Source organism: Gorilla gorilla, chromosome 20 (genome assembly GCF_029281585.2).
Source record: "Gorilla gorilla gorilla isolate KB3781 chromosome 20, NHGRI_mGorGor1-v2.1_pri, whole genome shotgun sequence".
Classification (NCBI taxonomy): Eukaryota; Metazoa; Chordata; class Mammalia; order Primates; family Hominidae; genus Gorilla; species Gorilla gorilla.
Window position 1 is genome coordinate 65,882,002 of NC_073244.2, and position 70,284 is coordinate 65,952,285.

The 70,284-nt window shown below is 51.4% G+C and overlaps 2 protein-coding genes and 1 pseudogene across 2 annotated transcripts; all 3 read left to right on the forward strand.

The window, feature by feature from the left end:
• Positions 1-8,166: 8,166 nt before the first annotated feature.
• On the forward strand, positions 8,167-35,558 carry CACNG8 (calcium voltage-gated channel auxiliary subunit gamma 8; the record flags this gene model as incomplete). The annotated part of the gene is made up of 4 exons (XM_031003926.2): positions 8,167-8,527; positions 23,234-23,317; positions 24,947-25,087; positions 27,383-35,558. Coding segments are annotated over 4 exons (1,359 nt in total), but the record flags the coding sequence as incomplete, so codon positions are not given.
• On the forward strand, positions 32,090-35,558 carry LOC115931560 (uncharacterized; annotated as a pseudogene).
• A 991-nt stretch (positions 35,559-36,549) lies between these two features.
• CACNG6 (calcium voltage-gated channel auxiliary subunit gamma 6) lies at positions 36,550-57,279 on the forward strand. Its single transcript, XM_031004480.3, has 4 exons — positions 36,550-38,121; positions 43,184-43,258; positions 44,583-44,720; positions 56,564-57,279. Exons 1-4 carry the CDS (start codon positions 37,791-37,793, stop codon positions 56,800-56,802), a joined length of 783 nt encoding a protein of 260 aa, XP_030860340.1. The 5' UTR covers positions 36,550-37,790; the 3' UTR covers positions 56,803-57,279.
• Positions 57,280-70,284: the final 13,005 nt, after the last annotated feature.

Here is a 70,284-nt window from a genome sequence, read left to right on the forward strand (position 1 = left end):
GACGGGGTTTCACCGTGTTAGTCAGGATGGTCTTGATCTCCTGACCTCGTGATCTGCCCGCCTCAGCCTCCCAAAGTGCTGGGATTACAGGCGTGAGCCACCGCGCCTGGCCTTTATTTTGTTTTATTTTATTTTATTTTATTTTATTTTATTTTATTTTATTTTATTTTATTTTATTTTTTTGAGACAGAGTTTCACTCTTGTCGCCCAGGCTGGAGTACAGTGGCACTATCTTGGCTCACTGCAACCTCTGCCTCCCAGGTTCAAGCGATTCTCCTGCCTCAGCCTCCCAAGTAGCTGGGATTACAGGCGTGCACCACCATGCCTAGCGAATTTTTGTATTTTTAGTAGAGACGGGGTTTCACCATGTTGGCCAGCCTGGTCTCGAACTCGCGACCTCAGGTGATCTGCCCGCCTTGGCCTCCCAAAGTGCTGGGATTACAGGCGTGAGCCACTGCACCTGGTCATACTCCCATCTTTCAAAATGAAGTGAAGAGATGCTATCTCATTCCTTAAACTCATTCCACAAGTTCACTGCCAGGTATGTACCCAAGAGATATGAAAACATATGTCTACACAAAAATGTGCACACGAATGTCCACAGTAGCATTGTTCGTAATAGCCAAAATGCGGAAGAAACCCAAATGTTCATTGATAACATGAGTGGATAAATAAAATGTGGTATCTCCCGCTATACCATGGAATGTTATTCTGCCATAAAATGGAATGAAGCACTGGCTCATGCCACAACATGGATGAACCTTAAAGACATGACTTACTTAGCCTGAAAGCAGCCAGACACAAAGAACCATACGTTGTATGATTCAATTTCTACGAAATGTCTAGAATGGCAAAATCTATACAGACAGAAAGTACATTAGTGATTGCCTAGGGCTGGAGTGGGCGCTTAGATTGGGGGTGATGGCTAAGGAGTATGCAGTATCTCCTTGGACTAATGAAAATATCCTAAAAGTGATCTGAAGTTGATGATTGCACAGCTCTGTACAATTAAAAGCCGTTGAATTGTATACTTTAAGTGGGTGAATTGCATGATATGTGAGTTCTATCTCAATAAAGCTGTGAAAAAAAGAGATACTCTTTAGTTGTTGAAATAAATCATGATGTAATGATGCGTCACTTAGTGTCACAAAATTACCAATAGAAGAACTAACACTTGAGGAAGAAGGGAAGGAAAAGTGAGGGCTGCATGAATTGATTTGTTATCTATTAGAGAAAAAATATCTATAAATAATGTATAATTTTGATACATCCAAAAGAAAATCATTATTTAGGGATGTCAAAGCAAGTAAGAGAAGAAATAGCTAAGAATATTAATAGACGGCTGGGTATGGTGGCTCATGCCTGTAAACCCAGCACTTTGGGAGGCCGAGGCGGGCAGATCAAGAGGTCAGGAGATCAACACCATCCTGGCCAACATGGTGAAACCCCATCTCTACTAAAAATGTAAAAATTAGCTGGGCATGTTGCTCTGTGTCTGTAATCCCAGCTACTCAGGAGGCTGAGGCACAAGAATGGCTTGAACTCGGCAGGCAGAAGTTGCAGTGAGCCGAGATTGCGCCATTGCACTCCAGCCTGGCGACAGAGTGAGACTCCGTCTCAAGTAATAAGAACAAAAGCAAAAACAAGAATGTTAATAGACTTTTCCAATAAGGAAAAGGACTTGAGGTGGAACAGGCTAAATTATTTTTATTGTAGTCCCTTGTGTACCATTTGATTTTTTTCTTTTCTTTTTTTAAACCACGAGCCTATATTGATTTGACTAGGAAATATATTTTCATTTAAAATAAAATAAAGAGGTTTCCCCCAGTTGCTAGTTCGTATAATTTAATAGTTCTCAACAGGGGCGATTTTGTTCCCCAAGGGACATTGAGCAATGTTTGGAGACATTTTTGGTTGTCCCCAAATGCTATTTTTAGGGTGCTATTTGGAGGTGCTATTGGCATCTAGTGGATAGAGGCGAGGAGTACTGCTCAGCGTTCTACAATGCACAGGACAGCCTCCACCACACAAAATTATCCAGCCCAAATGTTGAGAACGTTGAGGTTGGGAAACCCTGGCTTTAAAAAATTATCTTCATAGTCGTTCTCACCAGTGCAGTTATATCAGCACAGGCTCTGGAATTTGATGTCCTGATGAATTTCCTCCAATACAACTGACCTCTCAACCTCAGTTTTCACATCTTTAAAGTGGGGGCTGCTAACAGAACCCACTTCTTCTGAAGATGGAACCAATACCCTCAGGCTCCTTGGAGTCTGTAATATTAAATGCCCAGTTTGTTTTTATTTTTATTTTTTTCGAGACGGAGTTTCACTCTTGTTGTCCAGGCTGGAGTGCAATGGTTCGATCTCAGCTCACCGCAGCCTCCACCTCCCTGGTTCCAGTGACTCTCCTGCCTCAGCCTCCCAAGTAGCTGGGATTACAGGCATGCACCACCATGCCCGGCTAATTTTGTATTTTTAGTAGAGACGGGGTTTCACCATGTTGGTCAGGCTGGTCTCAAACTCCTGACCTCAGGTGATCCGCCCGCCTCGGCCTCCCAAATTGCTAGGATTACAGGCATGAGACACTGCCCGCAGCCTAAATGTCCAGTTTATATTGGTTATCATCGTTTGCTGATGTATCTCCCCTCGCACCCTCCAGCAAAAGAGCAGAAAATAAACAACTTTCCTCAAACGAATGAATTCCAGACCCCTTCCCTTGGGGGCTGTGTTTCTTAGCTTCTAAACCAGGAGTGTTGGAATGCATGTCTAAACTTTCTCCCATGGGGCGGGGTGAGAATTAAGTGAAACGACCTAAAGAAATTTCAGTAGAAATGTGAGATGCTGGGGACTGAAAGATATCGCCCCTCCAAAGGAAGGAACCAGCAGGAGCAAACACTAGGTAAATAGATTTAGGGAACACAGGTTATTCCTGTTTCTGCCAGCCCCCAGGAGGGAGCAGTAAAGGAGTGTTGGGTTAAATGACTATGAATTTCACCTATTGTTGGCCGCCCTCCACCCCCATAACCCCTATTGTCTCAGAGCCTCGGGTTACTCATGGATAATATAGGAACATTGGTGCCCACACTGCAAAGATTCTGTAGGAATTCTGTAAGACAGCGAAGCATGCCAACAGCCTTCAATCAGCCATGGCTACTAGTTCTTAGTTTCTGATAACATTTTTACGAGCATCGGGTCTTGAGTAAACGGCTTGCCTAGAGCCACGTGCAAGCCCACTTCCTATCCGCGTTCTCACTTGGTTGGAGGCAGCTTCTGTGCCCTTTATAACCAAGAGCAACTGAGTATAGAGGAGAAGAAGTGTTTTGTCCAAGGTCACACGAAGCCTTGGGAGCATCCGTGAAATTTGGACCCAAGACCGAACTTTCAGACTCTGATCTCAGACTTTCCACCTCCAATTGTTCCACTTCCCCAACCTACTAGCTAGTTCTAGAACGGACAGATCCATGCTTCTCAAAACTGTTGCATAGACCCCTACCCAGTCCCAGACAAGTTTCTTTAAGACATATTTGCACCCAAGCTTTTGGCATTCTACTCTCCTTCCCAGCTCCAGCCCCATCTCGGGGGCATCTAACTCTACCCCTTCTTCCCCATCAGGTTTGAACTAGGGGAGGGGAGGGGGATGAGAAGAGAAAAGAAAAAATTGTTGGTGAAAGTCAAAAGGCTTGTTAACGTGGTAAGTTCAATATTGTTTTATTTGGGGTGGTGGGGGGCAGAATCTTTGCCCTCGCCACTTGGAGGAGTAGAGCGGTGGGAAGACCCCGGGAAGTTGCGCTTTCCCTTGGATTTTGGGAAAGGGGAGCATTCCTGGGGTCCTTTTGAAAAGGCCCTCCCCTCATTTCCGGCCGCCGCTGCCAGCCTTGGCTGGGCGCCTGGATCCTGTTGCTATGACGACAGGAAGAGGCGGTGGCGGCGGCAAGCGATGCTGAAGAGCGATGGAGGCTAGTGGGGGTGGGGGTGGTGGCATTGGAATGGGGGAGGGGGCAGGGATCCGGGGCTGGGGACGCGGGAGGGGGCGGGGGCAGGGGTATCCTTCATCTCTGACCTCCTCGGGGCTTCTCAGCCTCACCCCTCTCCCGTTATTTTTTCTGGGCTTCCTTCGGGTGCATCCCCAGTCTCTGTGTCTGCCTCTGTTTCTCTGGATCTCTCTCTCTTCCTGTCTCAGTCCCTCTCCGTCTGTCTCTCTCTGGGTCTCCCTCTTTTCCTGCACTTGCCTTTCTTTCCCCAGGTACCTTCTGCCATCCAGGCCCTTCTACCCTCCATTTCTTTCATTTACTATCTTGCTCCCCCGCTCCCTCTCCGCATCTTCTTCTCTCTTTAAAGCTTCCTTCTCTCTAGCAAGACCTTGCCCCCATCCCCAATTTCTCTCCCTACCCGCTCTCCATTTCATTCCCTCTCCCCCCTCTCTCCCCCATCCTCTCAGTCTCTCTCTTTCTGTCTGTCTCTCCCCATCTGTCCCTCCTCCCTCCTCTCTGGATGACTCTCTCCCTCTCTCTTCTTTCCTTCTGTTTCCCAGATCCTGACCCCCCCCACACACTTACCCCAGCCCTCCCCCACCCCCTCCCCCCCAGCCCCTGCGTTTCTCTCTTTGAGTCTCTGTCCCTGTCCCCTTTTCTCTCTGGATATTTCTCTGTGTGTATCTCTCCAACTTCCTTCTGCTTCCAGCCGCTGCCTCCCCCAAATTTCTCCCTCCCCCATTTCTGTTTCGCGGTCTCTGGGTCTCTCTCTTTCCGTTTCTCCTCGTCTCTCTCTGTCTCTCTCCCTCCCTCTCTGGATCTCTCTCTTCTTCTCCGGCTTCCTTCTGCCACTCGACCCTGCCCCCCTCTTTCCCTTCCCCCATCCATCTCCTCTCCGAGGCTCCCCATCCCTCAGCAGCTCCCCTCCCCCTCCCTCCCTACTCCCTCCCTCTCGTCCTCCAGCTCCGCACTTTACCCAGCGACACGAGAACCAAATTGTCTCCTCACCTTTTTTTTTTAATATATATATCCCGACCCTCACTCCCTTGGGGCCCAGGCTCAGAGCTGCCCCCCAGCCCCAGCCTGGCCTCAGCACCCCCATTCCCCATACGCCTCCTCATCTCCACTCCCCGAACCAGGTCGGACGCCTGGGTCCCTCACTGCTGGGGGAGGGGGAAGCAGCGAGAATTGGGAGCCAAAAGGTTTTTCTGGGGGGGGTGCCAACAGGGGGGGCTCGACGTCCCCTCCTCCGTGCATCGGAGAGTTGACCTATCATTAACAGAGGTGAGACAGATCTTTTTATTAATCGGAGGTGGGTGGAGGTAGAATTAATGTTCTGTGATCCCCCCCCCCCGGAATTCTGGAGAAAAGAGCTGGTCCCCTTCCTAAGGAGAAAGGAGAGTGACCCCCTCATATCCGGAAGCTGTAGAATTGGGGGTCCCCAGCTCTCGTCTCCCTGGCAGCTGCTGAACGATGGACTAAGAGTCCCTAAAACCAGATTGTGCCCCAAATTGACAAAATGAAAAGATCTTCGAATCTTTTTTTTTTTTTTTGGACGGAAAGAGAATTTCCCTCCTTTCCCTCCTCTTCCCTTCCCCTCTTATCCCAGGTTGTTAGGGGCCTGGGGTCACAGGCTTACCCCACTGAGAGCAGATATCTGTTAAGACAGGGTAGGTGGCCCTGCTGGTGGTGAGGGGCACCAATTCGGGGAGAAGAGGCCAAGAGATCAAGAAGAGAGGAAACTCAGCATGCGGACAGAAAAGAGAGGAAGGGGCCGGCGCCCAGGCCGGGAGGCTGGGGGTTGCCCTGTCCAGCGGGCTGCTGAACTGTGGCCTGAGGAAGGGCTGTGTGTGGGCAGACGGGAGTTGAGGTGGGGGAGGGAACACAAAGTATGGGGCACTAGGCCCAGTTGCCATGGAGACACCCCCCATAGACAACCTTTTTCCACAGCCCCTCCTCGGAGCAGCCCCAGTCTGAAGCCAGCTGATGGGGGGCAGTGGAGACGGGGAAGCAATCAGGAGGCCAAGGTCACCCTGTACTGGGACCTAGGTTCTGGTTTTTGTTTTGTTTTTTTTAATCCCCCCTTCGTCTAAGGTTTCCAGGCTCTTAACTATAGTGGGTTTGGGGGAAGAAGTTGAAGAAGCAGTGTGGAAGCAAGTAAGGAGTACATCCTCCAGAGGACAGTTGGGGTGGGGGAGACAGGCAGGGCTGGGGGCATGGTGGTCGGGGGGAGAATGTGGAAGAGAGAAATGAAGGAGCCACGGGGCAGCGGGTGCAGGCTGGGAAAGTATTCCTAATTGAAAAGAGAGTTGTAGTCTTGCGGATCACATTTTTCAGAGGGACACAGTCTACTGGGGGGCTCTTTCTGCATGTGGAAGAAGATGAGGGGCTACAGTGTGTGTTCCTGTACAGGTGAAGTCGTAGAGGGGAGTACTGGGGGGCGTTCCCAAGAAGGGAAGCCTGTGGGGGCCTGCGGAGGGGATTTTCCGGGGCAGAGGAGAAGCTGGGAGCTATAGCGGTGGAGCAAGAGGAAGTGAGTCAAGGGAATTCTATATGATGAGAGAGAAGTTGGGGAGGATGCTTCCTGGTACATTGAAGAGAGAGTGGGGTTCAAAGTGAGTTAGGGGGATCTCAAGTTGGGGGAAACAGTGTGCTGAAGATCCCGTGTGATGATGAAGGGCTACGAGGAGGGGATTTGGAGGCAGTGGGAGCTGCTGTGAGTGCAGAGGGGCGGGTGGGTGGTACAGTGTGCCCCCTGCTATGGGAGTACAGGGCAGAGATTGGAATGGTCCTGAATGGAGAGACATTTGGGGTCTGGAGGAAGCCATTCTTGCGAGTAGAAAATGCCGTGGAACTCACGGAGGAAATTTTTCTTAATGGAGGAGAAAACGATGGTTATGATATGAGTTCGTTTAAGTTGTAGGGGGGGGTGGCGGGGGGGGAAGATTCAGAAGACTCTTCTAAAGCAAAAGAGAGAGTGGGGATTTTCCTGGAGTAAAGGCATAGTATGGGGTGGGGAGTGAGTGGCTTGTGGGGAGACAGTGGGGGCTGTGACAGGGAATGGGCTGGAGATGGCGGGGGGCAGCTTGCAAACCAGTGGGTCTGATGTTGGATGCATTAGAATTCCCCAGGGAGCTTTTAAAAACTTAGATGCGCAGGCCACACTGCAGACCAACCATGTCGGACTTTCCCAGGTGGGACTCAAACATCCGAATTTTTAAGGTCCTCGGGTGATTTCAAGGTGTGTCGGAGGCTGCCCGAGGCAGGAAGGGGGCTTCCAGGGAGAGGAGACTGACTGAGGGTGGCTGGTGATTCTGAGTTGCACAAACTGTGAGGGTCAGCTGGGATTTTCTTTTTCTTCTTCTTTTAATTTTTCCTTTTTAGTTGAAGAGAGATTGAGAGATTTATTTTTCCTAAGGAGAGGAAATTGTGGGGGACCATTTGGAGTGATGGAATGACAAAAGCCAGACCGGAGGGGGCTCGCGGAGGTTACTCCCACGGAAGTGGTGCTACTCGGGCTTCTTAAGTTGTGGAGACGCTCAGGGAAAAGTTGGGCTGACAGGGAAGGGTTCTAGCGGGTGGAGAGGTGGGGCTTGCAGGGCAAGAGTGGGGAGAACTGGTGGGAACCGAATGGTGATGGGGCGGGGGTCTCTAAGGAAGGAGGAACGCGACAGGGGCTCCTGGGGAGGAGGCGGCGGCGTGGGGCTTGGCATCATGGCGGGGGGTGGCTTCCCGTGCGATGAGGACCGTGGAGCCCCCTGGGGCGGAGGCAGCGCGGGCTAGGGGCGAGGGCTGTGAGTGTGAGCGGTGGTGGGGACTCCTCCGAGTGGGGTTAGGGGGACGGTGGGATGACTTTCTTGGGCAGAAGACAAGAGTGGAGAGAGATTTTATTTAATTAATTTATTATTATTATTATTATTATTATTTATTTTTTTTTTTTTTTGAGAAAGAGAAGCAGTGGAGCCCCGAGTGGAAGGAGTTTCTGGAGCTCAGGCAGGGATTTTAGGGGGGGGCGGGGACTGGGGGAGGTACCTGTGCCTTCTTCTCCTCTAATGCGAGATCTCGCTCCTTGCCCTCCACCAGCCGCCGACCATGGCCGCGCTCTGACCCCCTTCCCGGCCGCAGCCTCCTCCTCGCCGCCCCCCTCCCCAGCCCCGCCGGCCCCGGGCCCCCCGCTTCTGCCTGCGCTGTGACCCCCCCCAGCCGCCGGCACGGCCCCGCCCCCGCTGCCCCGGTGGTGGCCCACGGCCCCCCGGCTGCCCGTGGTCAAACTGGAGTCGCTGAAGCGCTGGAACGAAGAGCGGGGCCTCTGGTGCGAGAAGGGGGTGCAGGTGCTGCTGACGACGGTGGGCGCCTTCGCCGCCTTCGGCCTCATGACCATCGCCATCAGCACTGACTACTGGCTCTACACGCGCGCCCTCATCTGCAACACCACCAACCTCACGGCCGGCGGCGACGACGGGACCCCTCACCGCGGGGGCGGCGGCGCCTCGGAGAAGAAGGACCCCGGCGGCCTCACGCACTCGGGCCTCTGGAGGATCTGCTGCCTGGAAGGTAGGGTGCGGGCGGCCCTCCCCGCAGCCCCCGCCGCTCCCCTCCGAGAGACCCTGAGCCTCCCGGGGCTGCCTGTCCCTGATCCTGGGGCCCCCTTGGGCACCCCTCCTCCTCTGCCAGAGGGGCTTCTGCGCCTTCCCACTCGCGCCCCTGACCTCCTCTCCCCTCCTTCCCACTCCTCCCTGCGTCCTGGCACCCTGCGGAATTCCTCGGCATGCTCCCTCTGCAGCCCCTCTGCCTCTCCGCTGAACCCCCTTATCCTATCTTTCCCTAGTCCGTGTCTCCTGCGCTGCCCCATCACACCCCTGCATCTTACCTCTCTCCAGTACCTGGGGCTCCTCCTGTTTCATTTCTTCCACTCTGCCCTGTGCCTTTTCTCTCTCTCTTTTTTCTTTTTTTTTGACAAGGTCTCACTCTGTCGCCCAGGCTGGAGTACAGTGGCACAATCACAGCTCACTGCAGCCTCGAATCCCTGGGCTCAAGCCATCCTCCCACCTCTGCCTCCTAAGTAGCTGGGACCACAGGCATGAACCACTGTGCCCAGCTAATTTTTTTCATTATTTGTAGAGGTGAGGTCTCCTGTTGCCCAGGCTGGTCTCGAGCTCCTGAGCTCAAGAGATCCTCCTGCCTTGGCCTCCAAAGTGCTGGGATGAAGGGCATGAGCCACTACACCCAGCAGCCTCTTTCTCCCTCTTTCCGCTCAGTTCATCTTGACCCTGCTCCTCCGCTCCACCTGCCCCTTCATTTCCTCTCCCTCGTGCCCCGTGACATCTTCTCTCTCCCGACATTTCCGCCCCAGTCCTCTGAAGTCCCCTGCCTCTCCCGCCCCCTTTCACGGCCCAGTCTTCCGGTCTGTCTCTTTCCCCTTCTCTTTGGCTGCTGCTCCCATGAAACTTCGTGCCTTAACTCGCCCTCACTCATGACTTTCTCTCTTTTCTGCCTTGTGCTTCTCCTCCTGTTCATCTTTCTCTTCCCATCAGTGCCCCCTCCCATGTCTCTCCCACCAGGATGCCCTCCAACCTCCCATCCTGGCCCTTTCCTCCTTTTTCCTTTAGCGGGCTCCCCTTCCTCTTCCTCCACTCACGCCTTCTTTGACGTCTTCCTGACTCGACGCCTCATGCCTTCACGTTAAGGCTTCTCGCTCCTGCCCCTGCTACCTCCTCGGATCTTCGACTTGGTTCTTTTCCTCTGTCCTGTTCTCCCTCTCACAGCTTCTCTCCTAGCTCGGCTCCCTGGCTCTCGACTCCCCCACTTCTCCAAGACTCCTGCCCTCTGCTGCGCCAACCCCTTCTCTCTCCCACTCTTAGCATCAGTATTTCTTTCCTGAGTATCAAGTCGCTGCGGGGCTGGGAAGCAGGAGTCTTGGGTGCCAGTTCTGCTGCATATCTGCCCTGCTGTGTGACCACTGTCTTCCCTCCTGCACCCCAGCCTCACAGCCCTTGTCTGCAACGTGAAGGAGTGGAACCAGCCATCCTGATGCCCCCTTCGGCCAAAAGATTGAAATCTCCTGCTTCTCTTTTTCATCCCCCTCTGTTTCCTCTGCCCCTTCTTCCTCTGTTTTGCTGAGTGTTCACGACAAGCCGGGAACGTTATCTCGTTTAATCCTATGAGGTGGGCACCACCTCCCTGTTGGGGATGGGTAAACTGAGGCTCAGAGAAGTGAAGTCACTTGCCCAAGGTCACCTAGCTGAGAAAGGGGCAGAGCCAAGAGCAGAACTCGAATCCCATGGATGGGATTCACAGATGCGCTCTGTCTAGTGTACAAAGTGTTTAAAACTGAAAGCAAAATCTGAATCCATTGCCAACAGTTAAAAATAGGGAGGCTTCCCATTGTAGTTCTGATTTCCGGCTTCTTCTGAGCTAGCGGAAGATCTAGCACAAGCCTGTGTTCTACCCTGACCATGATGGGCCGGATCTGAGCAGCAGCTGGGGGGTCTCCACTTCCCCACAGTCACCTCCATCCACTCCGTATCACCTCCCATTCCTCCCCCGGCTCTCGTGATGTTCTTTGCCTCTCCTGTGGAAGTTTGAGTTCATGTCCATTCACGGGTCTGACCAAGTACCAGGCATAGAGCCAAGTGTGAGGGCTCCCATCATGGAAGCCCTAGGACAGCACATGGCATCTAGTAGGGATGTCATTCATTCATTCATTCATTCATTCAATGTCCCATTTTTATTGAGTTTATATTATGTGCCAGGCATTGTTCTGGATTCTGGGGCTGCAGCAGTGGAAAACAAACAGACAAAACCTCCTGTCGTTATATATCTTATATTCTAAGGGAGAGACAGATAATGATGGAGGTAAAGTCAACCTTTAGGGTGTGAGATAGAACTGAGTGCTAAGGAGGACAAGGAGTTGGGAGAGGGGATGGGAGGTGTCAGGGATCCCCGTGGGAAGTAGATAAGGAATCTCGGAAAAGCTTCCCCGAGCAGGTGACATTTGATCACAGGTCTGAAGGAAGTAAGAGATGGAGGAAAGTGCTTCAGACTGTAGGAATAGCAGGTGCAGAGGCCCTGAGGTGGGAGTGTGGCTGTGTGTTGATCAAGCCAGTGTGAGGTCAGCGTGGCTGGGGCAGAGTGGGTGGCGGGGAACGTAGGAGTAAGAGGTGCAGTCGTAGGGGTATCAGGGTCCCCATCCCACAGGTTCTGTTTTTTAAAAATTATTTTATTTATTTATTTATTTATTGAAACAGAGTCTTGCTTTGTCACCCAAGCTGTAGTGCAGTGGCGTGATCTTGGCTTACTGCAACTTTGGCCTCCTGGGTTCAAGCGATTCTCATACCTCAGCCTCTCATGTAGCTGGAATCACAGGTGTGTGCCACCATGCCCGGCTAATTTTTGTATTTTTAGTAGAGACAGGGTTTTACCATGTTGGCCAGGCTGGTCTCGAACTTCTGACCTCAAGTGATTGGCCCGCCTAGGCCTCCCAAAGTGCTGGGATTACAGATGTGAGCCACCATGCCTGGCCAGCTTCTGTGTTTGTTTTTGTTTTGTTTTTCTTTTTTTGTTTTTAGGCAGGATTTTGCTCTGTCACCCAGGCTGGTGTGCAGTGGTAAGACCATAGCTCACTGCAGCCTTGAACTCCTGAACCCAAGCCGTCCTCTTGCCTCAGCCCCCCAAATAGCTAGAACTACAGGCACATGCCCCCATTTTTTGTAGACACAGGGTCTCACTATATTGCCCAGGCTGGTCTCAAACTCCTGGGCTCAAGCAATCCTCCGGCCTCAGCCTCCCGATGTGTTGGGATTACAGATGTAAGCCACTGCACCCGGCCTCACAGCTTCTTATACATCCCAGAAAGCACTTTGCTTTAGATTCGGAGATGGGAGCCGTTGAAGGTTCTTGAGCAGAGGAGTCACATGAGCTGACTTACGTTTTTGCGGTATGTTCCTTGCTGCTGTGTTAACAAATGACTGAGGGGAAGGCAAATGAGACAACGAGAGGCTCATGTAGGGTGGGGGCAGCAGGGTTTGGGAAGTTGTTTGAATTTTTAGTATATTCTGGAGCTACCGTGGGCAGGAGTTGCTGATGGAGCAGTTGTAGGATATGAGAGAGAAGAGCCAGGGGCGTCTCCAAAGCAGGGTTTTTCCACCGCAGCATGGTTGGTATTTTGGGGTGGATAATTCTGTGTGGAGGGGCCGTCCTATGCATTGTAGGATGCTGAGCAACAGCCTTGATCTCTCCTACTAGGATGCCAGCAGCGCCCTTCCCAGTCGTGACAACCAAAATTGTAAATTGTGTCTAAACATTGTCAGCTGTCTCCTGGGGGATAAAATCGCCCTGAGTTGAGAATCACCGCTCTAAGGCTTTGGCCTGAGCTCCTGAGAATAGGGGAGCCATTCATAAGATGAAACAGCAGCTGTTTTATTTATTTTCTCTTGTCAAATTTATTATGAAGGAGAGGGACCATGGGCTCAGTTTTGGGCATGTTAAATTTACGATGCCCATTAACAGATAACATCTGGACAGAGGTCAGCACAGTGAAGGTCCTATAAAGTGCCATATAGTAAAGATGTCAGGCTTTGTGGAGCAGTCTCTATCACGACTACTCGTGAAAACGACCAAGACAGTCTGTAAGTGAGTGTGGCTGTGTTCCAATGAGACTTCATTTATGGACACTAAAATCTGAATTTCACCGGGCGCAGTGGCTCACACCTGTAATCCCAGCACTTTGGGAGGCCAAAGCAGGCGGATCACCTGATGTCAGGAGTTCAAGACCAGCCTGGCCAACATGGTGAAAACTCGTCTCCACTAAAAATACGAAAATTAGCCAGGCGTGGCGGCACACGCCTATAGTCCCAGCTACTTGGTAGGCTGAGGCAGGAGAATCGCTTGAACCCGGGAGGCAGAGGTTGCAGTGAGCCGAGATCGTGTCACTGCACTCCAGCCTGGGCAACAGAGAGAGACTCTAAGAAAAAAAAATTTTTTTTGAATTCCATGTCATTTTCACATGCCACAAAATCATCTTCTTCTTTGACATTTTCTCAATCATTAAAAACACATAAAACCCATTCTTAGCTGGATTTGGCCTGTGAGCCATAGCTGGCTGACCAGTGATTTAGGCTGTTAGAGATATGATGTAGGAGGCCAGAGGCTGGGCTGGAGATATCAGTTTGAGGGGCATCATCATATAGATGAATCAGATGGATGGAATCACTTAGAGAAGAGACAGTTGGGTGCAGTGGCTCACACCTATAATCCCAGCACTTTGGGAGGCCAAGGCAGGAAGATCACTTGAGCCCAGGAGTTGGAGACCAGCCAGGGGAAAACAGTGAGACCTTGTCTCTACGAATAATTTAAAAATTAGCTGGAAGTGCTGGTGCGTGCCTGTGGTCCCAGCTACTCAGGAGGCTTAGGCGGGAGGATTGCTTAAACCCAGGAAGTCGAGGCTAAAGTGAGACATGATCGTACCACTGCACTCCAGTCTGGGCGACAGGGCAAGACCCCATCTCAAAAAAAAAAAAAAAAAAGAAGAGACCAGAACAAATGATAAAATGTCCTTATGTCACTGAAGGCTTAAGCCTTCGGCCAGTCTACTATTAAAATGTGAGGGAGATGGCCTGGCGCGGTGGCTCACGCCTGTAATTCCAGCACTTTGGGAGGCTGAGACAGGCGGATCACGAGGTCAGGAGTTCGAGACCAGCCTGACCAACATGGTGAAACCCTGTCTCTACTAAAAATACAAAAATTAGCCGGGCGTGGTGGCGTGTACCTATAATCCCAGCTACTCGGGAGGCTGAGGCAGGAGAATCCCTTTAACCCTGGAGGTAGAGGTTTGCAGTGAGCTGAGATTGTGCCACTGCACTCCAGCTTGGGCAACAGAGTGAGACTCCATCTCAAAAAAAAAAAAAAAAAAAAGGGAGGGAGGTGAGAAGTCATCAAAGGAGTGGAGAAAGGAGTGGCCACAGGTTTGGGGAAAAACAGGTCCTTGGATGTCTTGGAAGCCAAAGGAAGTTAGTGTTTCAAGGAGAGGAGGAATGAAGGCTGACTCTGTTGTTGTTGTAATTGTCATTCATTTGTCACTGGATGCGCACAATAACCCTGCAAAGTAGGTACTTTATTTATTTATTTTTATTAATTTTGTTTTTGAGACAGATCCTTGCTCTGTCGCCCAGGCTGGAGTGCAGAGGCGCGATCTCAACCCACTGCAACCTCCACATCCCGGGTTCAAGCAATTCTCCCGCCTCAGCCTCCTGAGTAGCTGGGATTACAGGTACCCACCACCACACCCGGCTAATTTTTGTACTTCTAGTAGAGACGGGGTTTCACCATGTTGACCAGGCTGATCTCAAACTCCGGCCTCAGGTGATCTGCCCGCCTTGGCCTCCCAAAGTGCTGGGATTACAGGTGTGAGCCACCGTGCCCAGCCAGTACTTTTATTATTCCCATTCTAACAGAAGAAGTGAAGGCTCAGAGAGGTGAAGTGAGTTGCCCAAGGTCACACAGTTAATATGCAGTAGGGTCTGGATTTGGTTTTGTTTCTGATTTGTTTACTATTTTTTTTTTTTGAGAAATGGGTCTCACCACGTTGCCCAGCCTGGTCTAGAACTCCTGGGCTCAAGCAATCCTCTCACCCCCTGCCTCTCAACGTATCGGGATTACAGGCGTGAGCCACCCTGCCCGGCCCAGCATCTGGATTTGAATCCAGGTGTGTCTGGTTTTCTAGGAGAATGAAGCAACAAATCCACTTGCTTTCAGCCCATCGGGGCTCAAGGGGTGTAGAAACTGGGTCCCCCTGAGTCATTGCCTCCTGCAGCCACTGTGCCCCTGGGAACCCTCGGGCTCGATTTCCATCTCCCTTTGGAGTGTGTCTGAGAGATGCAGTAGAATGTAATGATTGAAACAAGCTCGGAGGCTGCTCTGCCTAAGGAGCGGCCGTTCTTTATTCCTTTACTGTCGTTAATAAACTTGCTTTCAGCTCGGCGCGGTGGCTCACACCTGTAATCCCAGCACTTTGGGAAGCCGAGGCGGGTGGATCACCTGAGGCCAGGAGTTCGAGATCAGCCTGGTCAACATGGTGAAACCCTGTCTCTACTAAATATACAAAAATATTAGCCGGGGCTGGTGGCAAGCGCCTGTAACCCCAGGTAATCAGGAGGCTGGCAGGGCACAGTGGCTCATGCCTGTAATCCCAGCACTTTGGGAGGCCGAGGTGGGCGGATCACGAGGTCAGGAGATCGAGACCATCCTGGCTAACACGGTGAAACCCCGTCTCTACTAAAAATACAAAAAATTAGCCAGGCGCAGTGGCGGGCGCCTGTGGTCCCAGCTACTTGGGAGGCTGAGGCAGGAGAATCGCTTGAACCCAGGAGGCAGAGGTTGCAGTGAGCCGAGATGGCGCCACTGCACTCCAGCCTGGGCAACAGAGTGAGATCCCAGAGTGAGAAAGAAAAAAGAAATATAACACAAGGATGGGCCAGTGGCTCACGCCTTGTAATCCCAGCACTTTGGGAGGCTGAGATGGACGGATCACTTGAGGTCAGGAGTTCGAGTCCAGCCTGGCCTATATGGTGAAACCCCGTCTCTACTAAAAATACAAAAATTAGTCGGGTGTAGTAGTGGGTGCTTGTAGTCCCAGCTACTTGGGAGGCTGAGGCAGGAGAATCGCTTGAACCCAGGAGGCGGAGGTTGCAGTGAGCTGAGATGGCGCCACTGCACTACAGCCTGGGCAACAGAGTGAGATTCCAGAGTGAGAAAGAAAAAGGAAATATAACACAAGGATGGGCCAGTGGCTCACCCCTGTAATCCCAGCATTTTGGGAGGCCAAGGTGAGAGGATTGCTTGAGTCCAGGAGTTCAAGGCCAGCCTGGGCAACATAGGGAGACCCCGCCTGTGTAAAAAATTAAAAATTAGTTGGGCATGGTGATACATGCCTGTAGTCCCCACTACTAGGGAGGCTGAGGTAGAAGGATTGCTTGAGCCCAGGAGGTCGAGGCTGCAGTGAGCTGTGATTGTGCCACTGCACTCCAGCCTGGGTGACAGAGCAAGACCCTATCTCAAAAAAAAAAAAAAAAAAAAAAAAAAGAAAAGAAAAGAAAAAAAGAAATATAACATGGGTGACCATATATAGTTAAAATTTTTAGGCTGGGCACGGTGGCTCACGCCTGTAATCCCAGCACTTTGGGAGGCCAAGGTGGGTGGATCACGTGAGGTCGGGAGTTGGAGACCAGCCTGGCCAACATGGTGAAACCCCGTCTCTACTAAAAAAACAAAATTTAGCCAGGTGCAGTGGTGGGCAACTGTAATTCTAGCTACTTGGGAGGCTGAGGCAGGAGAATTGCTTGAACTCGGGAGGTGGAGTTTGCAGTGAGCCAAGATTGTGCCACTGCACTCCAGCCTGGGCAACAGAGCGAGGCCCTGTCTCAAAAAAAAAAAAATTAAATTAAATTTTTTCTAGTAGCTACATTAAAATAAATAAAAAGGAACAGGTACCCAGCATAGCCAAGATATTATCACTTGAACATGTAATCAATATAAAAATTATTAATGAAATATTATACTTACACACTTTCTCTCCCTTTTTTCCCCATCCTGAGTCTGAAACCCAGTAAATATTTTACCCTCACAGAACCTCTCCATTGCCACGTTTCAAGTGTTGGGAGCTGGAGGCATCTGCATGGGACAGCCCAGCTTGTGCCCCCTCCTCAGGGATTTCAGCCACACCCCCAGGTCTTCTCTCAGGACTCAAGAGTCTGGGCCCACAGCCCTATTTATTAGTGCCGACCATACAAAGCCCCTTTGCTAGCACTTTGCCCTGCTTATTATCTCATTAAGCCCTCGCCATTTTGCCAGGGGAATGTATTATTAGCAGGAATCTGATGGCCAGAAAGGGGAAGTGGCTCAGCCTGGACCACCCAGCATGTGAGGGGCAGAGTGGGTTGGATCCCAGTTCTCCACATGTCCGCACTGCAAGAAAGCTGCCCCTTAACCCTTGCATGCCTGGGTCTGCACTAGGCAGCCCCTGGGAGGAGACTCAGGGCCATGACATCACGATCCATGCACAAGAAAAACTCATAGCTTGATCGGTGGCATTAAGCATAACTACTGTGAATTCTGTGCCTAACTTCCTTTTTTTTCAGACGGAGTCTCGCTCTGTCCCCCAGGCTGGAGTGCACTGGCGTGATATCGGCTCACTGCAAACTCCGCTGCCTGGGTTCAAGCAATTCTCCTGCCTCAGCCTCCTGAGTAGCTGGGATTACAGGCACCCATCACCATGCCAGGCTACTTTTTGTATTTTTTAGTAGAGACAGGGTTTCACCATGTTGGCCAGGATGGTCTTGAACTCCTGACCTCGGGTGATCTGCCCGCCTTGGCCTCCCAAAGTGCTGGGATTACAGCTGTGAGCCACTGCGCCTGGTCTTCTGTGCCTTTCTTTCTTCCTTCCTTTCTTTCTTTTTTTTTTCTTTCTTCTCTTTTCTTCTTTTCTTTTCTTTTTTTTTTTTTTGAGACAGAGTTTCACTCTTGTTGCCTAGGCTGGAGTGCAATGGTGTGATCTCTGCTCACTGAAACCTCCACCTCCCAGGTTCAAGCAATTCTCCTGTCTCAGCCTCCCGAGTAGTTGGGATTATAGGCACCTGCCACCATGCCTGGCTAATTTTTGTATTTTTAGAAGAGACGGGGTTTCACCACATTGGCCAGGCTGGTCTCGAACTCCTGACCTTAGGTGATCCACCCGCTTTGGCCTCCCAAAGTGCTGGGATTACAGGCGTGAGCCACTGCGCCTGGCCTTCTGTGCCTAACTTTCATTGAAATTTCACTGAAGCCCTCTAAAGTCACACTACCATCCTCAATTTCCCAATGAGAGAGCAGAGGCTCAGGGATGATCCGGTTCCAAAACCACGCAGCTGGGAAGTGGTACGTTGGGATGTGTGTCCAGAGAGTTGGATTCCAGAGCCCACGATCAATAACCCCCACAGCCACCAGACTCTACTGTCTTAAATATGCTGACCTCCCAAACCGAGCTGTGCTGGAAGGAACCTCTCCCCATCACTCACCCCCAATAGGGCTTTGGGCAACTTCTTCAACTCCCTATGCCTCCATTTCCTCATTTGTAAAGCAAGAATGCTGTCACTGCCTACCTCCGAGGGTTTGTCCTAGGGACTGAGCAAGTTGTTAACCACCTGTCAAATGCTTGGAGCAGTACCTGGTGCATGGTTAGTGCTCAGTCAGAACTAGTTATTATTACTGTCACCACTAACCTGTTCAGCAATTCGGTGTGCCATGTGGTTTACATGCTCAGTCTCATTTAATCATCACGAATATTTTGAGAGAATTACTATGATCCCATTCAAGAAAGGAGGGACCAGGCTGGGCGCGGTGGCTCATGCCTGTAATCCCAGCACTTTGGGAAGCTGACGTGGGTGGATCACCTGAGGCCAGGAGTTTGAGACCAGCCTGGCTAACATGGTGAAACCCCATCTCTACTTAACATACAAAAAATTAGCCAGGTGTGGTGGCAGGTGCCCGTAATCCCAGGTACTTGGGAGGCTGAGGCAGGAGAATCATTTGAACCTGGGAGGGGGAGTTTGCAGTGAGCCGAGATTGTGCCACTGCACTCCAGCCTGGGCAACAGAGTGAGACTCTATCTCTTAAAAAAAACAAATAAATAAAAACTAGACAAGGTGGCTTACCCCTGTACTCCCAGCACTTTGGAAGGCCGAGGCAGGAGGATCACCTGAGGTCGGGAGATCGAGACCATCCTGGCTAACACAGTGAAACCCCGTCTCTACTAAAAATACAAAAATTAGCTGGGCAAGGTGGCACATGCCTGTAATCCCAGCTACTCAGGAGCTGAGGCAAGAGAATGGCTTGAACCCAGGAGGTGGAAGTTGCAGTGAGCCGAGATCGAGCCATTGCACTCCAGCCTGGGTGACAGAGTGAGACTCCATCTCAAAAAAAAACAAAGAAAGGAGGGACATTGAGCTTGTCATCTTACCTACCACACCATGGTGGAGGTGCTGATGGGTTAAGAGTTTGTATGTGGGAGTTGTATATTCATTCACTCATTCACTCACTCATTCATTCATTCATTTTGATAATTGTAGTAAATTATACATAACATAAATTTACCATCTGCATCATTTTTAAGTATGCATTTCAGTAGTGGTAAGTGCAACCAATTTCCAGAACTCTTTTCATCTTGCAAAACGGAAACTCAGTACCCGTTAAATAACTCCACATCCCCCCACCCTCCAGCCCTGGCAACTACCATGATACTTTGTCTCTATGAATTTGATTATTCCAGGAATTTCATATAAGTGGAATGACACAGTATTTGTCTTTTTGTTACTGGCTTATTTCACTGAGTATAATGTCTGCAAGGTTTATCTATGTTTATAGCATGTATCAGAATTCGCTTCCCTTTGAAGGCTGAATAATATTCCATTGTATGTACATAGCACATGTTGTTTATCCTTTCATCTGTCAACGGGCACTGGGGTGTTTCCACTTTTTGGCTATTGTGAAAAATGCTACTATGAACACGAGTGTATGAATATCTATTTGAGTTCCTGCTTTTAATTCTTTTGGGTCTCTCACCAGTACTGGCATTGCTGGATCCTATGATGATTCCATTTGTAGTTTTTGAGGAACCTCGACACTGTTTTCCATAGCCACCGCACCATTTTATATTTCTACCAACAGTGCACAAGGTTGCAATTTCTCCACATCCTTCACAACACGTGTTATTTTATTTATTTATTTATTTATTTATTTTTGAGACAGAGTCTCGCTCTGTCATCCAGGCTGGAGTGCTGTGGCATGATCTTGGCTCACTGCAACCTCCACCTCCTGGGTTCAAGCGATTCTCCTGCCTCAGCCTCCCAAGTAGCTGGGACTATAGGCACACACCACCCTGCCCAGCTAATTTTTGTATTTTTAGTAGAGACAGGGCTTCACGATGTTGGCCAGGATGGTCTCGATCTCTTGACCACGTGATCCACCCACCTCGGCCTCTCAAAGTGCTGGGATTACCGACGTGAGCTACCGCACCCAGCCTATTTTATTTTATTATTTTTATTTATTTAGAGATGGAATCTTGCTCTGTCACCAGGCTGGAGTGCAGTGGCGCTATCTTGGCTCACTGCAACCTCCACCTCCCGGCTTCAAGTGATTCTCCTGCCTCAGCCTCTCAAGTAGCTGGGACTACAGGTGCACACCACCATGCCCAGCTGATTTTTGTGTTTTTAATAGAGACGGGGTTTCACTATGTTGGCCAGGATGGTCTCCATTCTGTTGACCTTGTGATCCACCCACCTCAGCCTCCCAAAGTGCTGGGATTACAGGCGTGAGCTACTGTGCCTGGCCTATTTTGCTTATTTTTAATAGTAACCATACTAACGAATATGAGATGGTATCTCACTGTGGTTTTGATTGCATTTCCCCAATGATTAGTGAAATTGAGCATCTTTTCATGTGCTTGTGGACCCATTCAATCATTCTTTTTTTTCTTTTTTGAGACTGAGTCTCGCTCTCTCGCCCAGGCTGGAGTGCAGTGGCGCGATCTCGGCTCGCTGCAACCTCCGCTTCACAGATTCAAGCAATTCACCTGCCTCAGGCTCCCAAGTAGCTGGGACTACAAGCGTATGCCACCACACCCGGCTAACTTTTGTATTTGTAGTAGTGATGGGGTTTTACCATGTTGGCCAGGCTGGTCTCAAACTCCTGACCTCAGGTGATCCACCCACTTGGTCTCCCAAATGGCTACGATTACAGACGTGAGCCACCACACCTGGCCCATTCAACCATTCTCTCATTAAAAATACTTAGTAAGCACTCGGTATGCACTAGGCACTGTTCTAGATGCTGGTAATACAGTGTTGAACAGCCCAGATGCTCACATTCATGATGTGTGTTTGAGTCTTGTTGCCACCATCAGCTGCGAAATGATGACCCCTTTCTGTGCCTCAGTTTCCACGTTTGGGTAATGGGTGCCATACATCAGCTGCTATCAACCGAGTACTTAATTGTGTTCAAGGCAAAGTGCTAAATCTCCACCTAGACCCAATCCCTCATATCAGTCCCATGAGGTAGGTCCTGTTCTCTGCATTTTATAGGTGGGGAAACTGAAGCAAGTTGGCCTATGTAACACCAGCAAGGACACAGAATAACGAAGTGCTGGAGGCCAGCGCAGTGGCTCACGCCTGTAGTCCCAGCACTTTTGGAGGCTGAGGCGGGCGGATCACTTGAAGTCAGGAGTTCAAGACCAGCCTGGGCAAAGTGGGCAACGTGGGGAAACCCTGTCTCTACAAAAAATGCAAGATTTAGCTGGGCATGCTGGCGCAAGCCTGTAGTCCCAGCTACTCAGGAGGCTGAGGCAGGAGGATCACTTGAGCCCAGGAGGTGGAGGTTGCAGTGAGCCGAGATTGTGCCACTGCACTCCAAACTTGGGCAACAGAGGGAGACCCTGTCTCAAAAAATATAAAAAATAAAAAAAATGGAGACATTCCAATACCTAACATTTGGCTGCCACAGCACACAAACCACATGATCTATTTCATAGGACTCTTGGGAGCATCAGATGAGTTGGCCCACCTAGGAAGCACTGAACGCACATTAGCGCTTGGCAGTATTACTCACTCCCTTATATTAATTCTTCCCAGTTCCTCCTTTATCCCTATTCTTTCCCCTACTTTCCTTTGCTGGTCGTGGTCTGCCTCTGATCTCACCTTCTGCTATGCTTATATTCATTCATTCATTCATTCATTCATTCTTCATTCAACCCTCATTTCTTTCTCTCTTTTTTTCTTTTGAGACGGAGTCTTGCTTTGTCACCCAGGCTGGAGTGTAATGGTGCGGCCTTGGCTCACTGCAACCTCCACCTCCTGGGTTCAAGTGATTCTCCTGCCTCAGCCTCCCGAGTAGCTGGGATTACATGCACCCGCCACCATGCCCAGCTAATTTTTGTATTTTTAGTAGAGATAGGGTTTCACTATGTTGGTCAGGCTGGTCTTGAACTCCCAACCTCAAGTGATCCACCCGCCTTGGCCTCCCAAAGTGCAGGGATTACAGGTGTGAGCCACCGTGCCCAGCCTCAACCCTTATTTCTTGAGGTCTCCCGTGTGCCAGGCCTACTGCCAAGAAATGCTGGGACACACAGAGGAATCAGACTCCCATGCCCTACCCCCTCCAGGAACTCTCAGCTTACCGAGGACGAAGAAGATCATCTACCAACTAATGCATGTCCTACGGGGCACCTCAGAGCAGGAAACTGACCCAAGTTCGGTGGGAGGAATGAGTGTGCATGTGTGTCTGTGTGTATCTAGGGAAAGCCTCCTCAAGAAGGTGCCTCCTGAGCTGCCTGCTGCAGGTAAAGTACTACATCAGCAAAGAATGTGAGCTGGAATGTTCCACAGCATGGGCAGAGGTCTGCAGAACTGGACAGAGCTGGGCAGTTGAGGAAACTACATTATTTATATTTATATTTTAAATTTTTTTCTCCAGCTATGTGCTAGAGGTGGTAAAACATTAACTGTTCCCAAGGATGAGAAAATAGCTGAGGATGAGCACCTTACGAGGGGAAGGAGATGAGGTTGCATGACCCCTAGAGGCATACTCCACCCCTCACACACCTCTGCTTGCTTCAACTACTCCATCTCTCTCCAGAAGGTTCCAGGTTCCCTGCAGAAAGAGACTGGAACCTCTCTCTCCCCCCATCCCCACAGGACTGGAGACTACAACTCCCATGATCCACTGCGGCTGCTCTTCTCACAACTGGACTCCAGACTTCACAGGGTCTCATGGGAAATGTAGTCCTCATCGGCTTCCGCATCACTTTCCTTGTTTTTTTTCCCACGCATTTCCAGACTTTTCAACCAATTGAGAGGTGGGAAGCGCCTTGCTATTATTGAAGCCAACAACACCCTCTTTCTTACAGCGGTGGGAGCCGGAAGTCCAGAGTGCTGGAGCAACTTAGCGCAGCTTACAGGACCAAGGTCCTGTAGCCTTGCAGTGAGTGCTGCAAGGATGTTAGACTTTGGGTTTTTTTCCTTGCTTTTCTTCTTTTCTTTAACAGGCGGGGAAACAGACCAGAGAAGTTGAAAGTTTGTCCCATATCACGAGTCGGGCTCAGGAGCCAGGACTTGCGGTCTCCCAAGCAGCCCAGAGAGAGAAGGGGTTTGGGGAAGGGAAGGGTCTGTTGTCAGTGGGGTTGCCCCGCCCCCAACCCTGAAGTATCCGCCCCCACCACTGCCCTCCCCGCTCCTCCAGGGTTGAAAAGAGGCGTCTGCGTGAAGATCAATCATTTCCCGGAGGACACGGACTACGACCACGACAGCGCGGAGTATCTACTCCGTACGTGGGGGTCCGGGACAGACGTGGGGAGTGGGTCAAATCGCGGGGCCTGGAAGGCGTCGGGGTGGGTGCCGGGAAAAGGCACTGGGACTCCGGCACTTGGATCGACACGCCGAGGTTAGCCTCCCAGCCAATCCGAGTCCAGATAGTGAGATCCTCTGGTCCCCGATTGGCTGACTGATCTCGTTCCCGCCCCCTCCTCTCACCTTGGGGCGGGCTGAGGGAGGATCCTGGGCGCTAATTGGCCGCTTTGCTCTCTTTGGCCCTCGCGGCGACTCTGCGCCGTGACTGGTTGTGGAATCCCGGACTGGGATTGGCCACCGCGCCGCAGGGCTGTGGGGCAATCTGCGGCGGTGACGGGCCACTACTGGGAGCCGGCTGGGAAAGCCTGTGTTGCCATTGGTAGCTACCCCGAGAACGCGGCAAATCCTAAATGATGATTGGCTGCGGCCTCAGCCAGGTTCCGAAATCGCAAAATCTAGTTGCCTGGGGTTTTAGGGGTGGGTGGAAAGGAAGGACTGCAGAGAAAAAGAGGAGGGCGGGGCGGGGAGTGGGGGCGGGGAGAGAGAGATAAGGGGAAGAAGGGAGGGAGGAAAAGAGGGAGAAAGAGAGATAGATGAAGTCAGGCCTAAAGGGGGTAGGGAGGGAGGGAAGGAGGAAGGGAGAAGAAGGGAGTGAAGAGAAGAGAAACCTGGAAGATTGAAGAAACCAGGCAGAAAAGGAGGGGAGAGAGAGACCCAGGAAGATAGAGGAGGCCAGGCGAAAAAAGGGGCGGGGTGGGGTGGGGAAAGACCTAGGAAGACAGATGAGGCCAGGCAGAAAAAAAAAGAGGGGGGAGAGACCTAGGAAGATAGGTGAAGCCAGACAGAAAAAGTTGTGGGTGGGGGTGGCTAGGAAGACAGATGAGGCCAGGGAGAAAAAGTGGGAGAGAGACCTAGGAAGACAGATGAGGCAGGCAGAAAAAGCGGGGTGGGGGGGGGGACCTATGAAGACATACGAGGCCAAGCAGATAAGAGGAGAGAGGGGAGACAGAGCCAGAAAGATAGATGAAGCCAGCAATAAAACGGGGTGGGGTGGGGGCGTGAGGAGAAGAAGGGAAGAGAAACTCAGAAGTAGGTTCAGCCTGGCAGAAAAGGGAGGAGGAGGAAGGAAGGAATGTAGAGAGAGAGAAACCCAGATAGATGAAGCGAGGCAGAAAATGGGAGGGGGTGTGGAGAGAGGTAGTAAGTGATTTGCGGGATATGGAGAAAGAAATTCGCAGACGAGAGGAAGGAAGAGACGAGAAACAGAAAGGGAGAGGATCCATGGAGAAGTTGGGAGAAAAACAGGGAGAGTGATTTCGATAAATAAAGAGGGGGAAAGATATCCCAGGAGAGAGAAAAATAGTCCGAAGAAGAAAGAAAAGGACAAAGAAAAAGAGGGAGAGAAAATCCAGACCGAGAAATAGAGAAATTTTAAAAACAGGAGAGAGAATGAGGCAACAGTAAAATAAACCAGAACACAGCCGGAGAGAGAGAATCACAGAACTGTCGGGAGGCGCCGCGAGATGGGGGGCCGGGAAGGGGGCGCAGGCGGCCGCGTCTGACCGCCCTCGCTCTCCCTCCTTTTCCTTTCCTTCCTCCCCCGCAGGAGTTGTCCGGGCCTCCAGCATCTTCCCCATCCTTAGCGCCATCCTGCTGCTGCTCGGGGGTGTGTGCGTGGCGGCCTCCCGCGTCTACAAGTCCAAGAGGAACATCATTCTGGGCGCAGGGATCCTGTTCGTGGCAGCAGGTGAGAGGCAGAGGGAGGGGGCGACCGGGGCGGCCCACCTGGGCGCGCACGTGTGTGTGTGTGTGTGTGTGTGTATGTGCGCGCGCGCGCGCGTGAGTGCAAGTGCGCGTGTGTGTGTCTGCAAAGCCACCTTGCCCCGAGCACCCCCGGGGGCCCGGAGCCTTCCTAGGCGGTCCCCAAGCTCCATCGCCACCCGCTGGGTAAGGTGGGTGTAGTTCTCGCGTCGCCTTCGGAGGAGTAAACCGACACAGACAGGTGTCTGGCGCGTAAGACGCCGGGCGCTTAGGATCCTAAGCCCGCCGTCCTGGAGACGGAAGGGGAGGAGCTGGGGAGGGGGTGGGACCTGGAGACACAATTGGGCTCTTGAGGATAGAGAGGCGGGGCTGGGTCTTGGAGGGCGGGCCCAGGAGAGGTAGAAAGTGATCTGAGCGCCGTTGAGGAGCCTGCTTTAAGGGGCGGGCCTTTGGAGACTTTGGTGGATCCAAGAGGGGGCTGGTCCTGGGAAACCGTCCAGGGCCGGGAAGTGGAAACTAAAGGGGCTGGGTCAGGGAGACTGAATCGGCCGTTGCCCGTTGCCATTTGGAGAAGGAGAGGCTAGAAAAGACGGGGCGATGCCTGGAAAAGCCAAAGGGGGAGGGGTTATGTCCTTAAGGGCACAGAGAGTCAACCTGGCTGATTGAAGCAAGAGGCCGACCAAAGCCAGTCAGTACCTGGGATTGGCCGTCTCAAGAGCTAGGGCCTAGACGAGCAGAGAGCTAGGACTGGAACACTTAAGAGGCACGCAATTAAGGGGTAAGGCCCCCTTTCTACCCCGTATGAGTAGCATTGGGAAATTCCAGGGGCAGAGCTTTTTTGGAGGAGTAGAATACAGAGAAGAGGGAGGGCTTTGCATATTTGAAGAGCAGGGTGTGCTTTGGGGATGGGTCTAGATCTGCAAGGGGTGGGGCTTGGAGGATCTGAAAGGCCGGAGTAGCTGGACCTGAGACCGGCAAGGACCCGAGACCGGCAAGGACCCTGGCCAAGATCCGCATGGGGCGGGGTTTGGTAAGCTGGAGGTGGGGCCTAGAGTAGAAGGCGGGGCCTGCTTTATTAAAGGCAAATTTTTGACCAGTAGGGGAGGGCCTAGAATGGATACTCCGGCAGGAATTATATGAAGAGAGATTAGATAAGTGATAGGCAGGGCCTGATCACAGCAGGATGACATCATTAACAGAGTTCAAAGGAGCAGAGGGATGAGGCTTGGGAAAAACCCAGGTTTATAACCTTAAGGGTGGAGGTAGACTAACTAGGGCAGGGCCTGGAAACTCATCTCATCAAAGGTGGGTTTTAGACCAGTCAGGGCAGGGCCTGGACTCGCTGGGAGTGGGGCTTAGGCCACCTAGGGGTGGGGCCTGGACCGCTTGGGGTGGAGTTACCACCAGCCAGGGTGGGGTTTAGACCTGCAGAGGTGGGACCTTAGCTAGAGGAGTGGGGTTTGTGCCATCTGGGGGCAGCCCAGACCATCTGGGGGTGGGTCTTAGACCACGTAGGGCCGAGTTTAGACCAGCCAGGGCTGGGTTAGACCAGCAGAGGTGGGGCTTGGGTTATCGGGGGCAGGACCTGGACCATCCAGGTTAGACCATCTGAGATGGGACTTGAACCAGCCAGGCAGGACCATCTAGGGTGTTGTCTGGACCATTTGGGGTCCTAGACCACCTGGGGGTGGAGTTTAGATTAATGGGGGGTGGGGGTGGGGTCCTAGACCACTTGGGGCAGAGTTTAGACCAGCCAGGGCTGGGTTAGACCAGCAGAGATGGGCCGTGGGCTATCTGGGGGCAGGACCTGGACCATCCAGGGCCGTGTCTGGACCATTCAGGGCAGGGCCTGGACCACCTGGGGGTGGAGTTTAGACCATCTGAGGGGGTGCTTGAGCCTGCCTGGGCCAGGACCACGCATGATGCAGTCTGGACCATTGGCGGCCCTACACCACCTGGGGGTTGGAGTTTCGATCAGCCGGGGTTGGATTAGACCAGCAGAGGTGAGGCCTGGGCTAGCTAAGAGTGGGCCGGAGCCCTCTGGGTTGGAGCTTAGACCAGCAGGGAAGCGCCTAGAGCATCGGGCGGGGAGTTGTGTTCACTTCTGGCAGGACTTGGGTCAGCCAGATCCAGGACGGGGGTCTAGACCACTCGGGGTGGGGCCTAGACCGCCTGGGGGTGGCGCCTGGGCCCGCTGGCGCAGGCTGGCAGGGGTCGGGGCCGGGGGCGGGGGCGGGGCCGGGGGTGGCCTCGAGGCTCCCGTCTGACCGTCCCCGCCCAGGCCTGAGCAACATCATCGGCGTGATCGTGTACATCTCCGCCAACGCGGGCGAGCCGGGCCCGAAGCGGGACGAGGAGAAGAAAAACCACTACTCGTACGGCTGGTCCTTCTACTTCGGCGGGCTGTCGTTCATCCTGGCCGAGGTGATAGGCGTGCTGGCCGTCAACATCTACATCGAGCGCAGCCGCGAGGCGCACTGCCAGTCTCGCTCGGACCTGCTCAAGGCCGGCGGGGGCGCGGGCGGCAGTGGCGGGAGCGGCCCCTCGGCCATCCTCCGTCTGCCCAGTTACCGCTTCCGCTACCGCCGCCGCTCCCGCTCTAGCTCCCGCTCCAGCGAGCCGTCGCCGTCGCGGGACGCGTCTCCCGGCGGCCCCGGGGGCCCGGGCTTTGCCTCCACGGACATCTCCATGTACACGCTCAGCCGCGACCCCTCCAAGGGCAGCGTGGCCGCGGGGCTGGCGGGGGCCGGCGGCGGCGGCGGCGGCGGCGCCGTGGGGGCGTTCGGCGGCGCGGCCGGGGGCGCCGGGGGCGGCGGCGGAGGCGGCGGCGGGGCGGGTGCCGAGCGGGACCGCGGGGGGGCGTCCGGCTTCCTCACGCTGCACAACGCCTTCCCCAAGGAGGCGGGCGGCGGCGTCACGGTCACGGTCACCGGGCCGCCCGCCGCGCCCGCGCCCGCGCCACCCGCGCCCTCTGCGCCCGCCCCCGGGACCCTGGCCAAGGAGGCCGCCGCCTCCAACACCAACACGCTCAACAGGAAAACCACGCCTGTGTAGGGGCGCGGCGGGGGAGCCGAGGGGCGTGTCCGGGGCGCGTGCGCGGGCGCGCGTGCATCGAGGCTGCCGGGGTCGGGGGCGCCCCCGTTTTCCCCCGTGAGCACGCTGGAGACTGCTGGGCCCGCCCCACGCCCACCCTCCCCGCCCCCCTCCCCCTCCGAAGCAGGGACCCCGAGGCAGGGGGCAGGGGAGGGAGGGGGCAGCTGTGAGGGAGCGTCGTGTTTTATTTTTTTGGGGGATCTATGGGGAGCGGGGAGGGCCATGGTGTTTTTTGCAGTTTCGAGATGTTTTCTTTTTCATGTTTTGCTGTGTGCATGGGGGGCGGGGCGGGGGGAGGGGGGGAGGGAGGGACTCCCAGCCCAGCCCAACTCCTGGAGAGGGGCCCATAATACACGAATACATAGTTACACCCACAAACTATATATATGCCCTATATAAAGAGACGCAGCGAAGGGATGCAGAAAGGCAGAAAGAAGGGTTGGACGCAGGCATTCATTCATTTTTTTCATTCATTATTCCACAAGGGCTTATTAAGCACCTACTGTGTACCAGGCACTGGTACATAAGAAGGCATTGGAGCAGGGGACACGAACGAGGCACAGAAAGGGCCTTCTCGTTCATTCATTCATTACCGGCAATTTATTTGTGCGCCTTAAAAAGCTAGGCATTGTGCTCCGTGCTCAGCGTGCAGGAGGCAGGAAAACAGCCAGGGGCCCCGACGTCTCATAGAGTAAACATCTTGTGCATGAGACAGGCATTAATCGATCATGTACATACACAATAAATTACAGTTAGGCTATAGGAGAAACGCGATGCTATGAAATGCTCCATCAGGGGAGCCTAACCCAGTTGTGAGGAAGAGATTTCAGTGGACAGTGAAAGGATGAGAAGAAGCCAGCAGGGCGGAGCTGGGGCAGGAGTGTGGCAGGCAGAGCAGCACGTGCAAAGGCCCCGGGGCAGGAAGGAGCTTGCAGCGAGGGCTGAAGGGTAGTGAGGCAGGTGAGCGGGGATCAAGGTGAGGCTGGAGACACAGACAGGGCCAGATTGTGCAGGGGCTCGTAGGTCAGGAGTTCAGATTTTATTCTAGGAGTGGTGAGGGCCGTGGAACGGGTTTAAGCAGGACGCTAACGTGAATGGTGTACAAAGGGAAGACAGGAACTCGGAGGCAAGAGTAGGAGGCAGAGATGTGCTGAAATACAGCATCAAACACGGGCACGGGCCCTTGGAGCTCACACTCTTGTGGGAGGAAGCATGTAATTACACAGATGCTGAAGGATAGACATGGTGTCTGGTGTGCAGGAGAAGCCCTGGGGCTTAGAGACTCATGTGTCTGTCACTCGTTCATTCAGCCACTCACCCGTTGCCATTTTTGGCCGTCTGCTAAGGTACCAGGAAGTGTGTTAGGATCCAGATCCCCAGGGGTGAGACAGACTCTAGCCCTGCTCTCAAGCAGTTTATTGTCATCAAACACCGCCATCCAGGCAGGGCAATCGGTGCTGGAACCCGGACCACCGTGGGTACCGTGGCACACGGTGGACAGAGTGACCAACTGCCAGGAGTGAGCAGCACTTGGGGGAGGCTTCCTGGAGAATATGATGCCCATTCTGGGTCTTGAAGAAATGAGTGGGCATCTTCTGGGTGATGAAAGGCATGAGAAAGGCTTGTGGGGCCAAAGAACAACTTGGGTGAAAACGGGGGGAAGTGAACGAGCATGATGTATTGGGGTCAGTGCTAATAGTTCCGGGATGCTGATGTACAAGGTGGGGCTGGGAGATGAGGCCGGGAAAGTAGCCACAAGCTAGAGTGTAAAGATACCAGGGCGGCCGGGCGCGGTGGCTCATGCCTGTAATCCCAGCACTTTGGGAGGCTGAGGCTGGAGTATCACTTGAGCCCAGGAGTTTGAGACCAGCCTGGATAACATGGCGAAACCCTGTCTCTACAAAACATTAAGAAAAATTAGCCGGGCGTGGTGGAGCACACCTGTGGTCACAGCTACTCGGGAGGCTGAGGGAGGAGGACCATTTGAATCCAAGAGTTCGAGGCTGCAGTGAGCTAGGATCGCGGCACTACACTCCAGCCTGAGCAACAGACTGAGATCCTGTCTCAGAAAAAAAGAGAAAAAGGTGCCTGAGTTCCAGGCAGAGGGACTGAGGCTCTTCTAAGGATGGTGAGAGAGGATGACAGCTGAGCGGGGGCAAGGGCTGTGCGGTGAGAGGAGGGGATGGGTTTGAAGTTCACTGAGAAGGCAGAGGGGACAGCGCCCAGTAGGCTTCCCTTCCATATTTGCTCAGCAAGTGTTTCCTGAGGCCTCCCCCGAAGCCTTGTGCTGGGCGGTGCTGGGAGTGGAGAGGTGATTTTGATCTTGCCCTGCTCTCAAGGGGCTCCCAGTCTGGTGGGAAAACAGGCACAGACGCAGCTTGAGGAGGACGTGGCAGCGGTGGTGCCATGCTGCCAGGGGCTCTGCGTGCCCTTATCTTGAGCATATGGGGCTGCGGAAGGGTACAGATCAGAGCTGAGTGTTCAGAATTTCTCTCCGAGGCCTGTGTGGAAGGACCAGGAAGAGAGAGACTGAAGGTCCCTAGGAAGAATTCTACCAAGGCGGTTTCAGGAAGAGATGCTGGGAAATGTAGGAAAAGGAATACAAATCAGTGAGACGGAGAAGCGCTGAGTGAGAGAGACGGATACGTGGAGAGAAGAGGGATGCCGGAGCGGGAGTTAAAAGAGACAAATCTGGCCGGGTGCTGTGGCTCCTAATCCCAGCACTTTGGGAGACTGAGGCAGGCGGATCGAGGCAGGCGGATTGAGCTCAGGAGTTCCAGACCAGCCAACATATTGAAATCTTGTCTCTACCAAAAATACAAAAATTAGCCGGGTGTGGTGGTGCACACCTGTAGTCCCGGCTACTCAGGAGGCTGAGGCGAAAGGATCTCGCTTGGGCCTGGGAGGGTGAGGCTGCAGTGACCCGTGATGGCACTGCCCTCCAGCCTGGGCGAAAGAGCGAGACTCTGTCTCAAAAAAAAAAAAAAAAAAAATTGAGAGAGAGACAGCAAATATTTGCTGGAAGAGGGAGAGGGAACTGGTTAGGGGAGAATGGATTCTAGAGTCTGAAGGCCAAACAGAACGAGAGAGAGAGAGAGAGAGAGAGAATGAGGTTGAGGGTAGGCAGGAGGAAGAGCAAGATGGGGAGGGAGGGGGAGGGCAGGAGAGACCAAACTAGTAGAGTCACAGACAGAGAAAAAATCAAGCACAGGAAGGTGATACAGAGGAGAGAGAAGAGGAAGAGGAGAGAGAGACTGACAGGTGCACAAATCAGAGAAGTCCTAGAGATAGCAGAAACACACACAGAGACAGAGATAGAGAGGGAGAGGTAAGCCGGAGACAGACTCAGAGATTCGCACAACAAGCAACGTGGAGACTCAGAAGCAAGCGCAGCGTCAAGGAACGCTCCATTTCTGGTGTGTTGTTTTCCTAGTATTCAAGAAATATTTATTGAGTGCCAACCTGTTCTAGACCCAATCTCGGCCAGGGGATGTGGTGGCAAATAGACGGACAAGGGCCTGCTCTCCTGAAACTCACTGGAGAGATAAACAATAAATAATATCATTTCAGTAACCAAAAAGTGCTTTAAAAATTAAGCTGAAGGCCGGGTGCAGTGGCTCATGCCTGTAATCCCAGCACTTTGGGAGGCCGAGGCTGGTGGGTCACTTGAGGTCAGGAGTTCGAGACCAGCCTGGTCAACATGGTGAAACTCCATCTCTACCAATAAATAAATAAAGTAGCTGGGTGTGGTGGTGTGCCTGTAGTCCCAGCTACTTGGGAGGCTGAGAAAGAAGAATCACTTGAACCCAGGAGGCAGAGGTTGCAGTGAGCTGAGATCGCGCCACTGCACTCCAGCCTGGGCGACAGTGAGTGGTAACAGAATGACAGGGCAAGGATGACTTTAGATGAGGTCCTTGGAGTAGACCTTGTGGCAGAGGTCACAGAGATGTGGATTGTGAGTAGGAAAGAGAGGTGAGAAAGTCTGGGGGCCGGGCATTCCACCCACCAGAGGCAGCCCCAAAGCCCAGAAGAGTAGCAGGTCTTCGAGGAGGCCTGTGCGGTGAGCAGATGCACCATGGGACAGAGGCACAGGGTAGGGCTGATCAGTTAGGGCCTTGGATCCTTGGGAAGAAATCTGAATTTTATTCTAGATCTGATGGGAAGTGCTTGGAGGGTTTTGAGCACAGGCATGCCATGATCATATTTTAATTTTCTTATTTATATTTATTTTGAAAAAGAGTCTTGCTCTGTCTCAGGCTGGAGTCCAGTGGGCTGATCTCGGCTCACTGCCAACCTCCGCCTCCCAAGTTCAAGTGATTCTCCTGCCTCAGCCTCCTGGGTAGCTGGGATTACAGGCATGTGCCACCACACCTGGCTAATTTTTTTGTATTTTTAGTAAAGACGGGATTTCACCGTGTTGGCCAGGCCAATCTGAAATTCCTGGCTTCAAATGATCCACCTGCCTCGGCCTCCCAAAATGCTGGGATTACAGGAGTGAGCCACTGCACCCGGCCTCATATTTTTATTTAAACAAGAACAGCAGAATTACATTGCTGTGCTGAGCATACGTAGACTTCAGGAGTCAAAGGGGAAGGAAGGAGGTAGCGGGCTGTTGCCTTCCTCTGGTTGCTGGAGGCCTGGACCAAGGTGGAGTTAGTGGGATGGAGGAAGTGGAAGAAGGCATGGGATTTTGGAGGCAGAGTCTGCATTGGTGGTGAACTGGATGTCATAGAGAAGGGAAGGAAAAGGAACCAGGAAGAGAAGAACTCTCTGAATTGGGCACGCACATCTCTGATGGGCACCGATGAGGATTGTTACCAGGAACGAGGAGACTGGGATCAGGAAAGCGGCTTTGGGAGGGAGGAACCAAGGCTTCTCTTTTGGATGTGTCAAGATAGAGCTGCCTTTGAGAAATCCGAGTTGTGGTATCAAATAGCCAGTTGGATATGTGAGACTGGAGTTTGGGGCAAAGAGAGGCCGTGGCTCAAAAATGTAAGTTTTGGAAACGTCAACATAAAGCCACAGGACTGGGTGACGTGGCCTAGCAGGGGGGTGGGGACAGAGAAGCGACCCTGGCCAGAGCCTTGGGGACATCTACATCTGGGGGAGAAGGGGATGTAGCAAAACGAGCTTAGGAGTGATCTCGAAGTAGGCTGAAACCAGGAGGGTTACAGAGGGCAAATGCACCTTTGTGTTTCCAGAAGGAGAGGAGACAGCCAGCTGTGCCAAGGGCTGCTGAGACTTGGACAAGGATGCAGAGAGCAGAGTGACCATTAGGTTTGATGACATGGACAGGGTTGGTGAGCTTGATAAGATAAGATGTCAGCTCAGTGCAGTGGTGGGGACAGAAGCCCTGCTGGAGTGGAGGGGAGAGAGAATTTGGGGGGAAGACAGAAGGAAAGGGAATTCAGGCAAGTGTGTGTGTGTGTGTGTGTGTAACTGACACAAAGGCCAGGTGCGATGGCTCACGCGTGTAATCCCAGCACTTTGGGAGGCCGAAGTGCGTGGATCACTTGAGGTCAGGAGTTCGAGACCAGCCTGGCCAATATGGTGAAACCCCGTCTCTACTAAAAATACAGAAATTAGCCAGGTGCGGTGGTGCACACCTGTAATCCCAGCTACTTGAGAGGCTGAAGCAGGAGAATCGCTTGGGCCCGGGAGGCAGAGGTTGCAGTGAGCCAGGATCACACCACTGCACTCTAGCCTGGGTGACAGAGCAAGACTCTGTCTCAAAAAAGAAAAAAAGTAAAAAAAAAAAAAAAAAAAATGACCCTGAAAGGAAGTAGAGAGACATGCAGATACGGAGATGGGAGGCAGAAAAATGCATCCTGCAATTAGCTGTCATAGCAGGCAGGAGCAAGAGAGATGGGGAAGCCCAGGGCCAGGAGGGGAAGATGAATTCAGGGGGCAGGGAAGAGAGGATGCTGTCAGCTAGGCTCTGGCAGATCCCCTAGCCAGGGATGCTCTGCCCAGCTCCTGTCTCTTGCTGCTGTCAGCACCGGGCACACTCTGGGATTCCCCCTGTAGACCCTGTCAAGACCTATTGAGGTGAAGGGGAAGAACAGGTTTTCATCATTCATTTTCAGAAATAAACATTCACTCAGTTCTTGGAAATACTTTCTGGCCAGGCTTGGGGGCTCATGCTTGTAATCCCAGCACTCTGGGAGGCCAAGACAGGAGGATTGCTTGAGGCTTGGTGTTTGAGACCAGCCTGGGCAATATAGTGAGACCCCATCTCTACAAAAATAAAAAATGAGCTGCGACGTGGTGGCTCACGCCTGTAGTCCTAGATACTCGGGAGGCTGAGGCGGGAGGATTGCTTGAGTCCAGGAGTTTAAGGTTGCAGTGAGCTATGATTGCACCATTGCACTTCAGGCTGGGCCACAGAGCAAGACCCTGTCTCAGAAAAAAGAAAGAAAGAAAGAAAAGAAAGTCAAAGAAATAAAGTCAAAGACAAGAAGGTGATACAGAGAAGACAGAAAAGGAGGAGGAGAGAGACTGACAGGTACACAAATCAGAGAAGTCCCAGAGATAACAAAAACACAACCACAGAGATAGGGAGACGTAAGCCGGAGAAAGACTCAGAGATTCGCACAGAAAGCAACGTGGAGACTCAGAAGCAAGCACAGCATCAAGGAATGATCAATAAAAAGAAAAAAAATATATATTTCCTGAGGACTTCCAAGTACCAGGCCCTGTGATCTCAGGCCACTTCTGTCCCATCTCTGCCCTCGGAGGTGGGGACAGGTAGTCCAGACAATTAGAATACAGAGGGGGCTGTGTTCTGACGGGGCCACGCGGGCATTGAGGAAACGCAGCAGGCCCCTCCCCTAGCTGGGGCGGGGATGTCTGTGTGCCATCATCTCACTCCATCTGGTCATTCCTTTGCCCATTCATCCATCCATTCATTCAAGTCACCCCATGCACATTTTCCAAGACTGCCTGTGACCTGGCCCTGTGCCGGGTAGAGCTGAGGATGCCAAGGTGAATTCCTCCTGTGCCTGGCCCCGGCCCCAGTCTGCTGGAAGAACCAGACACAGACAATCACATTGCGGGGAAACACTTGCTCCATCGGAAAAGTCCAGAGCAGGGGGTGGGCAGAGAGGCCCAGCGTGCACCAGAGCCTTGCTCAGGTCAGCGCCAGGCCTGCCTGGAGCAGCCAACTGTGGGAGAAGAAGGAGTTGGTGAAAGGTGGGTCCCACCTGGGCCGTTCACAGAAGGGCTGAGGGGTAGGGGGTGAGGGGTTGAAGATCAGGCCCTGCCGCCATGCCACACGGCTGTCCTCTGTCCCTGCCCCTGGGGGAGCTGAAACTGCATGGAAGGTCCCCCAGGGGTGCCCCGTCTAATAAACTCGATGAAGAGGAGTGCTGCTTTCATTCTGTGCTCCTGACAGCCGGCCCTGCCCTGAGGCCTGCGCTTTCTCCAACATGGAAATCAGGCCTTCCATCCTTCAAGACCCAGGGTTCTGGCCCCAGTCTCCTCCCCCAGGCCCAGGACTCTGGGTCTGCCAACGCCTTGACCAGGAGTCCAGGCCCCAGCGCCTCCTCCCTCAGACCGAGGAGCCCAGGCCCAGCCCCTCCTCCCTCAGACCCAGGAGCCCAGGACCCCAGCCCCCTCCTCCCTCAGACCCAGGAGCCCAGGACCCCAGCCCCTCCTCCCTCAGACCCAGGAGTCTAGGCCCAGCCCTTCCTCCCTCAGACCCAGGAGCCCAGGCCCAGACCCTCCTCCCTCAGACCCAGGAGCCCAGGACCCCAGCCCCTCCTCCCTCAGACCCAGGAGCCCAGGACCCCAGCCCCCTCCTCCCTCAGACCCAGGAGCCCAGGACCCCAGCCCCTCCTCCCTCAGACCCAGGAGCCCAGGACCTAGGAGACCACGTTCCTCTCCTCTCAGATCCAAGATTCTGGGTACCCAGGCCCTCTTCCTCTACCACTCAGAAGTGGGGTACCTAGGCTTCTTCTCCCTTAGGGACCCAAGACTCCTGGCCTCAGCCCCTCCTCCCTGAAACCCGGGGCCCTGCCTCCCGCCCCTCCTCCCTGGTAACCCCAGTCAGACTTGCTGCCCCGCCCGTCGCCTGCTGCCCGGGAGACGGGAGCTGGGACTCTCCGCGCCGCTCTTGCCCCTTAGTGAAATGAAAGTCCCATCGGGCTCGGCCCCTTCCTCCCCGGGCGGCCTCCCTCCCCCCTTCCTCGTCCCCTTAAAATACCCGGGATCCCTATGGCAACAGGCGCCGGGCGACAGGTGCGGGTGTTATTTACGGGTCAAGCCCGAAATAGCCCCGAGGGTGGAGGGTGGAGGGTGGGGGGTGGAGAGTGGGGGGTGGGCGGGTGGGGACGAGGCCGGGCGCGGGCGGAGGCCAGGCCGGTGGCGGTGGCGGGCACAGCCGGACGCTTCGGAGGCAGCGCGGAGCTGGGGTCGGCGCGGGGCCGAGGCAGGAGAGCGAGAGGGGCCCCTGCTCGGGAGTCGGGGGTGGGAACCCCGAGGGGGGGCCCTGGCCTGGAGCTGAGCCTGGCGCGGACCCGACCGGGAAGGCCCTGGGAGCCCGGGGGAGGGAGACGGACTGATCCCGAAGGGGCGCAGCGTCTCTTTCGGGTCGCGGTTGGCCTTTGAACCCTGGGGGCACTCAGTCCTGGTTTTCCGAGCCGCAGTGCGGACCGCAGCCCCATAGTGTGAGCCCCAGGAGGGCCCCCGGTCCCATCTGCCCCAGCCCTCGGGGAGGCCCCGCAGCCTGCCGTCTCTGGACTCCACTCTGTCTTCCAGCCACCGGCCCCTTTCCCAGGCTCAGTAGAGACCTCGGATCTTTTCTGAATGGCAGGGGAGGCCCCTATCCGCTTTTCCTGAATTCCAGCGAGGCCCAGTCCTCTTCTGAGCCCCAGCCAGGGCTCTGTTCTTCTCCTTCTGTGGATGTCGGGGTTCTACTGCCTCTCTTGAGACCCGGATTGAATTCCGACCTCCCCCTGGGAGCTTCCCGGGACCCCAGGTCTTCCTTTTACGAATCCCAGAGGGTCCCCAAGTCCTCTCTTCTCAAACTCTGAGCCCAAGGGAACCCCGGCCACATCTCCTCCAAACACACAGAGGATCTCAGGTCCCTTCCTGGGTACCCCAAACTCTTAGCCCTAGTGGGGTGCTCAGATCTCTCAGGAAAACCAGTTTCCTTTTTGTTAACCCCCCAGCGGGGACCCCAAAGCAGCCCCTTGGAGCTGCAGGGAGCTTCAGCGGGCACCAGTTCTCATTCCTCTGGAGCTCTTGGGGGGACTCCCTCCTGGGAAGCCGAATTCTATCTCTAAACCTCGGGGTGGGGGCCTTGCTTTTCCTCTGGGCCCCGTCTTCTTTGCCAAGTTCTTGAGGGCAACCTAGACCCTCCTCTGAACCCCAGAGGCTTCCCCAGCCCTGGGGATCGTTTTTCTCTTCTGAACCCCAGAAGCAATCTCGACTTTCCCATTTGAGATTCCAGACAGGACTCGGTTCTCCCTCTTTCATACCCAGGGGAAACTGAGTCCCTCACCCCCTTCAAGACCCCAGGCCGCTCCCCGCTCCCGCCCTTCGAGGCCCTTCGCCGGCTCTGCCTCCTCCGCCTTCTCGACCCCATCGGCCATAAGATGATGTGGTCCAACTTCTTCCTGCAAGAGGAGAACCGGCGGCGGGGGGCCGCGGGCCGGCGGCGGGCGCACGGGCAGGGCAGGTCGGGGCTGACGCCCGAGCGCGAGGGGAAGGTGAAGCTGGCGCTGCTGCTGGCCGCCGTGGGCGCCACGCTGGCGGTGCTGTCCGTGGGCACCGAGTTCTGGGTGGAGCTCAACACCTACAAGGCCAACGGCAGCGCCGTGTGCGAAGCGGCCCACCTGGGGCTGTGGAAGGTGTGCACCAAGCGGCTGTGGCAGGCGGACGTGCCCGCGGACAGGGACACCTGCGGCCCCGCGGAGCTGCCCGGAGGTGAGCAGCCGCCGCCCCGAGCCCAGGGCTTGCGTCCCACGGACAGGGAGGGAGAGGGGCCCGTGTCCGAGGAGAAAACCCGCCCCAGGGACGAAAGCCTGAGCCCGGAGGAGAGAGCTTGCCTCCCAGTAAGCGCCAGTGCCCACATCGTCCTCTGCTCTCAGAAACTGCTGAGAGAGAGGGATCCCCCAGATATGGCCTAGGTCCCTCACGGGCCTACCGCCAGAGAACCTGTGCCTTAGAGCTTGCTTTCCTGCTACAGACTGTACCCCAAGACCAGAATGTGCCTACAGGGAGTCTATGCCCCCAGGCCATCCTGTACCCCCAGACCAGGCTGTGACCTGAGACCCCTCAGACGAGTCTGTACCCCTATTCTGCACCTCTAAAGAGAGCTTGTGCCCCCGTCTACAGCCTGTGCCCCAAGACCATTCTGTGCTGCCAAAGTCTGTGCCCCAAGACCATCCTGTACCCCGACTATCCTGTACCCCCAGATCAGCCTGTGTCCCCAGCTACAGTTTCCACCCCCAGACTAACATGCACCCCTAGACCAGTCTATACCCCCAGACCAGCCTGCATCCTTACACCAGCCTGTGCCCTCAGATCAGCCTGCACCTCCACACCAGGCTATGGTCCCAGATGATTCTATGACCCCCAAAGTCCCTGCCCCCACACAGCCAATGTTCCTAGGCATCGCTGTGTCCCCCCAGACCAGCCTATAGCTCTAGAGAGAGCCTATGTCCCTAGAAAAATCTTGCCTGTGTCCCCAGACCCAGCCTGTGATTCCAGACACAGCTGGTGTCCTCAGATAGCCTGTGCCCACCCCAGACAGCCTGCACCCTCTGGAAATGCCTGTGCCCTGGAGACAGCCCGTGCCCACTCTGCATGTGCCCACAGACAGCCTGTGCCCATGGAGAGACAGCCTGGGTTCCTGGTGTCAGCTTCCTCTTCCCAGCCTGGAGACAGCTTGCGCTCCCATCCTGTGAGCCCTGGGGAGACAGACGCCCACCCCAAAGCAGGATCTATGCCTGTTCCCCACCTACTGCTTCCACCAAACCAAGCTCTCACCAGACGCCTCCCAACACCCGAGGGCAGACCTTGTTCCTTCCCTGCAATGTTCTTCACTTCCTGGCTTCTCGCTTCCAAATGCCCAGACTGGACATTTCAGCGTTTCTCATTTTCTCCGAGAGACATTCCCATACTCCCTCCTTTCCCAAATCATGGCTGTTTTATCCCTGGGCATGGCAGAGAGCTGTTCCATACCTCCCTGACACGACAGGCCACGGCTTGTGCTTATACCAGGGGGACATTCTATACCCCTGGGGAACTGGATGAAATCTCGTTCTACCTCCACTGACCCATGGAAAATACCTGGCACTCCTCAGAGCCCATTTGGGCTGTCATATATTTGATCACCCATATGAGATCTCCAGCACTCTTCAGTCTCCAAAGACGGTCCTATCATCCCAGTGCCCCTCAAAGAATATGGCCTATTTTTCTGGGCTCCGTATGAGATTTCCCTCGTTCCTCACTTCTCCAGATGTGATATCTTACATGTGTAGAGTGCAAAATAGGATGTCCCAAGCCCTTGATAGGACAGTGGGATGCCAGGCCCCCCTGGCTGTCTGAGCTACCCACTTGGTGTCCAGATGGGCTACCCTTAATCATTTTATTTCTGCAGATGGGCTGTCTCTGGCCCCTCAGGGGTCTCATAAAGGATGATCTCAAACTTTTGCAAAATGGGAGGCCCCAGTAATAAGAATATTGGCTGCTTATGTAATGCCTGGTTCTCATCTCTGTGTTTTATGTACATTAACTCATCAAGCATCATAGCTAGCCTATGAGTCGTTATTATCACTCCCATTCTAGAGAAGAGAAAAATGAGGGGGCGAGAAATCTCGGTGGCTCGGTCTATGCACCCAGGCTAGTTAGATGGAATTTGAGGCTTGGTTGCCTCTCTTCTCAACAAATGCATTATATCACATCTCACTGGTCCAGCAAGAGATCCCAAAGGTCCTGGGGCAATGGAGGGGGTGGCCCATCCCATCTCACCGCATCGTATGGGGTTCCTCACATCCCTTGCTGTCCCCTCCATTGATCAGAGAGGACTTCAGTCTTCCAGCAGGGCCATTAACGTTATCTTACAAACCCAACCCCTCAGAGGACATCTCTCAATCTTCATTATCTCAGAGAAATATCTCACACTCACCACTGCCCATCAAAAGGCATCCCTGGCTCCCTTGGCTATAAGTATGGAATGTGGGGGTGACCCTTACCCTGCACTTTTCCAGATGGGATGTGTCATGTTTGGGGGTGGTCAAGAGTTGGGATGTCCTAAACTATTAGTAGCCAAAAGCAGATGCCAGGCACCCTACATTGTCCCAGAAGGGCCATCACACTTCCCTTGTGCATGTAGACTGTGTTTCCCGCAATGACTGCTTCAAAGAGCACCTGCACCCTTCACTCAGTGACGTGAAGCATCCTTTACCTCTTTTTCTTTGAAATGGAGTTTTGCTCTTGTTGCCCCGGCTGGAGTGCAATGGCGCGATCTTGGCCCACTGCAACCTCTGCCTCCCAGGTTCAAGCAATTCTCCTGCCTCTGTCTCCCAAGTAGCTGGGATTACAGGCATGCACCACAGCATCCGGCTAATTTTTGTATTTTTAGTAGAGACGGGGTTTCACCATGTTCACGAGGCTGGTCTCGAACTCCTGACCTCAGGTGATCCGCCCGCCTCGGCCTCCCAAAGTGCTGGGATTACAGGCACGAGCCACCACGCACAGCCCAGCATCCTCTACCTCTTGCTGCTGCATAAGAACTCACACATCCCACTCCTCCTGGCCGGACATCTCACCCCTTCACCTCCCCTCGGGGTACTTGGGGAGCGCCCGCCCACACAACCTCACCTGACTCAGGGATTGACTTCTTGTCCCTTCATATCCTTGTTCAAATTGAAAAGTTCAATTTTTCACATTCATGGACTGCCTGGTCCCTCTTCTATGGCCTTTACTCCTGTTATTCTCGACCGCTCTTCTCTCTTTCTGTGCCTCAGTTTCCCCATCTGTAGAATAAGAGAGTAGGTCAGGCTAGGTGAATTCTGAGGGAATTTCTGGGTCTAAAATGCACTTCAGAAAGTGCTCCCCTCCCTTCCTTCGTTTCTCCTTCCTTCTCTCCCTTTCTTCCTTTTTCTGTCTTTCTTAGCTTTAAAATTTCTCTCTCTCTTTTTTTTTTTTTGAGATGTAGTCTTGCTCTGTCACCCATGCTGGATTGCAGTGGTGCCATCTCGGCTCACTGCAACCTCTGCTTCCCGGGTTCAAGCGACTCTCCTGCCTCAGCCTCCTGAGTAGCTGGGATTACAGGCATGCGCCAAGACTCCCGGCTAATTTTTGTACTTTTAGTAGAGATGGGGTTTCACCATATTGACGAGGCTGGTCTCGAACTCCTGACCCCAAGTGATCTGCCTGCCTTGGCCTCCCAATGTACTGGGATTACAGGCATGAGCCAGCACACCCGGCCCTGTGCTTTGCTTTATATTATTTTTTCCTTGTTCTTTTCCAGCTCATCTCTGTAATGTGTTTGATATACACTCACAGATATGTATTTTGACTTGGAAAATATATAGTGTTAGTTTATATGTGTGTTTTACATAAATGAGATCATGCTATTGATTTTGTCTGATCTTTGGGATTTTTTTTTTTTTTTTTTTTTTTTTTTGAGATGGGATCTCACTCTATCACCCAGGCTGGAGTGCAGTAGTACAATCTTGGCTCACTGCAACTTCTGCCTCCCAGGCTGAAGGGATCCTCTTGCCTCAGCCTCCCGAGTAGCTGGGATTACAGGTGTGTGCTGCCACACCCAGCTGATTTTTTGTATTTTTGGTACAGACGGGGTTTCACCACGTTGGCCAGGCTGGTCTCAAACTCCTGAGCTCAAGTGATTCTCCTGCCTCGGCCTCCCAAAGTACAGGGATTACAGGTGTGAGCCACCTTTCCTGGCCTCAATTTTTGGATTTTTAAATTAAATTATTAATATTAATTATCATTATTGTTTTGATCAACACAGTGTTTCTCAAATCCCTCCATCTTGCTTTAGGTTATTCTAATTCATAGCTATATGTACTGGAGAGATTTTCACAAGGACTGTCTGTGTCACTTACTTGTCTGTTCCCCTATTAGATGGACACCTGGCTTGATTCTGACTCCATGTTACTTATAAACAGTGCTGCTGTAAACATCTGCATATATATTCCTGTTTTGTTTTTTTTTTCTGGAGTTATACCCCGCAATGAAATTGTTGAGCCACAGGCTATGAACATTCTTCATTTCATAAAGTACCTCAGAGTGCCTTCCCAAAAGACTAGGAGTACCCGTTGATACATGGTGTTTCCTCTTATCTTTTCGAACGCTTGATATGACCCTTTTAATGTTAGCCAATCTAATTGATGGGAAGTGGTGGCTCCCTGCTGATTCCGGCTGCCTCTCTTTGATCCCTGGTGAAGTGGGGCATCTCTCCATGGACTTATGAGTTACCCAGGCTTCCTCTTTTGTGAATTACTATTCATACCCTTTGCCCATTTGTCAACTGGGTTCTCTCTCTCTTCTTGCTAATCCGCAGGAGCTCTTTGTGTGTTCTAGGTAGGAATCCTTCCTGAGATAGGATTCCTTTCTGAGTCTGTTAGTCTTCTGCTACTTGTATCTTGGTATCCTTTGTTGAATCAAGTGGTTATCCATATGTAATCCCACTTGACCCTCAACAAACCCATATGAAGGGACCAGGAAAGAGATTATTATCTCGTTTTAAAGAGGAGGAACTAGAGGCCCAGAGAGGCTAATGGTGCACTTGGGGCCACAGGTCTGGGGCTCAGAGCCCCGGGTAGGAGTCCCAGCTCCTAGATGGCGGTGTGGTCGCAGGTGGCTTTCACACCTCTGGGCATCATTTTTCTCCTCGGTGTATCAGGGATGCTGATGTCCAAGTTTTAGGCTCCCGTGGGCTGTTAACTGTCCAGCCCTGAGCTTACGCAAGGGACCTCACATCCTCATGTCTGTTTTCTCTCTCCTGCTCCCACAGAAGCAAACTGCACCTATTTTAAATTCTTCACCACGGGGGAGAATGCACGCATCTTTCAGAGAACCACAAAGAAAGGTGAGAACTTTTCACCCCCTGCTGGGCGACAGGTGGGGGAAATGCTGAGCGTGCTGGAGGAGTTCTAGAGAGAGTTATCCCCTCCTCTGCTTTACCCCAGGGCGGGTCTCGTGTCTATAATCTGTGGCTGTCCCCTGGGGAGTGCTGGCGGGAGAGTTAATGATGGGGACATGGTGCTCTAGAGAATCTAGAGAACTCTTTTTTTTTTTTTTTTTTTTTTGAGATGATGTCTTGCTCTGTCACCCAGGCTGGAGTGCAGTGGCACAATCTCGGCTCACTGCAACCTCCGCCTCCCAGGTTCAAGCGATTCACCTACCTCAGCCTCCTGAGTAGCTGAGACTATAGGCGCCCACCATCATGCCCAGCTAATTTTTGTATTTTTAGTAGAGATGGGGTTTCACCATGTTGACCAGGCTGGTCTCGAACTCCTGACCTCAGGTGATCCCTCTCCTCAGCCTCCCAAAGTGCTGGGATGACAGGCATGAGCCACCACACCTAGCTGTGCCTAGAGCTCTTACCCCATCTCTGCCTATGCCATGTTCCGTGTCACCCCGGGCAAGTCACAGCCCCTCTCTGTGGGTAGCACTTGGACATCTCACAAACCTGCATGCATCAAGTGCTGACCACAGTGCTGGGCACTCCATCTGTAAGATCTCCAGTCCTCGCAGTAGCCCTGCAGGGTGGGGGCTTTATCTTCCATCTTCCAGAAGTCCAGGAATGGTTACAATTATTCTTCCCAGGAAAATTTTTCACCATGTTGGCCAGCCTGGTCTTGAACTCTCCTGATCTCAAGTGATCCACCCACCTTGGCCTCCCAAAGTGCTGGGATTATAGGTATGAGCCACCGCACCTGGTCCACAGGAGGAAATTTAGGCTGAGAAGGGTTCAGCCTAAATTCCTACTGGAATCTGGAAAATCCTACTAGAATCTTCCATGTAGGAAGTAGTTGGGGAGATTTCCAACCTGGATCATTCCACTGTAGCACACTGCCTTTGCCATCATCTCCCACACACCCCACTGCCTCAGCTTCCTCACCTGTAAACCAGTGGTAACCAGATCCTAAGTAATAGTTGGTAATTCTCAACTCTTTCTAATCCTGGCCCTCTCCTCCCTTTGCTCAGTGACTTTAGAGAAATAACTGACCCTTTCTGAGTCTTAATTCCTTCAACAGTGTAAGTAAAATGTTGGGCTGGATGATATTCTACTTGAAAATTCTTCTCTCATCCTGAATCTTACATCTTCCTGGTTCTGGGTTCCTATGGGTGAATCCTCCTCATTCCCTACATCCCATGTTCTCTGCTTCTTTCCTCTCTCCTGCTGGCAGAGGTGAATCTGGCAGCTGCGGTGATAGCAGTGCTGGGCCTGGCAGTCATGGCCTTGGGGTGCCTCTGTATCATCATGGTGCTCAGTAAAGGTGCAGAGTTCCTGCTCCGAGTTGGAGCCGTCTGCTTTGGCCTCTCAGGTGAGGGTTCAGAGCCTGGAGGCTGAGGACATTGCATGCTGGGAGGATCTCCAGGCACTATTGCATGCTGGGAGATGGGGTCTCTATGCACTGTTGCATGCTCAGAGATGGAATCTCTATGCACTGTTGCATGCTGGGAGTAGGGTCTCCACACACTGTTGCATGCTGGGAGTAGGATCTCCACACACTGTTGCATGCTGGGAGGTGGGATCTCCAAGCCCTGTTGCATGCTTGGAGTTGAGGGGAAGCCCAAGGGCTATAGTAGGTTCAAAGATGGGAGAACCCCAACAACCGGGCTAAGGATTGGAGGGTGTCCAAACATTGTTTTAGATTTGGACCTGGGATTTCCAATCACTGTTGCATGCTAGGCATTAGAGAAAGCGCAAGGACTATAGAGGTCTCAAAAATTGGAGAGTTCTAAGCCCTGTTGTTGGCTGGGAATTGGAAGCTGTCCAAACGCTTTTCAAGGTTTGAACATGGAGTCCCCAAACACTGTTTCATGCTGAGATGTTTTAAGCATTATAGCGTGTTGAGAGGTCAGGGAAGCCCAGGGGCTGTAGTAGGCTCAAAGGTGGAAGAGTTCCAAGCCCTATTGTTGGCTCAGAATTTGATGGTCTCTAAATGCTCTTTTAGATTTGAGACTTGAGGTCTGCAAGGACTGTTGCATTCTTGGAGCTGAAGGTCTAAATAAAATGCTGCATCTTGTGAAATGTAGCCCTCAGTAATAAACAACACTTCAGTTTATTGTACTTCCAGTTCAAATCCTTACAACAGCACTATTAGGCAGGGCTTACTATCCCCCATTTTATTTATTTATTTATTTTTGAGACAGAGTCTCCCTTTGTCTCCCAGGCTGGAGTGTAATGGCATGATCTCGGCTCACTGCAACCTCCACCTGCTGGGTTCAAGTGATTCTTCTGCCTCAGTTTCCCAAGTAGCTGGGATTACAAGCAGGCACCACCACGCCTGGCTAATTTTTGTATTTTTCGGTAGAGACGGGGTTTCACCACATAAGCCAGGCTGGTCTCGAACTCCTGACATCAAGTGATCTGCCTGTCTTGGCCTCCCAAAGTGCTGGGATTATAGGCATGAGCCACCACACCCAGCCTCCCCCATTTTATAAATGAGGAAATTGAGGCTCAGAGAAGTCAGATGAATTACTCATGGGCACACAATCAATGATGGCATGATGGCAGAGGTGGGATTTTAAACTCGGTTTTCTTTCTTTCTTTTTTGAGATGGAGTCTCACTCTGTCGCCCAGGCTGGAGTGCAGTGGCACGATTTCAGCTCACTGCAACCTCTGCCTCTAGGTTCCAGCCCAAGCTGTGCCCTGAATCACTGTGTGGCCTTGGGAAGGTTCCTTTTATTTTCTGGACCTTGGTTTTCTTCTTGGATCAAATGTTTTCTTTTCTTTTCTTTCTTTTTTTTTTTTTGAGACAGAGTTTCGCTCTTGTTGCCCAGGCTGGAGTGCAGTGGCGCAATCTCAGCTCACTGCAACCTCCACCTCTCAGGTTCAAGCAATTCTCCTGACTCAGCCTCCCAAGTAGCTAGGATTACAGGTGTGTGCCACCACGCCTGGCTAATTTTTGTATTTTTAGTAGAGACAGGGTTTCATCATGTTGGCCAGGCTGGTCTCCAACTCCTGACCTGAAGAGATCAGCCCACCTTGGCCTCCCAAAGTGCTGGGATTACAGGCGTGAGCCACCGCACCCGGCCAAGACTTTCATAAAACACTTTTATATCAACACCTTCCTGTGCACCCCCAGGGGTAATGCAGGTGTGAGTTTAATAATAACGCCAGCACCAAATTCCTACCAAGCTACAAATTCCATGAAAACAGACATCATCTTTATCTTTTTCATCGTTCCGTCCTCAGGGAGTTAGAGAGGGCCTCTCTGGGGAGGTGACATTGAAGATGTCAAAGTATGGATAGACAAGCTGGGAGAGTTTGCTGCATTGCAGATCTTGAAAGAAAGCCAGTGTGACAGGAGTGTGGAGAGAGACAAGGAGACTGGTGCAAAAGATGTCACTGCATTAATGTGACATTAATGTCACTGGTCCTGTGACATTAACAGGGAATCAAAATATCTAGGTTGGAGTCCCAACTTCTTAACAGCCGTGTAATTGGGGCAAACCTTTTTCTATCTCTGAGCTTTAATCTCCTTATAGCCATGAACTCACTCATCCAGGTATCTGTTAATATTGTGTCCATCCTATCCATCCATCCATCCATTTATCCTTCCGTTGATTGATCAGTTTCCTCCTTCTCTCCCCTTCCTTCCCCTCTCTCTCTTTCCCTATGTCTTTTTCTCTCTCTATCTCTCTCTTTTTTTTTTTGTTTTTGAGACAGGGTCTCGCTCTCTCATCCAGGCTGGAGTGCAGTGGCGCGATCTCATCTCACTGCAACTTCGACTTCCAAGGCTCAAGTGATTGTCCTCCCTACCTTTCAGCCTCCTGAGTAGCTGGGAATACAGGCGCACGCCGCCAAGCCCGGCTAATTTTTTTTTTTTTTTTTTTTTTTTTGTAGAGATAGGGTTTCGCTATGTTGCCCAGGCTGGTCTCCAACTCCTGAGCTCAAGTGATCCGCCCACCTCGGCCTCCCAAAAGTGCTGGGATTATAGGTATGAGCCACCAAGCCCGGCCCCTCTCTCTTTTCTTTCTTTTCCACCCTCTTTCCCTTCCTCTCTCCCTCCAATCATCTATTTCTCCATTTTTTTTTACTTGTCCATTCATTTAACAAGTATTTCTTTAATATCCAGTGAGTCCCAGATGCTGTGCTAGGAGCCGCTGAGGACGCAACGATGAATAAAATGAAGATGATGTTTGTTCTCATGGAATTTGTAGCTTACTAGGAATTTAGTGCTGGTGTTATTATTGAACTCACACCTGCATTACTCCTGGGGGTGCACAGGAAGCTGTTGATATAAAAGTGTTTTATGAAAGTCTTGAGCACAAAAATGTTCCGCAGATTGTACAACCAACTGAGAGTGAAGAAGGATTTGATGTTGTAGTTACTTTGGTTAGATTGCGTGTCAGGGACGGGGCAGGTTGGGATTTTGAGGTCTCCCTAGATAAAGTGTCGTGTTCAGGTTGTCTTGTTTCTCTCCTTATAATACATATATCAGCTGTTGTTCTATGTTTTAGAGGTGTGAGACAGAGAAGTCTGCTGCCCTCGTGGATTTATAGTGCAGTGGGAGAGACAGAAATGAGATAAAGAGACATTAGTCATACAAATCAATATACATTCATAACTACCAACTGTGATGAATGCTATAGATAAAAAGTACAGAGTATGAGGAAAATGTATGACAGGAGACCCACTGTAGATTTAGGTGGCAGTGGTTAGTGAAGGCATCCCCTCAAAACATGTACTTCATACAGAGATGTGAAGAATAAGGACATCTAAGGCAGGCTCAGGGAGGGGGAGGCGGAAAATTATTCCAAGCAGCATAAAGGTCTTCAAGCCTGAACAAATCTGGTGCATTGAAAGTCCTGCTCCACGCTGTGAGAGTGTGGGAGGAGCAGCTTGAGAGGAGGCTGGAGAAGCCGCAGGAGCCAGACCCGCATGCCTTTTTATTTATTTTATTTATTTTTTATTTTTGAGACAGAGTTTTGCTCTGTCACTCAGGCTGGAGTGCAGCGGTGCGATCTCGGCTCACTGCAACCTCTGCCTCCCGGGTTCCAGCGATTCTCCTGCCACAGCCTCGGAAGTAGCTGGGATTACAGGTGCCTGCCACCACACCTGGCTAAGTTTTGTATTTTTAATAGAGACTGGATTTCTCCATGTTGGCCAGGCTGGTCTCGAACTCCTGACCTCAGGTGATCCACCTGCCTTGGCCTCCGAAAGTGCTGGGATTACAGGCATGAGCCACCCTGCCTAGCCATCCACCAGCAAATTCTATTGGCACTGCTTCCAAAACGTGTTTTGAATGCAAACACTTCCCTCGGTTTCACTAATCCAAGCCACGGCTATATTTCCCTGAGGTAATTTCTATGGCCTCCTAACTCTTCTCTATGCTTCTCCTTTTAACCTCAAGTCCATTCTCCACAGAGCAGCTAGAGTGATACCTCTATTTTTTTAATTTTAAATTTTTTAAGACAGGGTCTGGCTCTGTCGCCCAGGCTGATGTACAGTGGCACAATCACAGCTCACTGCAGCCTCAACCTCCTGGGCTCAAGCAATCCTCCCACCTCATCCTCGAGTAGCTGGGACCACAGGCACACGTCACCACTCTGGGCTAATTTTTAAAATTATTTGCAGAGATGAGGTCTCACTATGTTGCCCAGGCTAATCTTGAATTCCTGGACTCAAGCAATCCTCTCGCTTCGGCCTCCCAAAGTATCGGGATGATAGGCATGAGCCACCGCACCCGGCCAAGGGATACTTTTTTTTTTTTGAGACGGAGTTTCGCTCTTGTTGCCCAAGCTGGAGTGCAATGGCACGATCTCGACTCAGTGACACTTCTGACTCCTGGGTTCAAGCGAGTCTCCTGCCTCAGCCTCCCAAGTAGCTGGGATTACAGGCATGCGCCACCACGCCTGGTTAATTTTGTATTTTTGTGTGTGTGTGTGTGTGTGTTTTTAGTAGAGATGGGCTTTCTCCATGTTGGCCAGGCTGGCCTCGAACTCCTGATGACCTCAGGTGATCTGCCTGCCTCAGCCTCCCAAAGTGTTGGGATTACAGGTGTGAGCCACCACGCCTGGCCCCTAAGTGATACTTTTATATCATAAGTCGGATCACGGATTCTCCCCAGAATAAAAGCCACTTAAATTTCCTACTGCTAGAATAACATGGTGGCAAGGCCTCGCGTGGGCTGACTCCCGGCGCCCTGCGACTCCCTCTCCTGCCATCTGCTCTCCCTGCTCCGGCCACGCCAGCCTCTGCTGTTCCCCAGACGCTCTAAGCTCATTCCTCCCGCAGCGTGTTTTTCCCGGGCTGCCTCCTCAGCCTGGAGCGTTCTTCCGCCCACGTGTCTCGTTTCCTCGCATTGTTTAAGTCTCTGGTCAAATATCACCACCTCAGAGAGACCAGCACTGACCGTCGTGTCTAAAGGGGACTCATTTGGTATCCAAGAAAATGTTAAAAATAAATAAATAAATAAAAGAGCGGGGCGCGGTGGCTCACGCCTGTAATCCCAGCACTTTGGGAGGCCGAGGCAGGTGGCTCACAAGATCAGGAGTTGGAGGCCAGCCTGACTACCATGGTGAAACCCTGACTCTGCTAAAATACAAACATTAGCAGGGCGTGGTGGCGGGCGCCTGTGGTCCCAGCTACGCAGGAGGCTGAGGCGGGAGAATCGCTTGAACCCGGGAGGCGGAGGTTGCAGTGAGCTGGGATCTCGCCACTGCACTCCAGCCTGGGCGACAGAGCGAGACTCCATCTCAAAAAATAAATAAAATTAAAAATAAATAAATAAATAAAAATAATAATAATAAAAGAAAGAGAGAGCGCGTGAGAGAAACTGGGCGCGGTGGCTCACGCCTGCAATCCCAGCACTTTGGGAGGGCGAGGTAGGTGATTCCTTGAGCCCAGGAGTTCGAGACCAGCCTGGGCAACATAGTGAAACCCCATCTCTACCAAAAATACAAAAACTAGCTAGTCTCATAATCTGATCTCAAAAAAAAATAGATAAAAATTTAAAAATAAAATAAACTGGCCGGGCACGGTGGTTCATGCCTGTAATCCCAGCACTTTGGGAGGCTGAGGCGGGCAGATCGCAGGATTAGGAGTTCGAGACCAGCCTGGCCAACGTGGTGAAACCCCGTTTTTACTAAAATATAAAAAATTAGGTGGGCGTGGTGGTGATGCCTGTAGTCCCAGCTACTAAGGAGGCTGAGGCAGGGGAATCACTTGAACTCAAGAGGGGGAGATTACAGTGAGCCAAGATCGCGCCACTGCACTCCAGCCTGGGCGACAGGGCAAGACTCTGTCTCAAAAATAAATAAATAAATAAATAAATAAATAAATAAATAAATAAAATAAGAAAGAAAGAAGACTCATTTCCAGCTGGGACCTTACCTGCTTTACTTTTCTTCACAGAATTGATCACTACCTGAAATTCTCTATTTATTTATGCCCGTATTCATTTGCCAGGGCCACTATAAGAAAGTACCACAGCCTGGGTGGCTCTCTATTTATTTATGCCCGTATTCATTTGCCAGGGCCACTATAAGAAAGTACCACAGCCTGGGTGGCTCTCTATTTATTTATGCCCGTATTCATTTGCCAGGGCCACTATAAGAAAGTACCACAGCCTGGGTGGCTCTCTATTTATTTATGCCCATATTCATTTGCCAGGGCCACTATAAGAAAGTACCACAGCCTGGGTGGCTGTGGTACAACAGAGATTGATTTCCTCACGGTTCTGAGGGCTGGAGGTCTAAGACCAACGCGTGGACAGGAAAGTTTTCTCCAAGGCTTCTCTTCTTGTCTTGTAAATGGTCAACTTATCCCTGTATCTTCACATGATCTTCCCTCTGTACTGGTCTGTGTCCCCAGTTCCTTCTTTCTTTTTTTTTTTTTTTTTGTTGAGTCAGAGTCTGGCTCTGTCACCCAGATTGGAGTGCAGTGGTGTGATCTCTGCTCACTGCAACCTCCCCCTCCCGGGTTCAAGTGATTCTCCTGCCTCAGCCTCCCGAATAGCTGGGATTACAGGCACCCGCCATGACACCCAGCTAATTTTTGTATTTTTTAGTAGAGAGGGGGTTTCTCTATGTTGGCCAGGCTGGTCTCGAACTCCTGGCCTCAGGTGATCTGCCCACCTCTGCCTCCCAGAGTTTTGGGATTACAGCCGTGAGCCACTGTGCCTGGCCTTCTTTTTTTTATTTTGTTATTTTATTTTATTTTATTTTTTTTTTTGTAGAGACAGGGTCTCACGCTGTTGCCCAGGCTGATCTTGAATTCCTGGCCTCAAGAGATCCTCCTGCCTGAAATTTTTTTTATCTCATAAGGACACCAGTCACATTGGATTAGGGTTCCTTCTGATGACCTCGCTTTAACTTAATTATCTGTTTTTGTGTGTGTGTGTTTGTTTTGTTTTGTTTTTTGAGACAGGGTCTCACTCTGTTGCCCAGGCTGAAGTGCAGTGGTTCGATCTCAGCTCACTGCAGCCTCTGCCTGCAGGATTCAAGCGATTCTCGTGCCTCAGCCTCCCGAGTAGCTGGGATTACACGCATGCGCCACCACGCCTGGCTAATTTTTGTATTTTTAGTAGGGACGGGGTTTCACCATGTTGGTCAGGCTGGTCTCAAACTCCTGCGATCCGCTCGCCTTGGCCTCCCGAAGTGCTGGAATGACAGGCGTGAGCCACTGCACCCAGCCCTAACTTAATTCTCTCTTTAAGAACTCTATATCCAAATACAGTCATGTTCTGAGGTACTTGGGGTCAGGAACCCAAAACATGAACTTTTTTGTGGAGGACACAACTCAGCCCTCAACAGTGCGTTTAACTGATAATTGTCCATCTCTCCTTCTTGGATGAAACTCCAGGACAGGGATTTAGTTGTAGTATCATTTATGTATTATATTATATGTATTTTGTAATAAGAGCTCAATGAACATCTGTTGAATGAATCAAAGAATGCATGAATCAGGTCTGCTGTGGTGGCTCACACCTGGAATCCCAACATTTTGGGAGGCTGAGGCAGGAGGATTGTTTGAGGCCAGGAGTTTGAGACCAGCCCGGGGCAATGTAGAAAGATCCCGTCTCTACAAAATAAAATGAAATAATTAGCCATGGTGGCTTGCAACTGTAGTCCCAGCTACTCAGGAGGCTGAGGCGGGAGGAGGGCTTGAGCCTGGGAGGTCAAGGTTGCAGTGAGCTGTGATCGCGCCACTGCACTCCAGCCTGGGTGGCTGAGACCTTGTCACTAAAAAAGAGAAAAGAAAAAAAAAAAAAGATTGAATTAGGAAAGGAATGAAGGGGAGTCCTTGTCTAAATGCTTTTCCACCTCCCGTTCTGTAATGTTGGGCTGCATGGAGCAAAGAAGGCGCTTTTAAATCACAGCATCCTGGCTGCATTCTCCAGCCCCTGAATCAAAACCACAGTGAATGGCTGGGCACGGTGGCTCAGGCCTGTAATCCCAGCACTTTGGGAAGTGGATAGATCACCTGAGGTCAGGAGTTTGAGACCAGCCTGGCCAACACGGTGAAACCCCATCTCTACTAAAAATACAAAAATGAGCCAGGCGTGGTGGCGAGAGCCTGTAGTCCCAGCTACTCGAGAGGCTGAGGCAGGAGAGTCTCTTGAACCCGAGAGGCAGAGGCTGCAGTGAGCCGAGATTGCACCATTGCACTCCAGCCTGGATGACAGAGTGAGATTCCGACTCAAAACAAAACCAAAACCAGTAAACAAACAAACAGAAAAAAACACCACAGTGGGGCTGGGGTGCAGGGAGGAAGCAGGGTCAGGAACTGGGGTTGGGGCAGGACTCCAGGGTCTGGAGAGAAGGCGGCTGGGATCCATGACTCATGCGTGACTCTCAGACGGTCCTGCATGACCTGGCCCCTGCCCGCCCCTGCAGTTCCATTACCGCCTCTCTCCCCAACCCCAACTCTGCTTGCTCCCACCACACTCAGCTTTTCTCTTTTCTCCAAACACTCTGTGCTGCGTCCACACAGGGCCCTCGCGTCAGCCCCTCCTTCTGCTCGCAACAGCCGTTGCTTCGTTTTGAGCACGACTGACTTCTTTTCATCCTTCAGGTCCCAGCTCAAATGGCTTTTCTCGACACCATCCAAAGTCCCTGCTCCACCCCTGGGTGCCACTCTCTCTGTTTCTATTTCCTTCCTTTCATGCATCACCCTCTGAGATTATCTTGTCTCCTCATTTGTTTATTTTGGACATTGCAACCTGGCAGCCTGCAGGCCCTCGATGGCCAGGAGATGTGCTTTGTTTGCCAGGCAGTGTGTAAAGATTTCTTTGAGTTGACGTTTAAAGGTTGGGAGAATTCCCATAAAAATAATAATCATTTAAGCAATTATGGGCCGGGTGCGGCAGTTCACCCCTGTAATCCCAGCACTATGGGAGGCCAAGGTGAGTGGATCACTTGAGGTCAGGAGTTCTAGACCAGCCTGGCCAACATGGTGAAACCATGACTCTACTAAAAATACAAAAATTGCCGGGCGCGGTGGCTCACGTCTGTAATCCCAGCACTTTGGGAGGCCGAGGCAGGTGGATCACAAGGTCAGAAGTTCGAGACCAGCCTGGCCAACGTGGTGAAACCCCGTCTCTACTAAAAACACAAAAATTAGCCAGGCGTGGTGGCGTGTGTCTGTAATCCCAGCTACTCAGGAGGCTGAGGCAGGAGAATCACTTGAACCAGGGAGGTGGAGGTTTCAGTGAGCCGAGATCATGTCACTGCACTCTAGCCTGGGCAACAGAGTGAGACTCCATCTCAAAAAAAAATTAGCCAGGCATGGTGGAGCACACCTGTAGTCCCAGGTACTCAGGAGGCTGTGCATGAGAATCGCTTGAACCTGGGAGGCGGAAGCTGCAATGAGCTGAGATCATGCTGTTGAGCAGCTGCAGCTGGCTTCTGCCATCATTTCTACCTTACTTGCCGCCCTGTGTGTTTACACTTTCTCATGCCCCCTGCAGGCATTTGAGTTTTGCAAACTTTGGTTTATTTGTTTACTGTCTATCTCCAGGTAATATATAAGCTCCACGAGGGTAGGGTCTTTCTCTATCATGTTCTTTCTTTTTCTTCTTTTTTGCTTTAAAAAAAAAAAAAATCAGCCTGTAATCCCAGCTACTCGGGAGGCTGAGGCGGGAGAATCACTTGAAACCAGAAGGCGGAGGTTGCAGTGAGCCGAGATTGCCACTGCACTCCAGCCTGGGTGTAAGAGCGAAACTCCGTCTCAAAAAAAATAAAAAATAAAAAATTGCATTGCAATATGACTTTATCTTTATTTTGTGACCCCTTCCCCTCTATCACTCTTTTAAAAAACTTCCATGGAGACTATTTCTTTTTTTTTTTTTTTTTTTTTGTTGCCCAGGCTGGAGTGCAATGGCGTGATCTCGGCTCACCACAAGCTCCGCCTCCCAGGTTCAAGCAATTCTCCTGCCTCAGCCTCCCGAGTAGCTGGGATTATAGGCGCCCACCACCACACCCAGCTAATTTTGTAGTAGAGATAGGGTTTCTTCATGTTGGTCAGGCTGGTCTTGAACTCCTGACCTCAGGTGATCCACCCGCCTCGGCCTCCCAAAATGCTGGGATTACAGGCGTGAGTCACTGTGCCCGGCCCAATTTTTGTATTTTTAGTAGGGATGGGATTTCACCTTGTTGACCAGGCCAGTCTCGAACTCCTGGCCTCAAGTGATCCAATCGCTTCAGTCTCCCAAAGTGCTGGGATTGTAGGTGTGCCTGGCCCCTAATGGAGTCTTAATTTGAATTTTGTGTTTTCTGATTCCTGTGTTTGCTTTAAGAAAAAAAAAGTTGTGGGAAAATGTGCTAAACATAAAATGTATAATTTTAACCATTTCCCCCTTTTAGTTTTAATTTTTATCTATTTATATATTTTTAAGAATTGGGGTCTTGCTGTGTTGTCCAGGCTGGAGTGTACTGGTGTGATCACAGTTCACTGCTGCCTCATCCTGGGCTCAAGCGATCCTCCCACCTCAGCCTCCTGAGTAGCTGGGACTACAGGCGTGCACCACCACACCTGGCTAATTTTTTAAAATTATTTTTTTGTAGAGATGGAGTCTTGCTATGTTGCCCAGGCTGGTCTCAAAATCCTGGCCTCAGGCAGTCCTTCATCCTCGGCCTCCCAAAGCGCTTGGATTACAGGTGTGAGCCGCAGCACCCAGCCTCCTCTTTTATTTTTAGTTGACATGTAGTACTTGTACATATCTGTGTGAAACAGAAGGATGGCTTGATGCATGCAAACAATGCATAATGATCAAATCAGGGCAATTAGCCTATCCACCACTTCACGCTTGATCATTTCTTCATGTTGTGACCATTTCAAAATCCTCTCCTCTAGCTCTTTGAAAATACACAGCCAGGCACGGTGGCTCTCACCTGTAATCTCAGCGCTTTGGGAGGCCGAGGTGGGTGGACCACTTGAGGTCAGGAGTTCAAGACTAGCCTGGCCAACATGGTGAAACCCCGTCTCTACTAAAAAAAGAAAAAAAATATATATATATATATATATATACACACACAAAAATTAGCCAGGCGTGGTAGCACACGTGTGTAATCCCAGCTACTCAGAAGGCTGAGGCAGGAGAGTCGCTTGAACCCCAGCTACTCGGGAGACTGAGGCAGGAGAATTGGGAGGCAGAGTTTGCAATGAGCTGAGATCGCACCACTGCACTCCAGCCTGGGTGACAGAGCAAGACTCCGTCTCAAAAAAAAAAAAAAAAAATCTAATGACCCATATTCACCCTACAGTGCTGCGAACACCAGAACGCATTTCTCCCGTCTAGCTGTGATTCTATATCCGCCTTTTAATCATTTTCCAGCGTGCGGTTCTGTGGCATCAATTCCGTTCACATTGTTATGCAACCATCACTCCCATCCACCTTCACAACGATTTTCATCTTCCCCAGCTGAAATTCTATACCTGTTAAACACCAACTCCCCTTTTTCCTCTTCCCTCCGGCCCTTGGCAACCACCCTTCTACTTTCTGTCTCTATGACTTTGTGTCTTGTTTTTTTTTTTTCTTTATCTCCAGCTTCCCAAATGCTGCCTGCTATATAGTAGGTGTTTAGTTAAGTATTTGTTGAGTGCACGCGTGGGAAGGTGCCAGGGCGGGCGGGAGGGCTGGGAGCGGATGGCGGAGATGTTCAGACACAGCTGGGGTCGCGGGGGTCTGACTGCGCGCTGTCCTCTCTCCCGCAGGCCTGCTGCTCTTGGTGAGCCTGGAGGTGTTCCGGCATTCCGTGAGGGCCCTGCTGCAGAGAGTCAGCCCGGAGCCTCCCCCGGCCCCACGCCTCACCTACGAGTACTCCTGGTCCCTGGGCTGCGGCGTGGGGGCCGGCCTGATCCTGCTGTTGGGGGCCGGCTGCTTTCTGCTGCTCACACTGCCTTCCTGGCCCTGGGGGTCCCTCTGTCCCAAGCGGGGGCACCGGGCCACCTAGAGCCACGCGTGAGACTTCTCTAAGCAACCACCAAGCCCTTTGACCTTCTCCATTGTACCCCCAAGATCTTTTTGCCCCATCTCCTAGAGAAACTGTGTTCTCCCTGCTCGGGGGCCCATGTTTTTTTACACACCTGCCTCCTGTGCCCTTATCCTTTCTCCCTCTGTAAATACGTTTTTCTCGGTGGCTGTATGTGGGTTGCTTGGGGGTGGGATGGGAAGAGGCTCTTTGCAAACGAGGGTCCCCAGAGAAGACTGGCGGGGACCTGATGGGGTAGCTGGGGTGGGGGGTCGGGGGATGAGGTCAGGGGGTCTTGGGTGGGAGTTGGGGGCCCCTTCATTTCCCAGGTCTGGATCGATTCACTTGCCGGGAGAGACTTTTTACAACTCATCTGCAGCTCCGGGTGCAGCTGGGGGAGATAGGGAAGGGTCTGGCCTGGCTGTGATCTGATTTGGGATTAAAGGTTTGGAAATTTAACAGCTTTGCTTTGGAGTCTATTTGTGACGTGATCGTGCATTCTGGGGTAAAGAAAAGTGACCCCATATTCCCTCCAGAAACATACCCTCCAGAAACATAACCTCCAGAAACATAACCTCCAGAAACATACCACTTTTGAGCCCAGAAGTCACGTGAAAATAAACCCATACACAATGGTTGAGAGTGTGGAAAACACAATATATTTTTTATTTTTATTTGTATTTTGAGAGGAGTCTTGCTCTGTCTCCCAGGCTGGAGTGTAGTGCTGCAATCTTGCTCACCGCAACCTCCGCCTCCTGGGTTCAAGTGATTCTCCTGCCTCAGCCTTGCAAGTAGCTGGGTTTACAGGCACGAGCCACCATGCCCAGCTAATTTTTGTATTTTTTTTTTTTAGAAGAGACGGGGTTTTACCATGTTAACCAGGCTGGTCTCGAACTCCTGATCTCAAGTGATCCACCTGTCTCAGCCTCCCAAAGTGCTGGGATTACAGGCGTGAGCCACCGTACCCCACCCAGATTTCCCCTTTACACATGACTCCCGTCATACGCCATTAGGATTTACCCCCAATGACCTTATTTTAACTTGATTATCTCTGTAAAGATCGTATCTCCAAATGAGGTCACATTCTTAGGTACTGAGGGTTAGGGTCCAACATATATATATATATATATATATGTATATATATATATATATATACATTTTGTAGGGGAGAACATTCAACCATTAACAGTGTATATATTCTAAATTGTGTTTTCTGGTCGGGCGTGGCGGCTCACGCCTGTAATCCCAGCACTTTGGGATGCCAAGGAGGGTGTATCACCTGAGGTCAGGAGTTCAAGACCAGCCTGGCCAACATGGTGAACCCCCGTCTCTACTAAAAATACAAAAATTAGCTGGGTGTGGTGGCAGGCACCTGTAATCCCAGCTACTCGGGAGGCTGAGTCAGGAGAATTGCTTGAACCTGGGAGTTGGAGGTTGCAGTGAGCCGGGATCTCGCCACTGCACTCCAGCCTGGGCGACAGAGCAAGACTCCGTCTCCAAAAAAAAAAAAAAATCGAAAAGGTGGGGGGAAGGGGGATTGGTTCAGGAAAGCCTTCTGAAGAAGATGACGAACTTGAGTCTTCAAGGCGAGTAAGAATCAGAGAAAGTGGAGAACGTCACGGGCGTTCCAGCTGGGTGGGAGAGCCTGGACAGAAACAAGAGGGAAAACATGATGAACCTGTGAGTGAGGAAATGTGAACGCTGGTGTTCAGAGTGAGACACAGGAATCGTGAGAGGGTTGGGGTGGGCTGTCTTATGAACAAGGTGGAGAGACTCAGATGCTCAACAGAACAGCTTGGCCTTTACCCTGAGGGTACTGGGGAGCCAGGGGAGCTTTCTGAGCAGAGACACGCTGGCATCAGGTCAAGGGGTTGAAACAAGGTTTCTTATTCTTGAAGTCACAAAATTGCAGACCCAGAAGACAGACTAGTGGTTGCCAGGGGTTAAGAAAAGGGTGAGTCTTGGCCCCACGCGACGGCTCATGCCTGTAACTCCAGCACCTTGGGAGGCCGAGGCGGGTGGATCACCTGAGGTCAGGAGTTCGAGATCAGCCTGGCCAACATGGTGAAACCCCGTCTCTACTAAAAACAAACAAACAAACAAAACAAAACAACAACAAAACATACAAAGATTAGCTGGGTGTGGTGGCTCACATCTGTAATCCCAGCACCTTCGGAAATGCCTGTTCTAATTTAGGTCCATGGGCACAGGCCGTAGGGTGGAGCCCTTGCCAGAGACCCTGCCCTTCTCTACCCAGCAGTTCTCTGTCCCCTTCCCATATCAAAATGCTTTTTCTGCATCTATTGAGATGATCATGTGATTTTATTTTTATTTTTATTATTTTGCAGTCTCACTCTGTCGCCCAGGCTGGAGGGCAGTGGTGCGATCTCGGCTCACTGCAACCTCCGCCTCCCGGGTTCAAGCAATTCTTGTGCCTCAGCCACCCCAGTACCTGGGATTACAGGTGTGCGCCACCAGACCCAGCTAATTTTTGTATTTTTAGCAGAGATGGGGTGTCACCATGTTGGCCAGGCTGGTCTTGAACGCCTGACCTCAAGTGATCGTCCCACCTCCGCCTCCCAAAGTGCTGGGGTTACAGGCGTGAGCCACCGCGCCCAGCTGACCATGCGATTTTTGTTTCTAATTCTGCATTCTTCCATTCAACAAGCAGAAGTGTCCCGCAGTGCCTGGGCACCTGGGAGCCAGGTTGGTGTGAAAGCCCAGCTCCCCGACTTATGGCTGGAGCAACAGCTTCACCTCTTTCTGTCTTGGTTCCTTCATCCCTAAAGACGGTGCATGAGCTCAATCCTGTACCTACTCCCAGGAGTCACCGTCGGGAGTAAACGCCATCATGAGCCCTGCAAAGCTCCCAGGAGACCGCCTGGCATGTGGTCGCAACTCGATCTGCCTTTGCTGTTATTTTTTCTCAAGTGGCACTTAGAGAGTAAACAGGGACCCCCGACGAGCTGACAGCCTGCTGATGGAAACAGATACTAATCACATCATTGAAGTAATGAGCGTGCAATTATAAACCAAGTTAAGTGCTAGGAGACAAGATAGTCCACAATTTTTTTTTGTTGTTTGACTTTGTGCCCAGCCAGGTCAGGGAAGCCTCAAGAGACATCTGCCATGGGCGTGGCAGAGATAGTTGGTCTTGGGGGAATGGCCCGCCGTTCCTTCCTTCTTTCCTTCCTTCCTTCCTTCCTTCCTTTTCTCTTTTCTTTCTTCCTCTTTCTTTCTTCTCTCTCTCTCTTTCTTTCCTTCTTTCTTCTCTCTCTCTCTTTCTTTCTTTCTTTCCTTCTTTCTTTTTCTTTTTTTTTTTGAGCCAAAGTCTCGCTCTGTCACCCAGGCTGGAGCTCAGTGGTGCAATCTTGGCTCACTGCAAGCTCCACCTCCCGGGTTCACGCCATTCTCCTGCCTCAGCCTCCCGAGTAGCTGGGACTACAGGCGCCCGCCACCACGCCTGGCTAATTTTTTTGTATTTTTTTAGTAGAGACGGGGTTTCACCTTGTTAGCCAGGATGGTCTCGATCTCCTGACCTCATGATCCACCCGCCTCAGCCTTCCAAACTGCTGGAATTACAGGCGCGAGCCACTGCGCCTGGCCTCTCTCTCTTCCTCCCTCCCTCCCTCCCTTCCTTTCTTCCTTCCTTCCTTTTTCTTTCTTTCTTTCTTTTTCTTTTTATTTCTTTCTTTCTTTCTTTGTTTCTTTCTCTTTCTCTTTCTCTCTTTCTCTCTCTCTTTCTTTCTTTCTTTTCGAGATGGAGTCTCACTCTGTCCCCCAGGCTGGAGTGCAATGGCACAATCGTGGCTCACTGCAGCCTTGACTTCCCAGGTTCAAGCGATTCTCGTGCTTCAGTCCCCCAAATCCCTGGGACTACAGGCACACACAGCCACAGCCAGCTAAGTTTTTGTATTTTTTGTAGAGATGGGGATCTCCCACTGTTGCCTACGTTGGTCTTGCACTTCTGGTCTCAAGTGACGCACTCGCCCTGGCCTCCCAAAATGCTGGGATTACAGGCATGAGCTACCGTGCCTGGCCACTCTTCATTAAAAAAAATATAAATAAATAGAGATGGCGTCTCACTGTGTTGCCCAGGCTGGTCTCAAACACCAAGGCTCGTATGATTCTCCTGCCTCGGCCTCCCAGGTACATGAACCACCGCACCTGGTGGGAATGGCTCTTTGTCCAGTGGGGTCATCATTCTGAAAACTCTTTCTTACCCGGGGTCATGGCAGGGAAGGTTCAAAGCCAGAGACTCAAGAGAAAAGGGAGCTGGCAATTTTCCCCTAAACCCTCCCTGGCCACACTCCGAGTGGTTCCCCCTCAGCCAGTTCAGGCTTCAGTTCTGTGTGGGGAGAGACTGGAGGGAGGGGAAGGCAGAGATATAACATAGACTTATCAGAAGTGGGAGAAGGAATTACAGACCTCACAAAGACAAATGACTGGAATCACATCATCCTATGAAACAATGTATTGTTGGGGCTCAGAAAACAATACCCCCGAAGTAAGTATGACGTTTGTCAGGTGGAGCATTTGAACTAAAGGAGACTAGAAGGTCTCAGAGGCGGCCGGGCCATCATCTCTACAAAAAATACAAAAAAACTAGCTGGGTATGGTGGTAAGTGTCTGTAGTCCCAGTTACTGAGGAGGCTGAGGCAGGAGAATCACTTGAACCCAGGAGATGGAGTTTCAATGAGCCGAGATCATGCCACTGCACTCCAGCCTGGGTGACAGAGTGAGACCCTGTCTCAAAATAAAATAAAATAAAATAAAATAAAATAAAATAAAATAAAATAAAATAAAATAAATTAGCTGCTGCTGATGATGATGCACAGTGCTATGTATGAGTGTTCAAACAGTAGCTATTTTAATTAAATTAATCTTTTTGAGACAGGGTCTCTCTCTTTCACCCAGGCTGGAGTGCCGTGGCGTGATCACAGCTCACTGCAGCCTTGACCTCCCAGGCTCAAGCGATCCTCCCACCTCAGCCTGCTGAATAGCCGGAACTGCAGGTGCATGCCACCACACCAGGCTAATTTAAAATTTTTTTTTAAAGAGATGAGATTTCACCATGTTGCCCAAGCTGGTCTTGAACTCCCGAGCTCAAGCGATCTGCCCACCTCAACCTCCCGAAGTGCTGCAATTACAGACATGAGCCATCGCCTCCAGCCTATTTTAATTTTATAACCTCTCATGAAATCTCTCCTTCCTCAATTTCTCTTCTGAGGGTTCTGACTTTAGCCAGAATTAGAAAGAGGCCCAATGCTTCATGAAGGATGACAGCTGGAGAAGTACTAGAAGGTTGCCTGGCAACAGTGGTGTTAGGGCAGAAAGGAGCAAGTCCCTGGGTGGTTTCCTAGCAGAAGGAATGTGGGCAGGGCTGAGCCTCGGAAGCAAGATAGGAGATGACAAGGGTGCCCAGATCATCAATTTCTGAGGAATTTCTCATCCCTGCACCCCACAGCCTCTGGACACAGCCCATCTCTCTCTCTCTCTCTCTCTCTCTCTCTCTTTTTCTCCCCTCCCTTCTCTTTTCCTCCTCTTTTTTCCCTTTCCCTCTCATCCCTCCCTCCTCCTCCTTTTACTTCTCATTCTTCCTTTTCTTCTTCCTCTTCCTCCTTCTCCTATTACTATTACTACTGATAATAACAATAGCTAACATTTGTTAAATGCCTCATCTGAGAGATTTTCTTTCGGAGTGATTAAAAGTTTCTGATGCTAGGCCAGGTGCTTGGGCTCACACCTTTAATCCCAGCACTTTGGGAGGCCAAGTTAGGCAGATCGCTTGAGCTCAGGAGTTCAAGAACAGCCTGGGCAACATGGTGAAAGCCAGTTCCCTATAAAAAAAAATACAAAAATTAGCCAGGCATGGCGGTGCATGCCTGCGGTCCCAGCTACTCGGGAGGCTGAGGTGGGAAGATCACTTGAGCCCAGAAGGTCAAGGCTGCAGTGAGCTGTGATTGCACCCTTGCAATCCAGCCTGGAAGACAGAGTGAGACCCTGTCTTGAAAGAAAAAGAAAAAAAAAAAAAAGGCCAGGCGCGGTGGTTCACGCCTGTAATCCCAGCACTTTGGGAGGCTGAGGTGGGCGGATCATGAGGCCAGGAGATCGAGACCATCCTGGCTAACATGGTGAAACCCCGTCTCTACTAAAAAAAAGTACAAAAAATTAGCCGGGCGTGGTGATGGGCACCTGTAGTCCCAGCTGCTCGGGAGGCTGAGGCAGGAGAATGGCACGAACTCAGGAGGTGGAGGTTGCAGTGAGCCAAGATCACACCACTGCACTCCAGCCTGGGCAACAGTGCAAGACTCCGTCTCAAAAAAAAAAAAAATTTTTTTTCCTGACACTAGATAGTGGCAATGCTTGCACAACATTTTGGAGGTACTTATGTACTTAGTATCAGTAAGTATAGTACATTTTTTAAATAGTTAGAATGGTAAAATCTTGCTTTAAGTAACGGTAAGATTTTACCACAAAAATAAAGTCCAGGCATGGGTAAAGAATAGTTTACGACCACTATGAAATAAAGAGAAGTGAGCATGAGGAGGTTCTGAAATGGGTATCACTCCCTGATAAGAAGCTAGAAGGAGGCCAGGCGCGGTGGCTCACGCCTGTAGCCCCAGCACTTTGGGAGGCTGAGGTGGGCAGATCACGAGGTCAGGAGTTCAAGACCAGCCTGGCCAATATGGTGAAACCCCATCTCTGCTAAAAATACAAAAATTAGCTGGGCATGGTGGTAGGTGCCTGTAATTTCAGCTACTCGGAAGGCTGAGGCAGGGGAATCACTTGAACCTGGGAGGCGGAGGTTGCCTCCGAGATCGCGCCACTGCACTCCAGCCTGGGCGACAGAGCGAGACTCCGTCTCCAAAAAAAAAAAAAAAAAAACAAGGAAGATAGAAGGGGAGAAGGGAGTTGTTGAGCTGTTGCCTCACCCTTGAGCATGGTCTGGACGGGACACAATGTGTGGAGGTGCCCCGGGTCATGGGTGACCAGGAGGCAACAGGCCAAACATTGAAGACGTGAGTGGTAAAACAGAAAGGGCTTGGTTCTTAGCAACATGCATGAGTTTTTGCACAAAATCTTCCTGTTAGGCAAGGTAACTAAATATCTTTTTTGTTTAGGTAATCAGTTCTTCAAAACTGAGCCCATCTTGATAAGTTACTCCACCAAAGGGTGGAGTGCAGTAAAGAAATGAGGCTTGTGGTTGCAGATGAAGCAATGTCTTTGAGAAAAGCCCTTCTTTGCCACAATCACTTTTTTTTTTTCTTTTGAGACAGGGTCTCTCTCTGTTGCCCAGGTTGGAGTGCAGTGGCGTGATCTTGGCTCACTGCAACCTCTTTCCCCCGGGTTCAAGCGATTCTCCTGCCTCAGCCTCCCGAGTAGCTGTGATTACAGGCACCCACCACCACGCCCAGCTAATTTTTGTATTTTTAGTAAAGACGGGGTTTTGCCATGTTGGCCAGGCTGGTCTTGAACTCCTGACTTCAGGTGATCCACCCGCCTCGGCCTCCCAAAGTGCTGGGATTAGGCCTATAAAAGCCATTTTAACTGGGATGAGAGGATATATGTCTCATGTAGTTTAGCCAGGCATCGTGGTACACACCTGTAGTCCCAGCTACTCAGGAGGCTGAGGTGGGGGGATGACTTGAGCCTGGAGGCTGCAGTGAGCCATGATCATGTCCTTGCATTCCAGCCTGGGCAACAGACCCTGCCTCAAAAAAAAAAAAATACATAAAATAAAAATTAAACTAAAATAGGGTTGCCAGATTCAATGTAGGATGCCCAGTTGATTTCAAAACTCAGATAAACAACAAATAAAATGTTTAAGTCTAAGTACAGCCCCCAAACTGCATGAGATATACTTACATTCAAAATTTTTTTGTTTATCTAAAACTTTAAATTTAACTGGGCATCCTGTATTTTAATGTCCCAAGTCTAGCAATTCTATTTTAAAAGAATCCCTCTGTCTGCTACGTTGAGAGCAGATGGTCAAGGCGGGAAATGAAGGTAGAAGCAGGGAGATGGTTTAGGACGCTATTGTGATCAGGTGAGAAGGGCTGAGTCAGACCAGAGGGTGCCAGCAAGGCTGAGGACCCACCCTGTTCCCAGCCTCACCCCTCCTGCTGCCCTTAACTGATGTGATACAATCCTTGTGAGGTCTGTGGACAGAGCAGGGGAACTGCACGGAATCTGACAATATCAACCTAAAAATTATTCACTGCCTACTCATTTCCCGTGCAAGGATAAACAAAAGTGCTGAAATGCAAAGCTTGCAAAGCCACAAGATAGGGAGGGCTTAATCATTTGCTTGCCTGCCTTATCAGTGTTACGAAGGCATTTTCCACCTTCCACTTCCTTTTCCGTTTGGACAAAAATTCAAACTTCTAGGCCAGGCGCGGTGGCTCACCCCTATTATCCCAGCACTTTGGGAGGCCGAGGCGAGTGGATCACTTGAGGTCAGCAGTTCGAGACCAGCCTGGCCAACATGGTGAAACCCCATCTCTATTAAAAATACAAAAATTAGCTGGGCTTGGTGGTGCATGGCTGTAATCACAGCTATCTGGAGGCTGAGGCTGGAGAATTGCTTGAACCCAGGAGGCGGGGGTTGCAGTGAGCTGAGATTATGCTACCGCACTCTAGCCTGGGCAATAGAGTGAGACTCAGTCTCAAACAAAACAAAACAAAACACATGCACACATACACACACTCAAACTTCTTTTATTTTTTGAGACAGAATTTCGCTCTTGTCGCCCAGCCTGGAATGCAATGGCACAAGCTTGGCTCACTGCACCCCCGCCTCTCAGGTTCAAGCGATTCTCCTGCCTCAGCCTCCTGAGTAACTGGGATTACAGGCATGCACCACCACGCCCGACTAATTCTGTATTTTTAGTAGAGATGAGGTTTCTCCATGTTGGTCAGGCTGGTCTCCTGCCTCGGCCTCCCAAAGTGCTGGGATGACAGGCATGAGCCACTGGGCCCAGCTACATTCAAACTTCCTTTTTTTTTTTTTTGAGACGGAGTCTCGCTCTGTCGCCCAAGCTGGAGTGCAGTGGCACAATCTCAGCTCACTGCAAGCTCTGCCTCCTGGGTTCACGCCATTCTCCTGCCTCAGCCTCCCAAGTAGCTGGGACTACAGGCGCCTGCCACCACACCCGGCTAATTTTTTTGTATTTTTGGTAGAGACAGGGTTTCACAGTGTTAGCCAGGATGGTCTTGATTTCCTGACCTCGTGATCTGCCCCGCCTTGGCCTCCCAAAGTGCTGGGATTACAGGCGTGAGCCACTGCACCTGACCCCACATTCAAACTTCTTATCACAACTTGCAAAGTTCTGCATGATCCGGGCTCAGCACCTCCCTTCTCCTGCTATGCTCTAGCCGGCTCACTTTGCCTCAGCCACGCTGCCATGTGTCCATTCTTGGAACTAGCACTGGCCGGGCTTGCTCCTGCCCCAGGGCCTTTGCCTGCGCTGTGCTTTCTGCCTGAAGTGTCATTCTCTTTGCATTTCTCATGGCTGGATACTTACACTGTTTTTAATTCTCAGCTTCAACATATTTTCATCCAAGTCTTCCCTTACCCACTTTGCAAAGGAAAGACCCACCTCCCATACACTCATTGTGTTATATTGCATCCCTCTTGATTTCTAGCATATCTCTCGTTACAATCTACAGTTTGTTGTTTTTTTCTTTCAGATGGAGTCTTGCTCTGTCACCCAGGCTGGAGTGCAGTGGTGTGACCTCAACTCACTGCAACCTCTGCCTCCCGGGTTCAAGTGATTCTCGTGCCTCAGCCTCCCAAGTAGCTGGGACTACACGCGTCCACAACCACGCCCAGCTAATTTTTGAATTTTTAGTGGAGATGGGGTTTCACCATGTTGGTCAGGCTGGTCTCGAAGTCCTGACCTCATGATCCGCCAGCCTCGGTCTCCCAAAGTGCTGGGATTAGAGGCACGAGCCACCGCGCCCAGCCAACAGAAACAGCCCTTTCAAAATGCATGGTCCATAGTATGTGCTCGACAAATATTTGTGAAATCACTGGATACATAAGACAGTTCCAGGGAAGGGGAGTGGCTTGCTCAGAACAGGGAAGCTGCCCAGGAGTCTTTCTCCTGATTCTCAGACCATGATCCCGTGCTCATTTCCTCGCGGATTCAAGGCTGATGAAGGCAAGGGCCACACTGTCACCCACTCTTTGAAAGCCCCAAACCAGAAGTCATTCCGGGGTGGCTGTTCAAGGTTCTTCACTGATCAGGTCTCTTGGTAACAAGTGTTGGCCTCCCACAGGTACATGTCAGCATCTCCTTCCTTTCAGAGGCTGAATGCCTGTCCATTTATGTAGATCCCGCACTTTCTTTACACATTCATTCATTGATGGCACTTACATTGCTTCCATTTCTTGGTTTTTGTGAATAATGCTGTTAAGAACATCAATGTATAAATTATCTCTTCCGGCCCAGCGTGGTGGCTCACGCATGTAATCCCAGTACTTCGGGAGGCCAAGGAGGGTGGATCACTTGGGCCCAGGAGTTCAAGACTAGCCTGGGCAACATGGTGAAACCCTGTCTCTACAAAAGTAAAATAAAATAAAATTAAAATTAAAAGTAGCTGGGCTTGGTGGTGCATGCCTGTAGTCCCAACTATTCAGGAGGCTGAAGTGAGAAGGTCGCTCGAGCCCAGGAGGTCGAGGCTGCAATAAGTAAGCCAAGATCACACTACTGTATTACTCACCAGGCAACAGAGAGAGAGACCCTGTCTCAAAAATAAATACACAGATAGGCTGGGGGCAGTGACTCCTGCCTGTAATCCTTGGCTTGGGAAGCCGAGGAGGGTGGATCACCTGAGGTCAGGAGTTCAAGACCACCCGGGTCAACATGGCAAAACCCCATCTCTACTAAAAATACAAAAATTAGCTGAGCGTGGTGTTAGGTGCCTGTAGTCCCAGCTACTCGGGAGACTGAGGCAGCAGAATCACTTAAACCCAGGAGACAGAGGTTGCAGTGAGCTGAGATTGCACCACTGCATTCCAGCCTGGGTGACAGAGTGAGACTCCGTCTCAAAAAATACATACATACATATATACATACATACGTATCTCTTCAAGATCCTGCTTGGAATTCTTTTGGGTATCTCCCCAGAAATGGAATTGCTGGATCCCATGGTAATTCTGTTTTATGAGTTAGAACTTGATGGCCTGAATTTTTGTGGTGTCAGCTGCAGACTCACAGTGAGGAAAGCCCAGGAGGGGATGGGCTTTAAGAGGATGATGCTGCAACAGAGGGGCTTTAGTTAATACGGATGTGCTGTGTTCTTGAGCCTTCCTAACAGAGTAGATTGTAAGTGTTCTTACCACACACACAAAGATGATAAATGTGAGGCAATGCACATGTAAATTAGCTCAATTTAGCCTTTTCACAACGTATACTATTTCAGCACATCATGTTGTACACCATAAATACATACAATTTTTATTTGCCCTAAAAAATAAATCAGTAATGCTTAAAAAAATTAAATTTCATATCGTAGGGGGGGAAACAGTGCATGATGTTGCAATGCACTGCGTTTCATTTCCTGAAGCGTCAGCAAAAGACCAGCCGTGGGGTAGAAGACCGGAGCGGAGGGAGCGTGGCCTCCCCAGCTCCCCACTTCCTTCTCAAGCTGCAGGCTGAACTAGGGTCTCTGGAACTGGGCTAAGGGGCTCCCGTGTCTGCAGCCTCTCTGCGGGGCTTCATGGACTCCAGCAAAAGGCTTGAGGCTGGAAACGAGGGTATGAGCGTGCGGAGAGGTAGGGTGAGGTTGGGTTTCTGCAAGGAAATAATAATCACCGTGCTTAACTGATGTACTAGGCACCAGGCTGAAGGCCACATCAGCTGGCGAGGCTGAGAGAGAAATTGACATCCCCTCTTGCTGCCCCGCCTTTGGCTGGAAACAGTCATGAGCCGCCACCTAGCGGCGAAAATGACAGCAACAACTTGGACCTAGAGCTGGGGCCACGGAACGAAAGGCGTCATCCCTTTAAATTAGGACAATTGCCCTCTCTCAGGGCAGCTTCTCTGTTCTGGTTACCTGCTGACTTACACCCAGTCACCCCAAACTTCGTGGCAAAAAACAACTGCTATTTATCCATCCATCCATCCATCCTTCCTTCCTTCCTTCCTTCCTTTTTTGAGGCAGTCTCGCTCTGTCGTCCAGGCTGGAGTGCAGTGGTGCGATCTTGGCTCACTGCAGCCTCCATCTCCCGGGTTCAAGCGGGATTCCCCTGCCTCAGCCTCCCTGCTAGCTGGGATTACAGGTACGCGCCACCACGCCCAGCTAATTTTTGTATTTTTAGTAGAGACGGGGTTTCACCATGTTGGCCAGGCTGGTCTTGAATTCCTGACCTTACGTGACCCGCCTGCCTCAGCCTCCCAAAGTGCTGGGATTACAGGTGTGAGCCACCACGCCCGGCTATAGTTTATTTATACTCGTAGATTCTAGCAGTCAAGAATTTGGACAGAGTACAGCAAGGGTGGTTTTATCTGCAGCCTCAGCTGCGAAGACTGGAATGGAGGGTGCCAGAATTATCTGGAAGATCTGGGGGCGTCTTCACTCATACGTCCGGTGTCTGGGCTGGATGACTCCACGGTTGTGCGCAGCTGGAGGACAGCTGACCCGAGTGCCCACACGTGGCCTCTCTGTGTGACTTGGGCTTCCTCACAGCATGGTGGTCTCAGGACAGGCAGACTTCCTGCATGACGTTTGGTTCAGCAAACAAGGCAGAAGGTGAATCCCCTTTTATGATCTAGACTCAGAAGTTGCCTCTAGGCTGGAGTGCAGTGGTGTAATTATAGCTCACTGCAGCCTTGACCTCCTGGACTCAAGAGATCCTCCTGCCTCAGCCTCCCAAATAGTTGGAACTACAGGCACATGCCACCATGCCTGGATAATTTTTATTTTATTTGTTAAATGTAGAGACGGTGTCTATTCTGACTCTATCAGCCGAAGCAGTCAGGGACTCACCAGTATTTCAGAGGAAGGAGCTATAGACTGCACCTGTAGAAGGGAGAATGTCAGCTGGGAGCGGTGGCTCATGCCTGTAATCCCAGCACTTTGGGAGGCCGAGGCAGGTGGATTACCTGAGGTCAGGAGTTTGAGACCAGCCTGGCTAACATGGTGAAACCCCGTTTCTACTAAAAATACACACACACACACACAAAATTAGCCAGGCATGGTGGCGGGTGCCTGTAATCCCAGCTACTCTGGAGGCTGAGGCAGGAGAATTGCCTGAACCTGGGAGGTGGAGGTTGCAGTGAGCTGAGATCGCGCCATTGCACTCTAGCTTGGACAACAAGAGCGAAACTCCATCTCAAAAAAAAAAAAAAAAGAAGAGAGAATGTCTAACAACTTGTAGCTGTGTTTTAAAACTGGCTGTTCTCCCTGAGGACTTGAATATAAAGCTTTGTCAGTTGCTTGCTGTGGTGAAGCAAT

Coding starts and splice junctions, on each gene's coding strand:
- CACNG6 (XM_031004480.3), top strand. CDS start 37,791: ATGATGTGGTCCAACTTCTTCCTGCAAGAGGAGAACCGGCGGCGGGGG. Junction 38,122..43,183: donor CCCCGCGGAGCTGCCCGGAG/GTGAGCAGCCGC, acceptor CTGCTCCCACAG/AAGCAAACTGCACCTATTTT. Junction 44,721..56,563: donor CGTCTGCTTTGGCCTCTCAG/GTGAGGGTTCAG, acceptor TCTCTCCCGCAG/GCCTGCTGCTCTTGGTGAGC.